We start from the raw sequence: 72,089 nt of genomic DNA, 5'->3' as shown, positions 1-72,089 counted from the left end.
AGGACAGCTGAAGTAAAACTGCCTACGTTATCCCTACCTGTATTTTCCGGTGCAACTGAGGAGTGGCTTACCTTTTCCGATCTTTTTGAAGCTGCAGTTTCCAACAATCAAAATTTGACGGGAGCACAAAAATTGCAATATTTAAAAGGGAGTTTAAGGTCAGATGCGTTAAAAATCGTAAACTCTTTATCGATTACCAATGATAATTTCGAAATTGCTTGGAGATTGCTAAGGGATAGTGTTTCATGTTATATAGTCTTAAAATATTTAGTAAAGAGATACTTAAACTCCTATAGTACAAAACCAACTAAATCTGTGAATTTATTTACATCTCTGGAATACAGGAATGTTGCCACTCAGGCATAACTAATAACACGTAACATCCTTCCCTTTTTACAGAACTTTCAAACAGTTATTTTCCCCCTCAAAATAAAATCACAACACAATATTATACTAGAATCAAAAAATTTTTTAAAACGTCACAAAAGTTCTCTCTTCAAAATTAAAGAAATAAACTTAAAAAATCACTAAGCAGAATAAGGTAAATTAAATTCTGAGAGAGAGAAAAAAATTAAAGAAAAGTAGCAGTTCTAGTCTTTGTATCTTGATGGCAATTTCACAACGCGTCCTGATTTTGTTTTATATTCTGTATTGTCTCTTTTTGAATCAGTACCCATTTTTTGTAGTAAAGATGGTATACAAGTTTTATTTTTTGTATTTATATTTTCTGTTGATACACTTTCTGGTATCTGCTTGGTTGGCGTATTTGGTATTGGTGTCTCGAATTTTTTTTTGTGTGTGTTGTTTTGGGTATTCCTCGAATAAACCTTCTATTTCTGACATATTTTTGTCCATTATCCGTGGTGACCTCTAATCTTCTAGGTGTTAAAGTCTTTGTAACCACAGCTTTCTTCCAGGTATCATTTTTCTTTTGAGGCTGCATGTACACTATATCTCCATACTGAAATTCAGGCAGAACAGATTTCTTGTAATCAGCTTCAGACTTCCTCTGTTTTAGATCTTCTTTACGATGAGTAATTTCAGGATAGGAATTGAAAGATGGCTTAAATAAATTATTTGTAGTGGGTACTAGAGTCCTTGTCCTTTTTCCAAGAAGTAACTGTGCTGGGCTTTTTGAAATGTTTTCAATTGGAGTATTCCTATAATTCAATAGACCTAAGTAGGGATCTTCTTTTGCAAAGAGACTCCTTTTCATAATCCTCTTCACAATTTTTACGGCAGATTCAACTTGACCATTTGATTTACTATTGTATGGACTGGTCTGCTTGTGTTTAATATCCCAAGCTTCACAAAATTTGTCAAATTCAGAAGATTTCAGCTGTGAATCATTTCCAGTTACAACTATTTCTGGTATACCATATCTTGCAAAATGATGTTTGACTTTTCCTATAACAGTTGTTGATGTCGTGTCTGGTAGATAATCCACTTCTATAAATTGACTAAAATAGTCCACAGTAACTAAGTAATTTCTATCTCGTAAAACAAATAAATCAATTCCAACTTTCTGAAAAGGTCTTTCTGCTACTTCATGCCACTTTATTGCTTCTTGAGGTCTACGATCACTATATGATAAGCATGTATGGCATCCACTTATGAATTGTCTAATTTCAGATGACATACCAGGCCAAAAAATAAGCTCTCTTGCTCTTCTTAAGCATGAATTAATACCTTGGTGTCCTAGATGAATTTTGTCTTTCATTTCTCTTCTCATCGCTTTTGGAATTACTATTCTTTCTCCTCTTACTACAACACCTTCTTGAATTCCAATTTCATCTCTATAGTCAAAATAATTTCTTATATTTGGAGGAACATCAATTTTGTCCTCTGGCCATCCTTTTGTAATCATTTCTTTTAAAGCGAGAATTTCTTCATCTTTATTTGATTCATCTTGTATTTTCTCTAAACAGGTTCCTTTAATTGGCAGAGTGTGAACACTGCAAACTATATCAATTTTCTTATTGTCCTGTTCTGTTGTATTCAGTGGCGCCCTAGACAAAGTATCTGACACAAGGCTTTGTGTTCCGGGCTTGTAGACTAAATCAAAATTGTAACGTTGAGCTCTAAGTAACATACTCTGCAAGCGCTTCGGTGCCTTGTGTAAGGGTTTCTTTCTAATAGCTTCTAAAGGTTTGTGGTCATTGTATACAGTTATTTTTCTTCCATATACATAATGGTGAAATTTTTCTAAACTCCATATAACAGCTAACATTTCTTTTTCAATTTGAGCATAGTTACGCTCCGCAGCATTTAGTGTTCTACTTGCATAGGCAATTGTACCCGAGTCTTGCATTAATACTGCACCAAGCCCAAATTGGCTTGCATCACATTCTACTTGAACAGGCTTTGTAAAATCAAAAATTTTCAAAGTTGGTGCTTCTGTGAGTAGACTCTTCAGCTTCATTAGGGCTGCATCTTGTTTCTCTGTCCAATTCCATGGAATATCATTCTTTAAAAGAGTATACAATGGTTCACTAATAGTAGCATAATCTTTTAGAAACTTCATCTGATAATTACACATTCCCAAGAATCGTTTCAATTCTTCTTTATTATTAGGCTTTTTAAGATCAATAATTGCTTGAATTTTCTTTACATCAGGTTTCACGCCTTCTTTGGAGATTTTGTGACCCATAAAAATAATTTCATCACATTGCAGTTCCATTTTTTCCTTATTGAGCTTCACATTCAGATCTTTGCATCTCTGTAGAAAAAGTTGTACATTTTCATCATGTTCTTTTCTGTCTTTTCCAAAAATTACTACATCATCAGCAATATTGATGAGTCCAGGAAGACCTTCAAATGACTGTTTCATCTTAATTTGGAAAATTTCCGAAGCTACATTCAAGCCAAAAGGCAAGCGCAGAAAACAATATCGTCCAAAAATAGTTTGGAATGTTGTTAGTATACTTGATGCTTCATCAACAGAAATGTGCCAGTAGCCATTCTGCAAATCAAATTTGCTAAAAACTGTAGCACCATTTAATTCATGTAGTACTTCTTCTAAACTAGGCATAATATATCTTGGTCTTTTAAGAGCTTTATTCAATTCAAGCGGATTTAAACAAATTCTCAACTTACCGTTTGGTTTTTCTACACAGACAATGTTACTAGTCCAAGAAGTTGGTTCAGTTATTTTCCGGATAATTCCTTTTTCTTCAAGTTGATCCAGTTCCTTTTTAAGTTTATCTCGCAAAGCAATAGGCACTCTGTGTACAGGCATAGTAGAAGGTGAGATATTAGAGTCAGTCTGTAGATGAACAATACCAGGCAAGTCTCCAATTCCTTCAGAAAATATATTATTATAATCAGTTATGTTTACTATGTTTACAGACTGGAATTCTTTCTCTTGGATCGTAATCAATTTCATAGCTTGAATAGCCTTCAACCCTAGAAGTGGTTGTATATGTTCCTTGTCAACAATAGTAAACTCAATATTATACCTTTTGTTGTTCTTCGGATTGATTACATGTTCACGATGAACTCCAACTGGTTCTAAAGTACTACCGTTCCACATCTTTAGAACTTTATGACATATATCTATGCCAGTAGCATAATGTTTGGGCAAAATATTTACTGTAGCTCCAGTGTCTACCTGAAAAGTTACTTCTTTTCCATTAATTAACATCAGACATTTTATGTCTTTACCTTTGTCTTCAACTTTATTCACCCATTCTTCACTCTCGTGATCTGAATCTAAATGATGAATACTTTCTTTCTTCATTTTGAATGATGATACACATTTTTTTGCAAAATGGTTCTTCTTTTTACATTTCGAACATGTTTTTCCCCAAGCTGGACAAAGTTCTTTCACAAATTTATGCTTTTTACCACAAAACTTACATGATTTTTCTTGTTTCTCGCTTTCAAAAAACTTTTTAGCTTCAAATTTTTTATTTTGCTGAATTTTGTTCACTATTTCTGGATGAAATTCTTTTCGTTTACTTTGTGCATATTCTGCAGCTCTGCAAGTATCGATGCATTTCTCTAAGGTTAATGTTCTTTCTCTCAAAAGTAGTCCCTTGTAACTGGGAGTCCTTTAAACCTAAAATAATTCTATCTCGAAGTAAAGAATCAATACAGTCTTCACAATAATTGCAAGTTTTGATTAACACTCTTATGGCAGATAAAAATTCATCAAATGTTTCACCATCTCCTTGTTTTCTATTATTGAACATAAATCTTTCATATGTTTCATTAATTTCACCGACTACATATTCATCGAACTTGTCAATTATTTCTTCAGTTGTTCTTGCTTCATCATCTGTCGAAAACGAAAAACCATTGTATCTTTGTAATGCAGCGTCACCCAGTGTATGTAATAATAGCGCAACTTGATACTTCATAGTCTGCTTTTCTAAATTGGTAAGAATCGCATAATTCATCCATTTTTGCTTGAACAACTTCCATCTTGTGCATAGATCACTATCGAACAACAACGGTTCAGGAGCTTTGATAATAGGCTTAGCAGTGTCCGTGCTCATTGCGGCTAATTAGAATTTCGATCTAAGTAACTTCTTCAAAGTTATTTAAGAGAATAATAATTTACTTATTTTTCCCGCTGCCACCATGTTTCATGTTATATAGTCTTAAAATATTTAGTAAAGAGATACTTAAACTCCTATAGTACAAAACCAACTAAATCTGTGAATTTCTATTTCTATTCTATTCTATTCAAGAGTCACAACTGACTTCAACTGTATTTTATGTCGAGGTCTGCATACTAGTGCCTTGCCTCCATTATTTTATATACCGATAGATGGCAGCACCATCACCGGATCGAACAGTTAATGAGAATTTAGAACTAGTCCAAGAGCTAATAGCTACCTGGTACTAGCACCCCCAGAGGTATCGTTTCACTTGGAGGACATTGAGACCACGAGCATATTTAACGTCGCCCAGTCCCCTTTAATGACGACGGTGGGTCTTCGACCAGCGGGGATCGAACCCGAGCCCCTCCGGCCCCGAGTCCAATGCCCTACCGATCAGGCTACCATGGCCCCATCTGTGAATTTATTTACATCTCTGGAATACAGGAATGTTGCCACTCAGGCATAACTAATAACACGTAACAGATAGATACTTTAATAAAAGAGAAATTGTGTCCTCCTTAATGAAAAGATTTATCAATATAACACCCTTAAGTGGAGAATCTTCCACACAAATTTTGAATTTGATAGATTCTACTAAGGAATTTGTAAGGATGTTAGAGTCCTTGGAATATGAGATTGATCCAACTGCAGATACCCTTTTGATGCATATGATATTGTTCAAGCTTGATACCCCTACAAGCAAAATTTCTTGCATCAACCTTGACAGATCTTGATATTATACTGACGGCGTCAATATTGACGTGTTTCATACTGCATAAAGCTTGCATAAAGATTAAAAAGCAATATTACAATAACAACACGTATGCAACATTGCATTCATCTTAAAATATCAATATTGATATTATCTTACAATAACAACATTGCATACATGTTGTCGCCGTCAAGATGATATTGATTTCATGCTGTCGCCGTCAAGATGATATTGATTTCATGCTGCCGCCGTCAAGGTAATTAGTACACAATAGAACAGGTGGACCTTCGTTGATACTTGCGCATGCGCAGTTCTTTCTGCCCAGCGTCCCTCGCATTGCTAGCACATTCTTCCTGCTTCGACCTCAATCGGTTTAGAGGTGCTGCACGTGGCGTTGCATACTTTTACGCTTCGTTAAGTTGGTTGCTTAGTTATTAGTGTGGAATAGTATTGTTTTAGGAAAAACTTATGAATGACTGATAACTATATTTGTTTATTAATATAGTACTAAACAAGTCATATCGCAGACGATGTGCGATCAATGTTAGAAATGGCCGAAAATAAATTTTTTCGTCCCTAGACTTTGAAACAAAGGACATGAAGCCCAGAATTTCGTATTATCACTTCAATCTCACGTAAGATTAATTTTATTCAAAGGTATTTATTTTATTCTTTAAGATAAATTCATATGTTCTGTCCATGGGATATTTTCAATGCTGACATCCATTTGAAAATGTACTTTATTGTATTTATTTATTTATTTATTATTTTGCTACCTTTACTCTTGAATGTGCTATAAAAACTTCCGCAATTATTCCTAACTAGGCATTTTATGTCTTTATAATACAATTAGAAGCATGAATTTAAAAAATAAGTCAAGTATTACGCAAAACGAAGAAACTTTCATTTTTTAAATTAAATTGCGAGTACCATTAATATCTTTATATGAATTTCCGATCAGATGTCAGCTTTAAGAAAATATTCTCAGGCTAGAAAACTATCTTGAAGAATAACAGAAATAATTAAAGAATGAAATTTAATTCTCGAGTTTGAAGTGAAAATAATCCAAATAAATAAATGGATAAAACACCTTGCAAACGTGCTGATTTCATACTGTCATGTCAATGTATCCTGATATTTTCCTGTCATATCAATACGTATGCAATATTACAAAAGCAAGATCATCTTGCCTAGACCTTGATTTCATGCTGTCATGACAACATCTTGATATTATCCTGTCATATCAATACGTATGCAAGATTACAAAAGCAAGATCATCTTGCCTAGACCTTGATTTCATGCTGTCATGACAACATCTTGATATTATCCTGTCATATCAATATGTATGCAATGTTACAAAAGCAGCCTACCTTGATATTTTCCTGATATTATGCTGCATACACCTTGTCAGTCAATATTGTGGCAGCCTGCTGACAGCATAAAGGGAGTAACATAACAACATTGAGGCAGTATTAATGCAAGATGATTTTTCTTGCATGTCAACCTTTATGCAATACTGAGGCAAGATATTTTGCTTACTGGGACAAATTCAAGAACTTGGTTTGAGAGAACCTTTTCAACTGATGTCATTCCAAATTTGGACGAACTATTGCAATTTCTTGCAACACAAGCGAGATCCATCCCGAGTTTAACTACCAAGAGAAACGTTCAAAGAAAGGTGACTTTGGTCGCGTCTAGCGCCCAGTCACAATGTCCTCTCTGTAATAGAGAGCATGCATTGTCGAGGTGTGATAAATTCTTAAAATTGTCAGTACAAGAGCGTTCAAATTTCGTTAAATCGAATAATGTTTGTTTTAACTGCTTAATTCAATTTCGCGGTGTGAAAACTTGCAAAAGCAAGTTTAGATGTAGAACGTGCAAAAAAACCCACCACAGTTTACTTCATATCGAAAATGTTAGCGCTAGGGGAAGACAGGGTCCTATAAATGTGTCAAATTCGAGTGGACTTTCTATTAACGCCCCTGTGTTTTCACCTGCCCTTGTTCCAAGTGCTAATGAATTGAGGGAAAATTCTGGAATGGTGGATGTTACATCTTGTCTTTCTGATGTGGGCCCAGACGTTCAAATTCTCCTATCTGCACGGCTCTGATTCAAGTAAGAGATATTTGGGGTAACTATCAGACCTGTAGATGTCTTTTGGATAGCGGAAGTCAGGCTTCGCTAATTACAAATGAGTGTATTGAAAAATTGGGCTTGCACAGGAAAAAGGCCAATGTTCGTATCTCGTGTTTGGGTGCTTCCGACACGCGTACAAATGGGATTGCTGAGATTCAATTCACCTCACATTTTCCATCTCAAAAGTCCTTTGAAGCGCCCGTGTATGTGGTTAACAAAATTGTAGGTATGCTACCACATCACAACTTAGATTCCTCAATGTGCGAATTATTTGGGGATATTTCTCTGGCTGATCCAACATTTTACAAGAGTGGTCCGATTGATGTACTTCTCGGTATTGACCTTACTTGGCCATTGCTAAAGGGTCAAACGTTATCGTTAGGTAAGGATAAACCATTTGCCATTCGTTCAGAACTGGGTTGGATAATTGGCGGTAAGGCTAATTTTGGTGATCAAAATTCTCTTCATGTAAATAATATTCAGTTAGTGTCAGATCATCTAATCAATAAATTTTGGGAATTAGATTCTGTACCATGTGCTAATTTATTTCCTATCATTTCTGGTACCAGAAATGATAGGAAATAAATATGAATTAGAATGTTTCGAAAATTATTTTCTCTTACCTGCTTGTTTGTTGTATTAGTAGAATTCATATGCGGGAAGCCATCTCAATCTTGAACGCTGAAAATCTAATAATTGAAAAGTAAATTGCACTACAATTAGAAAAGACGGCCTCACTCCTTGATATTAGAACTTACACTTTACTTTCTTCTAGAGAGTTACACGCTTGCGCAGCGCGCCATCTGTGGACTGTATACGAAACAACTATTTATTTGCTTTTTTTTAAAAAATATCTGTCTTTGTATTTGTGTATGTTCCACTGTAGCACCTAAACTATTTATCCGACTTTCATGAATAAGGTGTCAATTGATTCGGTATTATGGGCCGAGTAACGTACGCTATCAATCGACTTCAACAATAGGAGGAGTTGATTTACCTTGTAAAACTCGATTTTAAAGGACTTTTTTAGCGTGGTTTTAAAATAAATTTATTAATAACCCGACTAAGGGAACAAAGGGTAAGAAACAAGTTTGGTGTTGATTACTATTATAGTCTTATTAAGTAAAATCAATCTTTTATTGTTTAAATTTTCTATCAACTTCATGTAATAGCAATAAATTAAGTTTACCATTCTTGAATATCAAACTAAAATGCTTACCGTAAATTACTCACGCTATTATTTGTTGTCCATCTTAGATTAAAACGGAAAATCTTACTACTATTATATATGCGAAAGTTTGTCTGTATGGATGTTTGTTACTCTTTCACGCAAAAACTACTGAACGGATTTTGATGAAACTTGACAATAATATAGCTTATGCATCAGAATAACACATAGGGTGGTTTTCGTCCCGTTATGGGGGGCAAAACCCCCTTAGGGGGGCAATAAAACACAATTTTTGTATAAATTCTCTAATATTGGGATGACAAAATACTTGCACATATTAACATTATATCTCCATCGAAAGCTCTGATTTTTCTGATGAAGATGGCACCTGTTCCAAATTTCTAAGTCGAATAAAAAACGAGTTATGAGCTTTTTAGTTCCATGTTCAAAGGCTTTCCTCAACTCAATACAGTATTTAGTGTATCATCTCAACTCCCTGTCGATAGCGACAATTGTTGTATTGTTGACTATCTGGGCCGTGGTAGCCCGATCGGTAGAGTGTCGGATTCGGGGCCGGAGGATCCTGAGTTCGAACCTCGATGGTCGAAGATCTACCGTCGTCATTAAAGGGGACTGGGCGACGTTAAATATGCTCGTGGTCTCAATGTCCTCCAAGTGAAACGATACCTCTGGGGGTGCTAGCACTAGGTAGCTATTAGCTCCTGGTCTAGTTCTAAATTCTCATTAACTGTTTGATCCGGTGATGGTGCTGCCATCTATCGGTATAAAAAAATAATGGAGGCAAGGCACTTAGTATGCAGTCCTCGACATAAATACAGTTGTAGTCAGTTGTGACTCGGAATCGAAGTGTTGACTATCTTTGCTTTTCGTAACTGTTCGAGGCTTTTCTCAAGTCAAATCTTGAAGTATGATTTTTGCACAAGATTGGCAAATAATACATGATTTGGCTGATCATTTTCCAATTAAACGGAACTTTAATATATTTAATGGTTTTTATTGATATTTATGCTGATTGAACACTTACTCATTATCATATCAACCAGCAGATCGCCAAAATTTTTGCAGAAAGATTTCCGTAGCTGATGCATTTGGCAGTTTTTTCAACGTCGCTGTTTTTAAAGCCGAAGACTACGTCATAATGTTTCTCAGCTTTCACCATGTAAACAAAATATCGCCAATCAAAGAATTTTCAAAAGACTTTTTTTACTGTGTTAAATAATCCAGCAACTAAATTAGGCAAATCCATAAACAGCACAAAAACTTCCATTAATTTTCCTTTTTGCACAATTTCAAACAATCACCAAATTTTACTACTTATTTTGGAAACATTTCGGATGAAACTGTTTAAGCGCCATTTTATGGTGACCAAAAGTATCTCAGCATCTGGTGACGATATCTCTGTAACAAAAATTAATATCATATCGTTTTACAAAGTAAGGAAAGAAGGGGGGAGCATCATCGAAAGTACCCCAAAACGTCTTTCGCAAATTCGGTAAAATCGCACCAAGAGCCCACAATGATTGAAATCTCCCAAAATAACTAAAGCAAGTATAAGGGGATTACGAGCGCAGCTACTTTTTAGCCTACTTTCCCAGTAAAAATCAGAGAAAGAAGAAAAAAGCATGAAAGAAGGCTTAATGCATCTTAAAAATATCCCGAAAAAAAAAAAAAAAAAAGACAAAAATAAATAAAATAGTTAGATAAATATTGAAAAATTAAAAATTGGAAAGTAGGGTATTGAGAATGGGAAAATTGTCTGTCGGTCTGTCTGTCTGTCTGTCTGTCCCTCCCTAATAACTTTTGAATGAATAGTCCGATTCGAACAATTTTTTTTTGTTAGAAAGATCTCGGCGAGGGCATCTCATTCCCATATTTCACTTTTTCATTTGAACAATTTTTCGTTCAATTTTGAACAGTTCAAAAAAACTTAACATTAGCGCCTACGGGGAAATTCAAATCAAAAAAAAATCTTGAACTTAGAAGCGAAGTGGCTTCAAACAAACTTTGTAGGGAAAAACTTTTGATAAAAAACATGTATCGAAAATATCTTTTTGATTTGAACAAGTTTTCGTTCAATTTTGAACAGTTCAAATCTCTTAACATTAGCGCCTAAGGTGAAACTGAAAGTCAATATAGATTCCGAACTTAAAGGCGGATTTACTTCAAACAAACTTTGTTGGAAATAGCTCTTGACGACCTACTCCCGACTCCGACTCCGAGAATTTAGGGGCACCTGACACCGACTCTGACTCCTGTTCCCGACAATTAATCGGACTCCGACTCCCCGACTTCGTAGCTTTGGCAAACATTTATACACGGAGGACAAATGACTGACTCCGATTCTTGGATATTCGACTCCGACTCTTTTATCCCAAAATGAGATTGACTCCGACTCCGATTCCGCTGCTGTGGTTTTAACTGTGAAATAATTATTGTTGATATGACTTGTTTTTATTTTCACGCTAAAGTTTTAATTTAGGTATTTAGTTTTCGGTGAATAAACTCGAAAAATATACGCAGACGATTTTTTTTTTTTTTTTTGACAATGAAAATTATTTCTTTAAGTTGACATTTTATTGTTTTTTTTTTTTATTTTGGTAAGTGCATTAATTCGTTGAAAAATTATTTTTGGCAACAGGGGAAAAAGAAACGATTTTTTTATATGATGTATTTATTTTAATGAACTTATTATTATTATTTTTTCGTTTTGAAAGCTGTTAAAAAATGTTTTAATGGAAAGAAGTGTATTAGCTGCTTTGTTTAAAAGGTGCTGCTATTTTATTTGTTCGTTTTTTTGAAGAAAATTAAGGAATATTTTATTCCTAGAAATCAGCTTAAAATAATTAAAAAAATATGTTTGAAAAAATTTGCGATTTTAGCTATTTTTGAGAATATTGATCAGGTACTAGAAAGTAGTATGGGTATACGGGAAAGTAGGCTCGTCTAGTTCTAGACGGAACTTCTTATTTTTAACCACTTCGTACTTCATTAGCCATACAGAGAAGGTTTTAGACTCCATGTTAAAAATAAAGTATCAACAGATTAATCTTTTTAAACATGAGAAGAATAATTTCATGTTCTGGAAATTTGTATATGCTTAAATATAGTGCTTTCGTTTCTAAATCAATACTATTTTGTTCTTTATACTTATTGCTATTTTACTTTTATGGGTAAGGAAGAAACTCGATTTTTAATCACGTCAAAAAGATGTATTTTAAATTCTTTCACTTAAAACAGAAAACAAAAGCAAGTAACGATTTTTTCTCATAATTATTACTGACCCAGGCAACGCCGGGTATTTTTGCTAGTATTTAAATAAAATAAAAGATTCAAAAACTGAATCCCGACTACGGCAAAAAAAAACCTAAAAGATAAACAAGGTAGGTGCTGTTTAATATCATCGTCCTATTGAGTAAAACCAGTAATTTGATAGGTTAGATATTCCTATTTATTTAGTTCTATTGAAGTCCTCTGTCACTTTCGCATTAATAACATTATAATTCAATTCAAATACCGTAGTCGTGCGGTATAGTAGAACTGAAGTTGAGAACGCACGACAACGGCGTTTGAATTGAATTATAATGTTATTAATATGAAAGTGACTGAGGATTTCAATAGAACTAAATAAATAGGAATATCTAACCTATCAAGTTACTAGTTTTACTCAATAGGCCGATGATATTACACAGCACCTACCTTGTTTCTTATCTTTTAGGGTTTTTTTTTTTTTGCCGTAGTCGGGTTTCAGTTTTTTAATCTTTTATTTTTTAGAGCTACAATATCCCAGGGAATGCTCCAAACCTCTTCTCCCCTACCATTATCAAAGACAAGTAGCAATTAGAAAAATTTCTTGTTGCGAGCCCTAGAATCACTCGTCGACGTCACATCACAAAAAGAGCGCATTGAACTCCGCTTCTAGCACTACAATTGCAGAGAAAAATCCGCCGGACAACCCCCGAACCACCCTCCTTTGAACATTATTGGACATAATTTTTGTGTTTTGAACGTTACAATTTCGAAAAACGGGCTTGGGGAGGGAGTCGCACCCGAGCGCATAATATTACGAAAGACAGTTAGAATGCATTTCTAAGATTACAAATAAAGAAAAATTTCCTGGGATATGGACCCTCAAATCTCTCCTCACTCTAACATCATCAAAAGATCGTCTAAAACTGCATTCTTAGAGCTACAAGTTCGAAAAATAGACAGGTGAGCGACACCAAACCTCTTCAATCCTAACTTGACCAAAAATCGTCTAAAATGCGTTTTCAAAACTAAAAATTTCGAAAAATTTAGGGGAGAAACCCCCGGACCCCCTTTACTTCGGAGTTAATATTATGCTTAAGGTTTGTTCATATCGGCTTCCTTTTAAATCAGAAATCCTATACAGCCGCCACAGAACAAACAGTGCTTACAGAAATACCACTTTGAGGCGACGATTATACATACATTTGTTGAGAAAAAAAGGCTGTAACCTTCTCTATTATTTTTACTCTTACGACAAAACTTGTGTCGCCTAGTAAAAAATCCTTAGAAAATGTTCTGCTGTGAGCAATAAGATGCTTTACTGTGTGTCTGTAAATTCATCGGTCGGCCGAGTTATGCAACAAAGGTATAAGATAACTTTGTTGCATAACTGTCCAGGACCTTCTAAGGCCCTAACAGCTGCCTGTAATAATAGTCTGTAGGGGACAATGAACACATAAAGGCAGGGCCGCCTCCAGGGGTGGCGTAGAACCGTGGCTGCCAATTTTAATTTAGGGATGAACAAAGTAAAAAAAAAAGAAGAAAACCTTCTCAGTATTTAAAAAAATTAAATAGAAGTAACAAAATACCAAGTGGAATTCCCGTGACAAAAAGTATTTTCTCAACAAAATTTTGAAAGAAAATGCAACCTTTGAATATTAAACCTTTAAATATTATTTAGGAACATCCACGGTTCTTTATTATAATTTACCTAACTAAAGGCAGCTGAAATTTTTCGAGACATTCTGACAAATTAAAAAAGAAAATCAACCAAAAAAGTATTCAGTACATAGTAAAAACCTATGACAAATTTTAATTTAATGCAATGAATGAATAGCTTGATAATAATGGCGGTTTCATAGGGGCCGCCGAAGCATGTTTTAAATAGAAAAAAAAGTTAAAATGCAGTAAGGGAGATTTAAAACATTGTAACGTAACGAATACTAAGTGTTTGAATGTATAAAACGAAAGTAAAATAAAACTTTATTAAGATATTCTAGCTGGAGGATATTTAGAGTAAAATAAAGTTGGAAGAAAATCTAGTGTCCATGAAAAGTACCACATCAGTCCAAAATGTTAAAATATATTTTAACGAATCTCAAACTCTTTATTTTCAAACAACTTCAAACATCAGGTTGGAAATTGAAAATTTCACTATAAAAAAAAAAAACAAAGAACTAAAATGATCTCGGAAAAGAAATACTGGGGGGAGGTTTTTCCATAACATTTGTATCACTAATTTAATAAAAAGATAGGGACTTAGCAAAGAATGCGGAAGGGAGAGACATCCTCTAGACTTACCCTTCATTTTACACCTCCAAGGTAGATTAGAAACGTGTTTAAAACTTTTATTTTGAAAGAGCGCAGGGGAAGTTTCTAAATTGGAACCCAGTCCCATCACATATCGCCTATCGTTATCAAAGATGGCCTACAATTCGTATTTAGGAATTCAAATTCGAAAAGCTTCCAGGAGAGTGATCACCCAAATCCCCCTGCAGAAGTGCCTCCACCCCATCTTTAAGGATCATTTAAAATTTCGTTTTTAGGACTACAATTAAGAAATTTTTCAGAGGTCATCGAATCTCTCCTCTCTCTTGTATCACCAAAGGTGGTGTGAAATTTCTTTTTTAGAAAAGATTTCTGAGAAGAGCCCCTGAACCCTTGGTAACATCAGCGAATATCATCTACAACTGCGTTTTAGAATTCAAATTTCGAAAAATTACCGAATGAAAGTCCCCGAACAGCTTCACCCGCTAACATTACCGAAGGTCGACAAAAACTGCGTTTTAAAAGCTAACTTAGAAAATTTTTTGTTCCCAACACGCTCGTCAGCATCACTAAAGGTACTCTCAAATTTCGTTTTATAGGATTTAATTCCAAAATATGTCCCGAAAATTGCTCCCCCTCACGTCATTGAAAGTCGATGAAATAACGTTTTTCAAGCTTCAGTTTCCCATAATTGTCGGTCCTCTTTACGTTATCAAAGAAGACCTACAATCCCTTTCTTTACATTTCAATTACGAAAAAATTCCTGGAGACCACCTTCGAGCCTCTTCTCTCCCAAATATTACCTAAGATCACCTAGAATGCATTTTTAAGACAACTAATTGAAAAAAATTCCCGGAGGGGACACCGGATCTTGCTCTCATTAACATTTTCAAAGATAGTTTAGAGACGTTCATCAAAATTATACGTTTCTCTTTTCACGCGATTTCGCATGAAAAGATCCTCATCAATCGTTATTGCACATAAGACTTTCAGATACTGACTTTAGGAGTGGGGGTGAAGCAATTTATAGGTAACACACTTTTTGAAGAATTTCAATTTCAAAAAACATATCCTTCCCCCCAAAGATCGTCAATTGTCACCTAAATTGGCGCTTTGGGAACTTCAATTGAAAAATTTTGCCCAGAAAGAATTCGTGAACGTCCTTCTCCTAGTGTTTCAAAACAATGCTTACGCATACGTTTTAGATCTCAGATTTAAAAAAAGTTTTGGGGGAATTCTCCAAATACCTCCTCCCGCAAACATCGCCCAAGATCATTAAAAAAGTCTAACAATGCGTTTTTGAAGCTATAATTTTGAAAATTTTCCGAGGGAGTGCCCCCCCCCCCCCCAATCATCAGCAAGAATATTAATTTTTACTATGCAGGTGTTCATATTATTGATTCTTTTTCTCCACATTTGTAAAACGCAGTTCTCCTAATTTGAATACTCAAATTCTAATGGTGACTCCCTACTAAAACTAGAAGATGTATCCGCTCTATCTTTTATATCTGAAATATAAAAACTTAAGGACGGTGGGAGCGTCTCCTCTTCAAGGAGCAAGTCTTAAGGGGGCCGGCTGGCCTGGAAATGCCAGGGCCGGTTCATGTTGCCCCATCCGCCACTGACCATGCACCAAAATTTGTAGAATTAATGTCCTCCTAGTTCAACAACTCCACACGAAATGTTGTTAAGCGATGCGATTTCGCCATTATAATTCCACTTATTACAACAAACTAAGTTTTAACATCATAAAGAACTAACCATTCCACGATCCCAAAATTCCACAAAAAGAAAAGATTGCAAAAAGAAAATTAGAACACTAAGATCAGAAAATGCACTTAACACAAAAATATACCAACGAAAACCATGATGGAAGACAAAACAAATGGCTGTTGCTCCCCCCCCCCCCAAATGCAAAATTCTAAAACCAACTATACCAAACTATACTAGAACCAGCAAAGCATTAGTTCTCGAAACTCCACCCACTATAGAGTGACGTCATATTGTTGTAACTAATGAGAAGATGCCTATTATTGCAGAATCTAGTCAGTTGAGTTTTTTAATTTGAAATTCGTTTGGGCACGTACTTTCAGGGAAAAATCCGATGTCAGAAAGTTTATTTACCGTTCTTTTAAAAAGATATATATGGTATAAAACGGGAATATGGGAAATATAAGACATTTTTGAAAAATATAGGACGAATTTGATGCTTTTTTTGAAAATATAGGATATATAGGACTACTTCGACCCCTGATAGTTGGATACTTGAAAGTTCAATTTTGAAAGTACTTCAATGAAAGAATGACCCTCAAAATAATGTTCATAATAAGTTTTAAATAGTGCTTTAAAGGATGTTTTATCGAACCCAACCCTGTTACATTTTTAAATCAGGTAAAATAAAAAATATATATTGTATTATTACTACGGGCGTATCTAAAGGGAGGGCAGAAGCACCTTTAAATTGGAAAACATATTTTTAAATAAAACATGATATTTCAAAAAATTGATAGTCGACGTTTGTTTTAATTTCTCAATTTATTGATAATTTGGCTCTAGTGATCTGACTTTTAAAGTGTAAATTTTTCTTTGGGAGTTAAAGCGAATATAGATAATTTTAACTGTGTATTTTTGTCATTTTAGTTGCAATTGGCATCCGGGGGGAGGGATTATTTTTTATTTATTACTTTATTTTTTTTAATTATTTATTTCATTTTGTTAACATTTTATTTCATTTAATTTTTTTGTTTGCGTGTGTATGTATGTGTGTGTATAAGTAAGTAAATAAAAATATTCAAAATAAATAAATAAATAAACATAAAAAAACAAGATAAAAAAAAAAGGAAAAGAGGGTCAAGATTTTTTTTGGTAGTAGGGGTGGGCACCCCTGATTTGACATGGACTCTCACTAAAAAATGAAAATTTTGATTTGGCCAGGTCCGCTATCTCAGAGGGTAGGGGAAACTGAAAAAGTAACTATAAATCTCTCTACTAAATTAGGGGCTTATTGTCCCCTCCTGCTCCCCCCCTTTAAAATTTAGGAACCGAATAAAAACAATGTTTTTAAAGTGGTGTAAATATTTTTTATTTTGAATGCATTTTAAATTTTGGAGCTTAAAGGAAAGCCTATGCTAAAGCATAAAATGTGATGTTATTTAGCAATTTTATTCAGCTCATATACATGGCCGCCGTGATCCCAACGCCCCCCCCCCCCCACCAGGACTGATGGAATTAGCTCCCCTATAAAAATATCCTCTTTCAAAATTACAATGGTGGAATTGGCACCATGATTGCCTCCTCATAGGCACTTCTAACACAACTAGTTATCTGAAGGAAAAAAAACTAGTATGTTGTGGCCATTACGAAACTTTCTTCTATATCTTTCTTGTGAATTCTGATCAATCCCTATGCTTGAAAAGAATGCAATATTCCCAGCAAAAAAAAAAAAAAAAAAAAACTTGACGACCGTCCGAATTCCTGAATTCCCGCAAAAGCAAAGCAAAGAACGACTTGAAAGTTATTTTAAAAGCCTTGCTTGAATTAATTAGATGTTTTATTTGTTAACAAACATAAAATGGCAACAGTTATTAATTTTAAATCATTGCGATAACATTTCCGATTATCTCCCGAAAATTAAAATCACGTGAAATAAGCAGACGAGAATATTGTAATTTATCTTTCTTATTGTTGCATTTATAAAGCTATTTTTATTAACACAAAAAAAAAAAAAAAAATCAGACCCCCATGGAGCGATTGGCGCCAAAATTGAAACAACGCCTATTTACAAATAGATTCACATTTATTCCAAATTTCATCCAGAACGTAGCATTACTTCTTGAGAAATGGCACTCACAATGAAAAAAAAAGAACATTCGATTGCGCCACCCCCTTTTCAGTTTTTGACACCAAAATAAAATCAGCTCTTATACCCACTAAGGTCTACTTGCCGATAAATTTTTCTTTCATTCCGTTCATTATTTCTTGAGATACAGCAGTCACAATTGACGACAAAAAACGTTCTATAGCTCAACCCCCGTTTGAGTTATTGCCACCAAAATTGAATCAGCACCTGTTCCTGTTAATGGCAACATATGGTCCAAATTTTGTTTGATTCCGCCAGTTACTTCCTGAGGAATAGCAAGCACGCGTAACTCAAAAAACGTCCCATTGCTTCACCCCCCCTTGGAGGAATTCGCGCCAAAAACCAATGGGCACAAGTTCACATAGGGGCACATATGTGTACCAAATTTCGTTCGATTTCGTGCGGTAGTTTTTGCTGTAGAGCGGCCACAAAAAACTGGTCACACACAGACGTGACACACACACATACACACACACACATACATACACACACACAGACAGACAGACATTTTCCAAAAATAGTCGAAATGGACTCAGCACACCTCAAAACGTTCGAATCCGTCAAAATTCGAAATTCGAAAATTTGCACGAATCCAATACTTTCTTCTATATATTAGATATAGAACAAAGTAAAAACATGAGTGCTTTATAGCATGGCTTTGATAAAAAATATTATAACCTTAAGAGAGCTCATTTCTGTGTTGAAAAAAAGAAGACATGGTTTCAATGGCAGTTCCTGGCGCAGACAGCACTGCTGTTTCTTTTTGTAGGGTAATTTTAGAAGGTTTTCAATCTTATTTTACTGCGACTACAAAGCCCATCCGCCCTATACAGACCTCTCAATTGCAGTGAAACACTATTGCAAAGCTGTCCAAACCCTCTAAAATGATCCTCCTAAAGCGAGAGGGTTATTAACGCAGACTGACTCATTGATCTTATTTTTTTTCTGGAGGAGGGGAGGTGGATAATTTTTGAAGACTTTTCGTAGTGCAATCTCAGCTATGAGCGCCCAGTGTGCTCTCCTAATATATCCCACACTATATTTATCTCGCACTATCGAAAAAAAGTATAACTAAAAACTTGAAGAGTCGTTCTGATAAAAAGATGTATGACTTTGAGAGAGTTCATTTCTGTGTGGAAAAAAGATAGAAGTGCCACGATGGGGACTGGCAAAAATTGCTTGGCGGGGGGGGGGGGGGTGGATTTTTAAAAATTTTAAAAATCTCATCGGAGGGGGGGGGAGTCTCGTTACCTAGGGCGTTCTCCATAGCATTCGAATGGGTGATACAGTACATAGCACATGATCTAAGTAGCGGATCCAGACGATCCTGTTTGAAGGGGCGAATGAGTCATGCATTATATAGGGGGGAGGGTGACTTATGAAAAATAAAAATTTCCCATTTATTAACTGAAGCATGTCGTTTTTTTTTTTTTTTTTTAAATACATAATGATTCAAAGAATTTTAAGAAAGTTGTAAGTGTTTCAAGTAGGAAGAATAAAAAATTTAAAAAAAAGTAAGATTTCTCCTACTAATACTCTAGATCCTGGCCTGGATAAGGACAGGATCGATTATCCAAATTAAACCCTTCAACTTTTGATTTGTTTGAGGACTCGTGAAGTATTTTCTCTAGCCATTTAGGTCCCCAATTTTACCTTTTCCCTTATAAACAGAAGGTGGCAGTGTCAAGATGGCTACTTTTTTACCAGTCTTCGTACCAAACCCAATGAAATACAAATATTGCATTTGTAAATAAAATTTGAAGATAGTTATGGATTTTTTGTTTGAACTGTTTAACATTCGCTCATAAGTAGGAGAGCAGGAGAGTTTGCATGCACTCCCTGAAATTTTTTGTTAGGAACTCATTTTTAGACTATTTGGTGGTTAATAGGGAGATTATTTCAACATAAATGTGAATATGTGTTTGACATATTATTACCTCAGAATATATGTTGTCTTACTTTTCTTTCAGAAAATTCAACAATTTTCAAGCACATTTGTTTTTTGGTTTTGCTCAGGTCCCCTTTTAGAATTATCATGTTCCCAGAAGGGAGGGGGACGAACCCCATATCTTATTGACTTGTTTCGCTCAAACGTTATTTACAGACGTTTTGTAGAAGTTTACAGATCAAGAAAGGAGCTATTTTATAGTCCTCAGTAATGGTTTTATTTGATATTTTTGTTGAATACATCAGTTTATCAGAAACTAATTTCTGAATGTTTAGCTCAAAATTTGTAACATTATCATTAAACATACTTTTCGATTTGCAGCATTTAAAAAAGACCACGGGCCACATTTTATCGTATCGCTTTGCAGGTCGTATGTGCCCCTCAGGCCGCAGGGTGGGTGCCACTGTTCTTATGCTTTTACTTTTACACTGTTTCGATTCATTAGGGTTCCTTTCGTGAAACATTTAGCGTAAACAAAAAATCTGAAAAGAAAACCTGAAATTGATTTCGGTCAAAACCAAAATGCGGCCCACTGCCAATAAATTTTGAGCGTTGACAGTTGTTTAGAGGGGAAGTGGAGGTGTCTCCCCCAAAACCTGTCAGCAGATCTACGCAGAGGGGGAAGAAAACACTGCAGCTCTCTCTCTCTCTTTTCTCGAAAGCTAGAAAATTTCTGTTGGATGAGTCATCTTAACAGCTAAAAAATACATTTAACGGATCCAATCCTGTGTGGCATATTTTAAATTACTTAGAATAAAGAACATATTTTAAATCGAACTACATTATTATCACGGGCGTGACAAGAGGGGGCAAGGAAGAGCAGCTGCCCCCCCCCCCCCCCACCCTTAAATTGGAAAATATTAAAAAGAAAAAAAGTATAAATTTTTTTAAAAAAATTATTAATTGTCGTTTGCTTTATTTTCTCAATTTACTGATGATTTGGTAAAAGTGTAAATGTTTATATAGTTCAACAGATTTAATGAAAAATGGATATTTTGGTAGTGCTTTCAATGAAAGCATTTGGGCCCCTCCCGAAACATAATGTTGCCTGCGCCAGAGAAAGAAAATGTCGTGGACACAGCTTTCCCTTCCTCACCAATTTCTTTTATAGTAGCTAAAGGGTCCCGTACACACAAAAGCGCAGTTAGAGGCTCCCTGACCCCCAAACGAGCAGATGATTAGATATAGAAGAAAGAGAGAGATTATAGAAGAAATAAGCTGACAAGTAACATTGACCTAGTGTCGCATGCTGATTTGAATTAAAACTCTGCACATCGACAGAACACTTAAGAATATTAAACACGTACTTTTTTTACCGTCAATAAATACTTTTAATGGGGTGAAATTTACCACTAAATACTTTCAGCCCCACTTAATCGGGTTAGGGATAAACGAATTGCCGGCTTTTTGAATAAAACCTCCCGGAACCGAATATTTTCCCATAGGCGCAATGTTAAAAGATCCCCGTTTAATTGAATATTTTCCACGGATAATCGAATAATATTGATCAGCTTTCGCAAATATTCTTGCTGACATTTTTTACAAATAAATTAAGTAAGGAAAATTATTGACGTAATATGAAGTAATAGTTTTTCCCAACAACAGGCGAGAAAAACAATATGCATATTGTATCGAAAATGTCCACTATTCTATCAAATTTCTTGTCTCTGCCATTACAAAAAAAAAAAAAAAAAACAGAGCATTCGAGAATTAAATTGAATAACACACACACACACACACACACACACACACATACAAAAAAAAAAAAAAAAAACATTTTTAACAACAATTAATTAATGAAAATTAAATGCAAAGCATGGTAGACGACGAGGAGGGGAAAAACAGAGTCAGAAAATGCATTCCCAAAAGATTTTGAACAAGCTATCCACTGTTATGGACTTAATTCAAAAAATAATGAAGTGATAAAAGATGGTAAAGATTTCATAACCTAAGTTGTTAGTTACTTATTTTTTCTCATGGGGACTTGAGATTAATTATGAAACTATTTTGTCCTTAATTTATCTTATTTCAAAAAAGTTTTACCAAAAACATTAATTATTCCCTTTATATAGCTATTGATTTATTATTTTTACGTGTTAAATCAAATGTTGTCAATTTAGAAAGGTAAAGAACATTCCCCCCCTTAATCAAATAATATTTCTTGGAACCAACCATATTCGACAGTGTCGCCAGCATTACTGAATAATTGGGATATCAGAGGGTACAATACATTCTTTTTTTTTAATTTTAAGTACAAAAATTCAAATCATGATTCAAAATTTGAAAAAAAAACTAAACAAACTAAAGCTGACGTGCTTCAGAATTTTTCTGGAAATACTATTAATGGCGGTAAACCAGTGCAATAACACACTTTTCATCGTTTCCAGCCGCAGCAAATAGGATGTTTTGTTATCTCCTAAATGAACCTGAGACTAATTGGTGAATCTGTTCCCCCTCGGACTCGGAATATTCAGCTATTAACTGAGATTTCAATGCACCGTATTTATATTCCGCCGGCGGTGCGAACAAAATATCTGATACGACAGATAAAGTTTCTGGATCAATAGCCGCATCAATGTAGTTATATTTAGTTGTGTCATTTGTGATCTTCCCGAGTTCAAAATTACTTTCAACCTGAATAAACCACAACTTAATTTGTTTTCCATATTGGTGGAATCTGCTAAATGTGATATTTGCGTCGTTTCAATGACACTATTGTTGTCTACAACACTCATGTTAACTAATTTGTGCGACAGAACTCTATCTTAACTAAATGCAGTTGGGAAAGGTTTTTGAGCTCGTGGGATATCCTAAAGCAAAACAAGACAAACAGCACCAAAACTCAAAACAACACTTGCAAAATTCCTGCATTTCCTCTAAATGTACCAAACAGGTTGACCAATCACAGAGAATAGAACAGAAAAGAATCTCAACCGTATACATACCTCTTTACCCTAAAGCAGAATACTTTACGATGTTCTGCAATGTAAAATCATTTGACCAAAATTGTTCTGCAAGTATTTCAAGCATTGTGCGCGAAAAAACGTGACATTTTCAACAAATTGGGTGGCAAAAATCAAAATCGTTTCATATAGGAGTTGTTTATTTATTTATTTTTTTAAACTGGACTGTTATTTATTTCTGTGGAAATGAAATATTTTCAGAAACATCACAGCTTTCAACCAAATGACTAATTAAAGAGCACACAATTTGGAAAATTAGTTGATCATGAAAAACTATAAAATCAAAAAAACTTTAACAAGGTGTCAAACCTAAACCGATTGAGATTTTCCAAAAATAGTTTATATGCTTTCCAAAATGCATAGAAAGAGCAAAGATACAAAATTTTATAAAAATCCGAACCTAGGTGCCAAACCACATTTTTTTTTGGTTAATTTTACATGCATGAAAGAGCAATTAAAATAATGTTACTAAATAAAGAAATTACTGAAATAATAAATAGAATGAGTCGAGGTTGGGTTGCATATAATAAAACACTTCAAAACAATTGAAATATTTTTGGATGCAAAAGGATTGAAATCTCAAACAAGACACGCAATTTCCGGCGGCGGACGTGTTTCAATGTTGGCATGTTTCCAAAACATACGTGTATGGCGGAAATTGTAATGATGAAGATCGATTGGGAAAGTCCTCAAAGGATTAATCAAATTCAACATAGCGAGCTTTCCGCCAAATTATCGTAATTTGAGATAGTTTTAGATTTTTTTTTAATTTTAAGAAGTTCAGTTTCTACAGATTCTCTGCACCGCAATTTTTGCAGATTTTAAGCACCGCGGTTTCTGCAGAAAATTTATCAATTTTCCTTCCACATTTGAACAGAATTGTTCTGCTTCTCAGGCATATGTTCTGCGACGTACGTCGCAAATTTAGTAGTATTCTGCTTTGGGGCCTCTTTAGTAAAAATTCCAAATCTATATCATATTTCTCAACTAGCTCCTGTCCGGGTCACCAGTTTGTAGCACTTCGAATATAAAATAGCAAGGTAAAATAAAACAATTAATTAAAACATTCTCAATTCTAAAACACCAGTAAAAAAGTTAAAATTAAAGCTTGTAGAATCTAAACATGGCCCACATCTTCACAATTACATTGCAGTTGATAGCGATCACATCTCGGAATGCACTGACTCGAAATCATTTTCTTCCCATATTTAAACGGGTTTGCCTCTTTTTCTTTGTCGCCAACTCGCAGTAGAATGGTAGCAGTTTGCTGGACTTGGCTTCTCCTCAGTGTCCAGCGGTTGGTCGCTGCACCATAAAACTATCCTGATAGAGCCATCTATCACAACGTTTTGGAATTATTCCCCCTCCCCGCTCCCATAGCTTTATGACTTTTGGTGAAATTTCAAGTTATTCTGATTCATAGTTTTCAGAGCATTTTGAAATTGTAATTATAATAATTAATTAAACAAAAAGATCAGCAAAAGTAAGCAGTTTGAATAAATGTGAAGTTAAATAGCTGTTCTTTTAATGCGGAAATAAATGAACAAAAAATTTAATTGAACAATAAAGACAACATGTGGCATAAAATTTTAAAATATAATATATTTAATGCATAGTTAATGAATTTACACAACATTTTCTACACAGCCTGGATTAGATTATGAAATAAAGAAGCATAATTGATTGTCCTGTCATTTTTATTAAAAAAAAATTACTAGTATTTTAACTTTATTTTCTATTATAAGGTGATTTAAAAATAATTAAATAAAGCACTCTACCTGATTAAAAGATAAAAAACAAAATGTAAAACCAGCAAGAATACAGAACTGACAACACAAAACATAGGGCCTATAGAGTATAATGCCTATTACAGGGGTGCCCATCCTTCTCAAGAGCAAGAAAGCACCCCCCCCCCCCCCAACCAAAAAAATGTTTTGTTTAAAACCAAAAATCCTTACCCCTAGGTAGGCATCCCTGCCTTTAATAAGTACAAAATATTTTATCAAAATCTACAGTACTCTCAAAGGGAAAAGCTTTTTGACTATAGTGGAATAACTTAGGGTCTGGTGGGGGAAAGTGTTCAATGGGGTAAAGTGGTCATACATCATATAAATGGCTATAGCTTGGAAATAAATGTTCGAATGAATGTGAAAATTTTATTTTAGGGTAGGGCAATTAGAAACTACATTTTGAACACAAAATTTTACAAGTGGCAAAATTTTATTTGGTAAAAAAAAAAATATTTGCGTGAATAGGAAAAATTTTAAAATTAACACCTATTTCAACTTTCTTGGGAAATTTTGTTTGTTAGAATTAGGAACAGATTGACCACACAGAAAGCTTCCTTCATGTCTTAAGAACTCTTACTCATTAGCAGTTAGCTGAATCTATTTTAGATAATTTTTTAGAACAATTTAACATTTAAGTAAGATGGGGTAAAGTGGTCATAATATTAGGCTTAAACGAATATTGTTCTTCTAATGTCACTTAATCTTTAAGTATAAGGCAGATACAAATTAAATATTAATTTTACTTAATATGTATTGATTTTACAGTTAATGGGGTTAAATATGCGAGTATATGCTTATACATACGCATATATATACTCGTGAAGGCACGTACATACAGAAATACAAGTATACAGAGTGAGTTTAAACTCTTGAGCAAATTATTAAAAGGTGTTAGAGGGGAGGATAAGAAGTAAGAATCACAAAAGGAACATATGGTCACAAACACAATGCTGACACGCTACATGCACGCAAAGCTAAAAACTGATGGATGCAAAAAATGTCACAAATTTATAATCTCAAAGACAATGTTACACAGCATTTTAGGTCTTAAGAAAGTTTTAAAGCGATTCATGAAATTTGCAGCCTGCAGCTGTAATACATGCGTCGCATTCACAAATCACTCTCTGTTGCAATAACGAGACTTTTGAAAAACTTTCATCAGTCGCTGCGCCTTTGTTGCGATGCGTGTATTAGAGCTATTACAGGCTATAACATTTAACAACTGCTGTAAATATTTCTTAAAAACTAAAATGTTAGGTAAAATCATCTTTGTGCAACAAATTTGTGCCCTGCTTTGCATCCATCAGTTTCTGGCTTTGTGTGCATGTAGCGCGTCAGTTATTATAACTTCCTTATGATTCTTTGCTTCTTATCCACTCCTCTCACACTCCTTTGATTTTTGCCCAAGAGCTTAGATTCACTCTGTAGGCCCGCATGTATATAAGCGTATATTCTCTTGTATACATACATGTACTGGTGTATACACGTAAATGTACGTATATACGTCTATACAGGTATATAATCGTGTTTACACGTATACATGTGTATATACTCGTGCTTCCATATTGTATATACTTGTGTAGACAAGTACAAAGGCACACAGGATGCATCCACCAATTAACTCGTGTATACCTGTATATGTATGTACAGTAGGCTCTCTGTTTAACGACTTTCAAGGGACCACGAAAAATCGTCCTTATGTAGAAATCGCCCTTAAATAGAATGCTTTTAACACTACAGTGGGCCATTTGGGACCATGAAAAGACATCAATAAATAGTGAAAGTCATTAAATAGAGCGCCGTTAAACAGAGAGCAACTGTATGTATACTTATATATGCATATACACGTCTACTATACACCTATATATATCAAGTATGCACATATTTTCTCGAGATACAAGTGCATACGCGTATATGATGCTTGTTTGTATGCGTATATACACGTGACACGTATGTACTCAGGTAGACATGTACACTAATCACGTATACATGCTTATATACTCATATATACACCTATATACTTGAGTAGGCATGAGCATGAATGTATCTGATGTATACATGTATCTACTCATATAGGAACGTGTTTACTCGTGTATAACACGACACGTATATATTGGTGTATTACACGCATGTACTCGTGAATATACTTGTAACTAAAAAAACAACCAATATATACAAGTATTAGGGTTATTTATAATGGTTTTGCATCTATTTTTAACTATGGCCACTTTACCATATGCTATGACTACTTTCCCCCACCCCATGGGGTAAAGTGGTCATAAAAACATAGGGAAAAGAAATTGCTATAAAACTACTAAAATCAATATTTTTCTTCCTAAAATTCAATGTACCGTGTTCTTCAATAATGCAATGTAAAATAACAACAAAAAAAGTTGAAGTGTTTAAAGAACTTTCTGTATTTATTATCCACCTAAGTTGAAAACATAAGATTTCATGACCACTTTACCCCAACAGACCTTATCGTCTATATTAATTTTACTTGAAAGTAAAAACAACTACTGATAAAATATTAGCCCTGTATGTTATTCAGTACATGTAAACAAAATAATACTGGAACTTATGATCTGACAAATAATATTTTTTAATGAAAATTTTGTTCAAAGCTTAGTTTGGAAGTAAATTAAATAGAAAGCCAGAACCATACAGTGCACTGCAAATTATTGCAATGTTCAATTGGTTTTTAATCCTGCTTTGTTTTGGTAAAACGTTTGCCAGGTTTTGTCTCCCTACAGAGATTGGACTGTTAGATTATGTTAGACATATATTTTAAAAATAAGAAACTTAAACATTAACGTCTATTCCCAGACCAAAGCCTATCATACTGAGAAGGATAGGAAACTCTTTGGGAGGGGCTGAAAGAATTGTGCATTAAATTTTGTTGATGTTCATTAGAAAAATAAGGACTGGAAGGAGCAGAATATCCTGATGGCCCAGGATATTGTTGCCTTGAATAAAATTCATGTTCCGGGTATCTCCTCGCCCTCCTTGAACGATCATCATAATTATCTCGATCATACATATGTCCTCTATCATTTACATTTATTCTTCCCACGAAGGAGTTCCTGTAGTTCATTAATTTCTGCCAATATGGATTTTCTTCATTAGTGGAACCATTCCTTGGATTTAATGTTAGACACTTCCCATAGAGTGAAATATTACTCATCAGTGCAATTGCATAAGGGACAGAGACAGCGTGCTTGAAGGTAATGAAGCTGAAATTTCTTCGTCGACCGTCCTTATCTTTTGGAATGATAACATTTTCCAGGGGCCCAGCCTAAAAGGATATAAATATATGTTCAGAATTCTAAAAATAATTCAACTGAAAATGTATATACAATATACGTTTATTTAGATTTTTCAATTGAAGTGAAAATCTTAGTACAGTCTAGTTCACCCCAGATGCAGTGTGGGAAATATATATTTCATTTTGAGGAGCAATTCATTAAAATTGAGTGAAGCAGTTTTACAACATTTGGTAATTTACATTTTCAACAAGAAAACAAACAAGTTTTTAAAAATGTGACATTTAATGTGTACATTCAAAAAGAAAACAATGACTTCAGTAGCAAACTTTTATCACTTATCTTTTACAAAATAGAAGAACTGGTGCAAACAGGTGGATCTACAAATCTAGGAACATTTAGGGTATAAAAATTTCAAAAATTAAATTCTTCTATTGAAAAAATTAATATCATTTGCATTTTCACCCTGTTTGTTAATAAAAGTACACAGTCATCTAAAATCATTACGAGGGTTGTCTGAAAAGTTTCCGACCTTGATATGAAGATGGCAGCACTAGTAGTTCAGAGTGAGGTGTCCTTATTTAGGCATTCTGTGGTAGCTCATAACCAAAATTGGTGCCAATTTTAGCTCAAATTGTTTTTTTTTTCTTGCCATTTTCTTTCTTTTTTTTTTTTTTTGAGTTGATGTGACAGTTTTTGTGAAAATGGAAAAAAACGAGTATCAAGCTGTCATTCGCTGCTTGTTTTTGAAGGGGAATATGTCTGCCCAGATTAAAGAGGAGTTGGACGCTGTGTATGGGGACTCTGCTCCATCATCTACCACAGTGAAATTTTGGGCAGCAGAATTTAAACGTCGCCATACCACAGGGTTTCAGCTACGGTCGCATTTTTCGCAAAATGCGAAAAACCTATTTAAATTGCGAAAATAAAACAAGGCGTTTTCCCTTTTTTGCTCAAATAAAAAAGTACAGAAATAAAGAATTTAAAAAAACAAAACTATGCATGAAGCACGATCCGAGAGATTATTAAACAAGAACAGCGATACTCAACTTAATCATATTACAATTCTTAGTTCAGAAAATGTTTCAACTACTATTAAGTTCAACAGCCAGTACTGAGTCTTTATTTGCAATCTGACCTCCTAATAAATAAATTTTTGGGCTTCATTAAATGCCGATGTTTTAGCATTTTGCTAAACGTTTTTTTCTAATTTTAGCTTTTTTGCTAAAGAAGTTTTAAACTCAGCTTAAACCCTGCCGTACCAGCTTGGATGATGATGAAAGTTCCGGCTGGCCCAAAACTGCTACCACTGACGAAAACATCACCAAAGTTCATCAGATGATGTTAGATGACCGTGGATTGAAGGTTAGGGAGATAGCAGAAGCTGTGAACATTTCCAAGGAACGTGCTTGCCACATTTTGAATGAAGAATTGAGTATGCGCAAGCTGGCTACTGTGTTTGCTTCACTTTGGACCAGATTCGGGTTCGAATGAACATTTGCAGTGCTCTGTTGGCACGATTCCGGGGCAACAAAACAGAATTTTTCTGACGACTGATCACTGTAGATTAAACTTGGATCTCCCACTACACCCCTGAAACAAAAACACAGTCAAAACAGTGGACTGCAAAGGGAGAACCAGCTCCAAAAAAGGCCAAGACAGTTCCTTCTGCAGGAAAAGTGATGGCAACAGTTTTTTGGGATAGCCATGGAAAAACATTCATAGACTATTTTGAAAAGGATAAAACCATTACAGGAGCATACTATGCCTCTCTCCTTGAGAAATTAAACTATGAAATTGAGGAAAAACGGCCTCATTTGAAAAAGAAAAACGTTCTTTTTCATCAAGACAATGCTCCAGCACACACCTCAGCTGTTTCAATGGCAAAAATCCATGAATTGAAATATGAACTGACTGAGTACCCACCCTACTCACCATATCTGGCACTAAGTGACTTTTTCTTGTTCCCTAAGCTGAAAGAAACTCTTGGGGGACAAAGATTTTCTTCAAATGAAAAGGTAATCAACTCTGTCAACAGTTATGTCGAAGGAAAAGACTCATTGTACTATCAGGATGGGTTAGAAGGATGGGAGCATCGCCGGATCAAGTGTGTGGACTTAGAAGGAGATTATGTTGAAAAATAAGTCAGCTTGAAAGGTAAAATATTGTTTTTTTCGGTAGGTCGGAAACTTTTCAGACAACCCTCGTAAGTACACTGCATCAACATCTAGTTTCTGCATTCACATTTCAAAAATATTCAGTTATTATTATTTCTTTTTGCATTGCAAAATTTTTTGATGCAATTTATGATATTGCATCATCTTTCATACATTTTGCGATTTTTCATGTGATGGGACATTGCTTATTTCCAACGCTGTAGTGATGCAACGAATATCAGCCTATCCAGACCATCAGTTGAATATGTAGTTAACTATTCGGTCCTGGTTGAATCATGTTCAAAAAATATGTTATTTTCACGCATTGAAAGTTTTATACATTTTTATTCATGCTTAATGGTTTTTTTAATTGAAATCCTGCTATACTATAGTTCTTTGCCACCTTTAAACCAAGGATATTCTATAATAAATGAGAACTAAAAATGCCTGTAGTATTACAAATCTTGACTATTTATTAACACATAAAATAGATCTATAAAATTTTCAGATAAAATCAAACAACAAAATATTTTTTTTCTGACATATTAGAAAGGTTGATACTTATTTTATCTCATGACAATGGCTTTGATATATAAAAAATTAAGTAGATAAAACGCAAGTACAAATTATGCATGAACCAAAGGTTAGTATTACACCCTTCGCCTTGAAAAAGTTCAAAATAACAGGCCATGGTAGTGAAGAGAATTACATTTCCAGAATATGCTGATAAAGACAAAGTTGACGAAATTGTCCAAATGCAGGATGGAGACAATATTCTGTCATCCAGGACATTAGGAATTACTTACATTCAACTTAAATAACTAAATAATAAACACATAAATTTTCAAAACTGAAAGAGTTCGTGTTTTGATGGATCTTATTGCCATTTGCGCGTTGCACTGCATTTCTTTGGTCAGTAAATTCATATAACCTTACACTATAGGGTAAGAAGATCATAATAACAAGCCTAACAAAGAACAAATTAAATTTAAAGCTAATCTCATGTTTCTGATAGTGTAATATTTCAAAAATACTGCAAATGATTAAAGTAGTTTTAGAAGTGTAGTTTAGCAAATTTGAAAATGGCTGTATTTATGGCCATTTTACCCCACCTGACCTTAAAGGTAACTATTAAAAATCCCCACATTGTAAATAAATAACGTCAAATCCTACTTTTAATACTTTTCTGTTTTAATTTTGCTTATTTTGAAAGTTTTCGACGACTTTAGAATAACATTCTGTTCGTTTATACCGCTCCCCCTCCCCCCCCCCCCCCCCCCCCCCAATGTCCGAACAATATAAAACACATAAAACAGTAGCAGAGATGCAATTGGTTGTTGTGGCTTTACGGTAAGAAGATTAAAATAAATCAAATGCTGATAAATTTCATTCATCAGAGAAAAATATTACGCAGTTTTAAGAGACAAATGACTTAACAAGCGACTTACTTGCAAGAAAAGTTCATATAAGAGGTCCTCAGTGACTTTATCTGATAAATTCCCGCAATATAAAGTGCGATCTTTGTCCTCCATTTGGTTAACGAATGAATGAAAATGAATAAACAATAACAATCTTAGACACAGTTACGCTGTATGTATAAATATATAACTTTACGTATACACAAAACAACAGGATAACTTGAACTCGCTTAACAACCAACAACAACAGAAAAGTACGGTGGAGAGCGCAATTCTTCTTCGGGACAGTGACGCTACTCATAGTTCTATTTTTACTCATAGGTAGCGCAAAATTTCACTTTTGTTTTACAGGAAAGATCTTTTCTCAGCTCTCATCGAATAATCGTAAGTTTTGATTACCTAATTGCATAGACTAATAATAAGAATAGACCGAGCTATGGCAACCCTTTTGCTGCTCATAAACCAAACCATGTGACTAGTGGATATCCTAGCAACAGCGGGCGTTGATCGTAGCAGACGATCGAAATAAAATAAATAAAAATTGATGGAACACGGAAGAATGATCTTTTATTGAGTCCGATTTGTACATTTGTTATTCTAAGTTGTAAATATTTTGTTAATATAGTGAGTTTTTCGTTTAGAAAGTATTGTGCATTTTCTTTAGTCAATTTCAATAACTCTCTAAGCAATTAAATATTCAAGCGCCCAAAAAGAATCGGCAAACGGTAAGATTTTTACCTACAATTTCAATTTAAGATACCAATTAGTACATTTTTCTGTTAACGCAAAATGTTTACGCCATTACGTTTACGCCAACGCTGACGTAGTAGTTCCGAATGAAATAAAAGTTACTGAAAACTGCGACCAAAAACTATTACCAGTGTCAAAATAATGAATAAAAAAAAAAAAAAAACTGTTCAATCTCTGCACTTGGAAATTTTTTTTTAATGAAAACACATTGTCTTAAAATACATGTCGAGTGTCAAACTATAGATAAAGCTGCCATCTAGCAACCATGCTGCCAAAGTCTTCGCCAAGCCCTTCCACTAGTCACGTGATACATCTATGAACCAATTTTCTTCATCAGCAAGAATGAAAAAGCTCGGTCTACTCTTATTATTAGTCTATGCCTAATTGCGTTCAAAATAAATAAATGCCAGTAGTTAAGAAATAAAACGTGCTTCTTTACGAAATGTTTCAACGTTTTTCGTCAGTCAATATCAGATGTCACTCCAATTACTATTTAGCTCTATAAGAGTACTCCTATTTCTTGCTGCGAAGATTAGCGCTCTCTACCTCGCTCAAAGATTTGCTGCCTGTCGCATCCGTTGTCTTTATTCTTTTTTCTTTTTAAAAATATAGGGTTTTTAAAAATGCCATCTGATTGATTGTAAAATGAATTCACATATTAATTTGCGTTTTGGCAGTTCTGAAAATGGCATTAGTTCTAATGATATAGAAATAGATAATAAAATTAAAACTGACATTGAACCGGCAAATCATAAGAGTCATGTGTCGTTAAATCTGCTTCGATTTGAAGTTATGCCTAAACATTTACAATTTAACCCGTTTGTGCATACTGGTTACAGACCTATTATGAATACTTGGGACTGTATTGTAAGCCTTACTTATTTACATAATGAAACCATTAATATTCTATCACATGGTAAGTCAAAAAGTGTAGTTTAATTAATATCGATCTTCGTTAATTTGAACCCATTACCGTGAAACATTTATTTGTTTTGAAATTAAATTATTTTGAAACCTAAGAATCTAGTTATAATCCTTGTATAAAAAACTAGGATTTTATTTAATAATTACAGCTTTTAAGAACTGTCAATTTCATACTATTATGGCATTCAATCAGAAGGCTGTGTTTCATTTGGTGTTATAGTTCAATGATGAAATTACCAATTGTATTCTTTCAAGCAATAACCAACCTGAAGCTTGATGCCTTTGGATTGCTTACTGCTTGTCAACATTACTGATTTGCTGTCTCTGTTACCGAGTTTTGCAATCTTAGCATGTATCATCCGTTATGACCAGACCTTATATGCAGAGATTGCAATAACACGTTAACATTGACATTTCTATCACGGCTTTGGTCTCTTCCTCCCACTATACAAATATACGAACTGGTGAATGCAAGCATTGGTTTTGCTTATATTTCTTAGATTATGCATCGGACAAAATAGTTTTTATGGTCCTCGCCCCCCCCCCCCCCCCCAACTTTTTTTGTCATGATTTTTTAGAAATTGCCTTTTTTTAAAAGTGAGTGAAGATGGATATTAATTTTTTAATTGAACAATCATTTTATAATGAAACATATTATTAATGTCACTGTGTTCTCTGTTCAGTAAAATTGTATTCGTTTTGGATCAATAACATCAGGGCCGATCCTAGGGTGTCGGCCGCCCGTGTGCAAAGACTTAATGTGCTGCCCCTCAAGAGTAATTTGCATAGTTTGACTAATCTTTAACATCTATATGAATCTTTCTTAAATTTCTATGCCAAGTTCGAATTTAAAAATAGGGGGGAGGGGGGGGGGTAACAGAAGAAGGATCTTATAAAAAGGAAGAAATTTTTTATAGTAAGAAACTCCTTAGGTACAATTTATATATTTGAAGAAAGTACAGTCGAACCTCCATATATCAAAGTAGCAAATTATCGGAAAAAAATTCGATATATAGAAATTTCGATACATTGAAACAATTTGTTTTTGATAGCAAAAATCTCTTAAAACATTAAAATTAAAGCTAATTTTCGTATATGAAACCCAATTTATAATTTATACGAGCATCAGAGTAAATGAAAGTTAAGAATTAAAAAATTAACATAAATTACATTTTTGCCCCTTCATACATCTTCATTCTTCTGCAATTCAACTTGATCCGCAACATTAGGGTATTCTCGTTTTGACAACGTAATCGAGAGAAAAGTAAAAAAAAACAATCTACTTAACCTGAATGATTTTTACTGAAGCTGAAAAGACTCAAAATGATAATCAACAGACAAAAGGGATAACTTGAAACTGATTTTTCAGTGTTACTGGTTACAACTCAGATTTTAAATGAACTTGACGGAATTTAAGAACTCCAGAACGGAACAACGACCTATCTTCACACCCCTCAACCCCAGATTCCTTATGAGTTTCATAGCAACCTTTAGTGAACATACTACTACTTTCATTTTTCATGAGACAAACAGTCTAATGTGAAAAAAAAATCTACGAATGTCTCGAGAGAAATTTTGATATATAGAGATGTTTTCGATACATAGTAAACAAATTTTCTATGTAATGAACATGGAAATGTGCTGGGATTTCGATACATAGAAAATTTTGGTATGTGGAAGTTAGATACATGGAGGTTCGACTGTAAAAGATACCAAAATTTACTAGTCGTAAAGACGCATTTTATAGTCTTTTTTCGGTGACATCAGAGAAGGGACAGAGGAAGGGGAAGCGTTGGGGGGAGGTGTCAGGGATTCAGGGAAGGAGGATTGCTCCAAGAAAATTATCGAAATTGGCGTATGAAAAATATTTTTAGTTAATCTTTAGTTGTGTTTGGTTGCAAGGACAAAAATGTCAAGTATATTCAAGGTGCGTGGATAAATTTTCGAAATTGACGTCAAATATCGCAATTTTAGGAACTTTTTCGAGACTTTAGGTGAAAGTAATGTTGCAGTTCTTTCCTAAAATTCTTTCAAAATTGAAATCAAATTGAAGCTATTTTTAAAGACCGTAGCTTAGGAAGGATCGGTGTTCTTCCCGAAAAATCTCCGAAACAGAAATTTTAAACCCACAATTTTGGGTTACCTTTGTTGACGTTGCAAGAGGGAGGGAGATTCAATCGTCTCCCATCGAAAGATTTCGAAATATAAGTTTAAAACCAAAATTTAGGCCGTCTTTGGTGACGGTAAGGGATCTGGCGGCTATCCTCCAATAATTTCTCGGCACTATTTTTTTAAAGACCTGTTTTTGGCTAGATTAGAAAACAACAGGGGAAACGTGAAAATATTTCGAACCAAAATATTTTTCGGAACTAAAATCCATTATAGGCTATTTTTGGGAAGGAAGGATTTTGGAGTTCTTCAGCGGATATTTCTAAAATCGCAATTTTATATCACCTTTGGTGACGTTAACAAAACTAAGAAGCTTCTACAACGGATCTTTCGGATATTTTTCAACATTAATGTCTGAAAAATATAACTATAGACTTTTGTCCACCTCACCTTGACGATTGATGGATATTCCTTAGCTCCGTAAAAAGTTGCATAAGCCTGGCAGTTCTCCTCCGGAATTCTTTAGAAATGTAAGTCCCAAAATGGTACTTTAAGCATTGTTTGATAACGATGGGACTAAGAGCGGGCGAGGTTCAGTGTGCCCTCACGAACTGCGTTTTTGAAACAATAGTCAATTTCAGGCTAGTTTAGGCAGGAAGCTGTGGCTCCACGGAACCGTCCAAAAACGAAATTTTCAGGTATAGTGATTGCGTTGGAGAAAAGGGGGATCCGGGGTCTTTCCCCAAAAGTTCTTGAAACTGATGTTTGAAAAACGCAATTTTAGTTTGTTTTTCAATACGTTAAGTGAGAGGGGGTGGAATTAGGGGCTTCTCTAAAGACGCTAATTGAGACTATCTTTGGTAGTAATGTTTGCAAATGGATTTCGGGGTCCTCCACTGCAAAAATTTCGAAAAATGCCAAAGCAATTTTATATGATGTTTGATGATAGCAAGAGCAATCCAAAAACACGTTTTGGATTTTGAAGTCAACATTTTTAGGCTATGTTTGATTAAGTTAAGGTGGAAGAGGTGACTCAGAGACTTATTTGGGTCCTTAAGATCAAAGGTTCAACCAGCGAAATTTTACGAAAGTAAAGTCCTAGAAACGCAATTTTAAGCCTTCTTTAGTTTCGTCAAGGAGGACATGGCATCCTTTTGGATCTTCGTTATGGAGCCACATTTAAATTCGCTTCCCGGGGCAAGGGCCCTGTTCTCCTACCTGATCTGAAACCGGGCAGATCATTCAAGATTTTAATCAGAAAAAATTGTCGTAAAGGGAGAAAAGTACAACATTTTAGTTCGTCATTCATATATGTTACTCTCAAGAGGGAGTCGTAATTTTTCACTTTCTCTCCACGCCTCCACGATTGTTAAACACAGAGTTTGTTGTTTGAAATGCTAGCGTGAGAATCTAATCAGTAGTTTTTTTTTTTTTTAATAAATAAAATATGTCTTCATTCATGAAATACACCGCCAGCTCAGTCATTTCCAGCCGAGGACTACAGTTTCGTGCTTATTAGCACTCATCAGCCTGGCATAGGAAAGTGACTGAGCCGGAGATGGGGAACCTCTTAAGGAAGCCAAGAGTGCCAAACAAACTGCTAGCTAATATAGAATTAACACAGATCAGACGAGTGACCGAAGCAATGATTCGGTTCAACTCGTAGATTGAAGGTTGTATTTCATGTATTTCTACTTTAGCCCTGGCTAATTGGGCGGTAATTTACTGAATATATGTCTTCATTGTTTAGGTCTATAAAAGCTTGGGGGTAAACATTAGTGGCCGCCCTCGGTGCTCCTTTTAGACAACACCATTTCATGTTTCAGAAGGGGACCTTTCCCCTCCCCTTTATCCATGCCTGATTACCCATTCTGTCACAAACTTTGCAACCAAATGAAGCATGTTGTTAAGAGTAGATATCAATGGACAATGAACCAACACAATGTTCCCTAACATTCTACTTTTCTTAAACTATGCTATGCTGTCGGGAAATCGACACATACTTTGACAATTGAACATTTAAAAATCAGCATATTTATTCCACTTATTATAAGTTATCTTGTGAGAAATTCTTGAGGAATTTTGCTTGATTATAAGAACTATATGATGCGACCTGCGGCCGCCCTTGTGCGGCGCACACTCTGCACACCTGCTAGGATCGGCCCTGAATATCATTAAATTTTGTTAAGTGATTGATTTTTAACGGCAAATCTTCTGGAAAACATTTCTGATTGACAATTAGGTTATGATTAATTTTTTAAAAAAAATATTTGAATTCATAAGACTTTGCTTTAATTAGATTACTGTGGGGAATTCATGGCTTTTTTATTTAAATTTACCACTCATTCAAAATTGAATTTCTTATATTACTTTTTAATTTTAAGGTTTACCTCTTCTTTATGCCATTTGGAGCCTGCCAGGTTTGTTGCCTTGGAATGAAATGCCACTGCCAATATTACCTTATTTTCATGCTGCAGCAACCGTCTGTCCCTGGCTTGGTAGTTCTATTTATCATTTGTTCATGAATCATCATTCTGGGTTCCCTACTTATGAACGTCTTTTGCAATGGGACGTTGCAGGTGTTTGGGTTACTCAAAGCTGTGGTAAGGTTTTTTGAAAGATTCTAGAAAAAATATCTTTTATTGTTTTAAAGTGAAATTTATTATTTTTATTAATTACTTTTCCATTAATGGTTCCTTGTTTAATTGATGATTTTTTTTCTTCTTTTTAATGATTTTAATTTGTTTATCTCTGTTGTGGACTAAACATTTGTAGTTGGCAACACTCGACAACTTTAATTTATAAATTCTAGGGTTGCTATGACTTGTTGATACCGCCAATTGCTTTTAGAGACTTTTCTATTGTCACCAAGTAAACAGATCGCCAAACCTGAAATGGAAAAATACCTTATTGTAAAACAAAATCATGATGCATAAAAATTGAGCATAACTTCTAGCAACTCTGAAATGGTGATGTTCTATGTAACACATAAATACCTTTGTGCTTGAAAATTAAATTAAATTACCAACGTTTTAATGCGCAATAATTGCAAAATACTGTAGACACGTGTTTCGGGGATACTCTTTTTTCAATGCAAATAACCTTAAAACACATGTCTGCAGTAATTTGCAATTTTTTTGCATTAAAAAGTTGGTAATTCATTCATTTAATCTTTGTACGGTTGACTTTTTAATATTATGATCTTGTTAGAATTTGCACACTTGTATTATCTTTGACTTGATTTTATGTTTTTAGCTTCTAAGTATATTTTAGTAATTAAAATAATATTTGGAGATTTTTACAAACAGTAAACTCCTAATTGCCCACAATCTTTCACACTTTCAAAAAGGAACAAACTTTTTTTGGGCAGTAATTAACTGAATGTTGCTAAATCCCCTCATTTCAACTTAAAAAGTGCTTAAACACAGTTTGGACATTTATTTGTTTCTTTCTTAATTTCTTCTTCCAATGATATTAAACTTTCTAAGGTCTGGGAAACCAGACTAGTTGAAGCCTGATTTAACTACTACACTAGTTATTGCTTTAGATGTACACAACTTATTCAGGGGTCTGGCCAGAGGATATTTGGGTCCGTTAACGGACCCTTCACAAAAATCCGATCAACCAAAACGGACCTTTCACAAAATCCCGATCAAACAAAACGGACCTTTCACAAAATCCCGATCTTACAAAACGGACCCTTCACAAAATTCTGATAAACAAGATCGGATCTGTCACAAATTGTTTATTTAAAGAGCAAATCTGAAAGCAAAATAACGCATATTTCTGTGTATAAACCGATAATTTCTGGAACCTTTTTTTAAGTCAAAATAGAGGGATCAGCTTATACAAAATTGGCTAATTTTGAAAAAAAAAAAAAAAAAAATCGGCACTCTTGCGATGTTCCGATGCTACTGCAAGCGATAAATAATTGCTACTGCCAAATAAATATAGTGGTTGTTTGTTTTATCACAGCTAATTAACAGCGGTGTTGTTGTAAACTTTTCTGAAAAGGCATTGGTAAGCACTTTTCCTCCGCTTATGATTTAATAAACAATAATAATATATATCTGCAAAATGAACTTAGAACTGCAAAGGGATAGTAAGGGTGAGGAAAAAATATGATCGCTTCAGATAGGGTTACCAACTTCAAAACTATCACCACTTAGCGTCTGGCGTTGAACCTTTATAATGAGATTAGAAAATATTCTCATCATTTTGTGGGCTTGTCAATATTTGCGTTTTTACAGTGTGGTGCAATGTTCAATTGTTATTTTGGGAGAAAATTATATGGGTTTTGATTTTTCGATGCTAACAAGGATGATTAACTTTAAGTAAACTCTTTTAATTACCGTTTTTTTTCTTTAGATGTCTACATTTTGAAAAATGCAATCTTTTAACATCCGATATGAGAATCATATTTTGTTCTTTTTTCAAGCTAACTTCGCTTTATTAGGATTCAAATAAATGAAAAGTCTCTTTTTTATTTCTGTTAGAACTCTCATTTCAAGTTTTTAAAGCAAAATTCCATTTTCTGTTATGAGTCAAAAATTAAAATGCTGAATAGATGGTTTATTTTATTTTATTATTATTTTTTTGGGGGGTCAACTGTGTTCACAGATATTAATGATATGTTATCATAGGACTCTAAAATGCAATTTTAAAATAATTTTATCAAAAATATTTCTTTTACAAGCCGTTTTTATACTTTTGATGCCTTCACTTTGAGAATTGCGATCTCTTTGCATCCGCTATGGGAATCCGATTTTTCGAATTTTTGATGATTATTACGCTTTGTTAAGAGGTAAACAATTGAAATATCTTTTTTTTTTTTTGTTAAAATCACGGAATTTAAAAGTTAGAAACGAAATTTCGTGCTTTTTAAGAGTGTCTTGGGTCAAAAAGTTGAATGCTGAACCCTATTCTGAATTTTGTTTTATTTATTTATATTTTTGTTACAATTATTTTAAATACTGTACAGAAATATATCTAGTATAATTTAACATAATGCAGAATGGTAGATAAATATTGATACTTGAAAGAGCGATGCCCCCCCCCCCCCCCGCCAAATATCAGAAAGAAAAATCCAGAATGATTTTCTCGTCATAGAAGAAGAAAACACTCAACTTTAAGTTTAATTGATGCAGTTTGTGCCATCTCTAAATTCTAAAATTTCGTTTTAACAAAAAAAAAAAAAAAAAATTTTTTTTTTTTTTGCGAAATTTTTTGATTTTTCACAAAATTAATTCATTTTTCACAAAATTATTTGATTTTTCACAAAAAACGGACCCTGTGAAAAATCCTGGACAGACCCCTGTTATTGGGTTTTTTAGATCTAAACTGTTAAACAAGGGACCAAACCAGTTTCATTTGAAAAAATTGTTCTCCCCTGTATGTTTTTGGTGTAACTTAGCTTGATACATTGGAGTAAATTTTCTTTGCAGTATATTCACTTTGCGTGTGTGTGTGTGTGTGTAATTTGTTTGCAATAATAATGATGAATCCTTTTTTAAGCTTTTACATACAGTTATCGTTCTTAGCTATAGTTTAAACATATGTAAGTGTAAATTGAATTTTTAAGCTATTGGATACACAGTAGTATTGTTTTTGTGTGTGTGTGGTGTGTGTTATCCACAGTTACCGTCCCACCCTATTCCATGCATAATTGGAAGTTTACTGTATCTCCTTTAAAAAAGTGAACCCAGAATTTTGAAGATTTGATTCTTTATGGTTTTTTTTTCATGTTGGAAAATTATGCTGTTGTGAAACATCATGCTTTGTTTTTCTTTTTCCATTATTACAGTGAAACCTTCGAATAGCAGACAGTCAAGGGACTAGAAGTTTTGTCCGTTATTGGGAGGTGTCCGCTATTAGGAGGAACTATTTAATTTACCTTTTTCAAAATGGGCTGTTGTTCCCTTTGTAGAGCACAATCGAAACAAATGCGAAAGGTTTACTACATTTTACGTCAAGTATAATTAATCTGTTTTTTTCTTAATAAAGGTATACTGACAGCACACACTTGTCTTAAAAAGCATTTAATCAATTAAAGTAATGAGTTAAAACAGTTTGACATCTCTTTTTTGCATTACCAACGGCGGCGATTCGGCGGAGCAACCCCCCCTCCCCCCACATACACTTTTTATGGTTAATTTATTTATTTTATCTCGAGTGTCACTATTGCATGATTGACAGTTGGCAATATGACCTTGAATATGAGCAAATCTTTTTCATGTCTAAAAATTAAACAACCCAACGAAACGACGACGCCATAAAGCCGACTACTACCGGCGCCGGTCTGCTCAATTGCATCTCCTGAGAGCCCCAGTTAGAAAAAACGCCCAGTTTCCTCTTTTTTATCTTAACTTTTGAATAGTTATTGTGCACAAAATTCATTAAAATCTTAAGAAAAACGTACGTTAATTGTTAGACTGACATCAGTTTTCACTTATCTGCTTCAATACTCTCAAAACTAGCCGTTACAAAATGGACTTTTATTTTCTTTTTCATTTTTTGCTGCCCGCGCCTTTTAGTTTTTTTTCCTGACCTCAACTTTTAAGCCCCAATCGCTGCCTCTGCCCATTACCACCCTTTTAATTCCAAGAAACAGTGATAAGGAAATGACGGGGGGGGGGGGGATATCAGTTGTGGAGGATGAAAAGCTTTGTAAGGCAAGCAGTTACCAATATATTCTGTGAAAAGAAAAAAAAACGGAAGTGCTATGATCGCAAGGGAAATTTTTTGTGAAATAACTGTCTGTTATTCGGAGTGTCCATTATTCAGAGTGAATTACTTGGAATGGCCTATATTGAGGGACTGGGACTTGCAAAAATGTCCGTTAATTAGAGGTGTCCGTTATTCGGGAGTGTCCGTTAAGGGAGGTTTCACTGTATAATTATTATGGAAATCACTATTGTTATTATTTTGAGACTGTTGTTATGCTCTGATTTTAATGTTTACTTCTAAGATATATTGTAACTTAAAATTAACTTATTTTGTTATTTCTTTTAAATTTGTGTTGGTTGTTCTTGAAAAAAATTACACCCTTTTGTAGCATTCTCATTGGAGACTAAAATGGGACTTTTTGCTACTAATATCAATCTAATGCAAATGTTTTCACTAAAAATATATGCAAATGCTACAAATTTTGGCCACTTGGAGAAAGAGGTGACTTTTTTGAATGGAAAAAGTGTACCCACATGTTTTGCTTTTTATTTTCGACAATGCTGTCCCTTAGTGTTCACTCTAGAGGAAAAAAGGGCAGGGTGCTGGTTTATAAAAGGGGCCCTGTTATAATAAAAAGGGCACTATTCAATGCGGTGCACCCCCCCCCCCCCCCACCAAAGGGCAATGACGCACCCACTGAAAAAGTACTTAGCGCCCCCCCCCCCCCTCTTCGATAGCCACCACTGACTTCAGAATTAAATATAGTGATATTATCTAGAGTCACTTGTCTTTAAAAAAGGGTTCGCTTGACTAAACACATTTTCCCCACTCCCTGAGGAGCATTTAGCTAATGCTGAAATTTGGCTTTTAGGTGTTTTTCAACATTATTTTGGGCTATAAATTTGACTAGTTATTGCGTAAGAGTAAAAACTCTAGACATTTCAAACTCCTTATAATCACAATGTAAGAAGAACAGTATTTAATTACGAATCCCACCTTCCTAGATAAAAATACTTCCTAGTAATCTGCATTATACCATGAAATATTTTAGTAGACATCAAGATCATGATGAATGTAAATTAAACTTTTTAAAAAATATTGCATTTCAAGCTAAACATTAAATTAAAATACCGTGAGCTCATTTGTTTAAATTTAGTATTTTTTTTGCAAAAAATCAGTGATAAGCAATGAGGAAATAATGATTAAAATCCTATTTGCAATAATTAATAGGCAAGACTAAAAGCAGAAACAATTATTTTTTTAGTATTTAAAATTAAAACAAATATGCTAATTAAAGTTACACATGTTAAAATATACATTCCAATTGTTAAAAAAACTGAAATACTTACAAGATGCAACGGATTGAAATCTCAAACACTGGAAGTAATTTTTCATACAACATCCCAAAAATAGTGTTATGATTTATTGAAATAAAATATAAAAAGAGCTAATTTTGGGTTGCATATGTCAAAAAAACTTCCGATTGTCAAATATATTACAATATTTACCAGATGGAAAAGGATTGAAATCTGAAAGATGAGAAGCGAGTTTCCGCAAAATGTGAGTTCAGTGTTGGCATGGTTTCAAAAATAAAGTACTTTTTAAAAATAAAACATAAAATACGCTAATATAAGTCAGCATTTGTCAAAATAATTTCCGACTGTCAAAAATATTAAAATATTTACAAGATGCAAAAGGATTAACATCTCAAGCGCGGTGGACGATTTTGTGCGATGCACATGTTAAGCATATTGATACATGTTAAGAAAATTGAAAATTGCATTGATGAAATGTTTTAAAAGAAAGCACAATTCAACGAATGCCTAAGGAATTCAAGCACTAGATAAGCTTTCATATCTCTTTCAATTACTTAAAAATGAACTTTTTTCCTAAGCCCTGTTCAAGTTTTATGAAGAGCATACCAACCCTTCTTCTGTTCTATTTTGCAGAAGAAAAAATGCCTGAAACATCACTAACTTTATACTTTATCTGCTGGCATCTATAGTCTTTTTCTTCCAACTCTTGAAATTTCCTTTTAGCAGAAGGCACATGTTGTTTGCATTCTCACTCAGACTTTTTCCAACTACCCTTTCTACTTTTCCTGGAACGGACATCCCCTGATCCTGCAGCAGAAAATACTATGAAATGTTTACTCTCATTGTTGATTCTCAGAAGGTCGAAGATGGAGCTTGAATGAAACAATATCTCCCTCCCCCCTTCACAGATGACTGGACCCCTTCCCACACCCTTTGAAGCCTCCCTGGAAAAAAGGAAGAACTTGCTTTTGTACCCAACTGATAAGTCTGTCTGAATTTTTAGAATCTCATTTACTCTCTTTGCCTAGGTGTTTGCTTCTCCTTTTATTTATGGGGCCGTTTTCAGGATGAAATTCTGGGGACAATGACAATACTTGGACGTTTTTGTGACCGATTGCTGGGCAAATGAAATCGCTGGATATCATGGGATCCGATAAGATGCTTGTGATATCTTTTTAAAAACACAGGGAGCAATTCCTTATTTTTGAAAAGCGCAGGGCGCATTTTGTGCACTAAATGAAGGGCAGGGCGCATTCTGCAGATATGAAAAAGGGCAGGGTGCTGCGTCCTTCAAAAACGGCCTAGCGGGAACACTACTGTCCCTAACCAAAAGGAATCATGAATTACATACATTTTGTTTGCAAAATTCTGTAACATTTTTGTTTTTAAAAAAATATCAACTAAATTTTTTTGTTTCCTTTTTTTATTTTCCTTATGAATATTGTTTTTTGTTTTACTGCGGATTTCTGCTTTAGGATTCCTAATGTCTACTATGTTTCGCTAGTAGGAGTCATTACAGTACCTTTGTATTTTCATGTTTCAATTTAATATTAGAATTATGGTGATCTTTGTATACCTAGAAATAAGGCGGGGTTATTTTGACCCCAGAGAAGAAATCTGTATAGTTCCCCTTTTTAAGGTTCAGTATTTGAAAAATGAATTTATTTAGCATAAATGCAGCCTTTTTAAATAATGCGGAGATTTTAAGGATGTATTAGGAAGCCTTTTAAGTATCCTTTAGAGCCTCGTTTTACGGAAATGCCGCGTAAATTGAGACCTAATACTAGTGTTAAAATAAGGGTTTGGTTCCGTAGATAACAAAATACTTCATTCTAGTGATGACTAATTGTGTAATAAGTGTAATGTGTACTTATATCGACTTTTATGCACAACATGCATAAAGAAAGCATAAATTAATTTCATGTCCTGTTTATAAAGAGGAGCTGGCTGTGGTAATCTTTTGGCAGTCATTAAGAATTTTTCTCTTTAATTCTTTGCAGAGCATTAACGCACCCATGATCACTTGCATCATTTCCATGATAGAATCTTTCTTTACTAACAAATCAGAAAGATCATTTCTATTGTCTAGGAATGACACACAATTTTCAATGTGAACTTTTTTGGTTGTGCATCACCAACATCGATATCTTCATTGGTTTTGGCCTCTTTTGTCACTCCTAAAAGCTCTTCTTACAGTGAGTTCTGAATTGTGTGAGTTTAATAACTTTACTTCTAGAAAGAACTCTGGAACCAATCGCATAAAATGTCTCCAGTGGCCCAAGCTCGATTATTAGCACGCCAAAATGTAGTTGATTAAGCGTAATTTTCAATCTTTAGGTGTTTGGATTTTGAAAGAGGAGACATTGCCCATCCCCGTAAAACCGAAACTTATCGCGTAAAATAAAATATGGGTGTCAAATCTTAAACCGTATATAATCAAAACCACGTAAAATAAACCCGCGTAAAACGAGGTTCTACTGTACCTATAAAGACACTTTGTTTTTATAAAAACATGGGAAAAATTGTGTAATTAATATGTATTATGGAATAATTTAAGTAAAATAACTATGTACAATAAATTTTCCTTTTAATGAGATTTATTTATGAAGAGTAAATATGTTTATTTTTTGTTCTCTGTCGGAGAAAAGTCCTATGAACTTCATTGTTTGTTTCCGCTTTTTTTTTTTAAATTGTGGAAGCATTATTCTGTGTATTATAATAAGGCTCCTTACTTTCTATCTTATAATTTAAATATTTACTGTAACTTATACCATTTTCAATATTTTTAGGTGGATTTACATCTGTCTTTGTTGGTACCATCTGTTTGCCTTGGCCTATAAGATATACTTTGTTACTTATATATTCAACATTTGCTTTAAAAGCTTTACATGCTGCAGTATTTGCAGTTGGACCGTGGGAACGGAGAATTAGTTTTGCTGCAATGTTCATCATGCGCTTGTGTATCTTGTGTGTTAGATATACATCTTATGGTGGTGGACATCCTGAGGTAATGTTTTTAAGTAGTTTGTTACACTATGTAGATCTATTTGCAAATATGCAGGGTGTTCCGTTTTAGCCTGCAAGACCTCTATGTTTGCAACAGTTAGTCCTAGATGTATAATTCCAACTGCAAAAATGTTCAAAATCAGATGCAGAGTTAAGATATTGAAAGTTTGAAATAAAAATAAAAATGAGTCGAAAAACACAAAATTTAACCTTTTATACGGGCCCCAGGTGCCCTAACTTATATTTAGGGAAATAATCTCCATTGAGAAATAATTTCAACCCAAAAAGTTTAAAATTAGTACGATCAATATTCACCGAGATATGAAACACAGTGTTTAGTGACTTACACCACTTTACACTCGCCGTCAGTAACAGCTTTTAGGCGAAATATAGTAGTTAACAAGTGTTTAAAATTATATATGTGCATAAAGTGTGGTTTTTCAAATTGTTCCAGGTTTCACAGTGTGTTTTTGCGTATCAGGGCATAACATTTGCATTTATTTTTGAATAGCAATGAAATATATAAATACTTTGTTTTTTTACTTCGACAACCTGTCATGCTTCCAAAAGGGCGATAAGTTCCAATCTCATCTCCTGTATGATCCCTTAAATTTTTGAACTGGAATATCTCTTTGAGTTTTGGTCGCACGAATGTCAAGTTTTTTGTGTCGGTAATAGTTTTAAATGAAGATTATTTCTCTAAATATAAGTTAGAGGACCTGGGGCCCGTATAAAAAGTTAAATTTTGTATTTTTTTACTCATTTTTATTTTTGCTTCAAACTTTCAATATCTTAACTCCGCATCTGATTTAGAACATTTTTGCAATTGGAAGTATGCGTCTTGGACTAACTGTTGCAAAAATAAAGATATTGCAGGTTAAAACGGAACACACTGTGTGTGTGTGTGTGTATATATATAATATGGGGTCATTTAAAAAGTCTCAGCGGTTTCTTGGCACTAGATGGCATTGACATATATGCATCAAGCAACACTAATCCAATAGTGTCAGATAAATATTTGTTCGTAAATTGATATTTCAGACTATTTAAAAAAAAAAAAAAATTGTGCACATTTATGTAATTTATCAATTGTACAAAAAGTTATATTGATTTGAAAATAAGTGAAATATCTGAAGAAATAAAATATGTAATGCTTTTTTGCTATATATCACTAAAAGGGTAAAAATGCTACAAAAATGATCTGAAAAATTTGTTAAGTATGATGAGAATGCTGTGAGTGTGCTTATTTTTTTTCCTTGAGTCCCTTTTCATCTCGGTGACAGTTGACATGCCAGCATGAAACTCCTTTTCATGTTTTGTCACCCCTTCTCTTGATTCTAGTCGCATAACAATACAGTAAAACCTCTCCTAACGGACACCCCTCCCTCTTATGCGGACAATTTTTAATCCCCCAGTTCCAATGCAAATAACATTATTAAACCCCTATCCTGTGGACAACTCTCTATTGCGGACAAAAAAAATTGTCTTGTTAGTGTCTGCATTAGAGGGATTTTACTGTATCATACTTTTCCTGTATGGTTAATACGATTATTTTTCTCTTAATAGAAGCCATGATAAAAAAATAAAATTCATGTATAAAAAATTAAGAAAGACAATGTGTAAGCTCTAACACAGGGTTCGTACGCTCCTTCAAAACTCCTCCAATACTCCTTCATTTATCAAAAAATTTTGAAGGGCCCTTCAAACTCCTTCATTTTGGTTTTATCTTCTTCAAAAGTCCTTCTTTTTTAGTGCAAGACTATATCATCTTCCTCTATAACAGAAACTTAAAATACTTCGATTGACAACTAACTTCGTCACAAAGGCAATTTTAATGTAGTAATTCCGTTCTTTTTTTTTTTTTTTTTCGATTTACAAATTGATCATAGTTAATTCATAAAAGATGAAGGTGAAAATTTTATTAGAAGACTAAGATGTTTCATAAGTGAAGTAGAATATGCTTAAATGGTGCTTGGCTATTTTTTCACGTTTTATGATTATTGTTTTTCTCGTCCACACTTTCAGCAGCAAAAGTCAAATTGTCTAATTTTTATTTAAATATTTTAAACTACGTAAGTAAATCTACTACATCAAGTGATTGCGTTAAAAAAAACAATTGTTTAGTTAATTGCAGTTATGATTTGTAAAAAGGGTCATCCACAAGTGATGTCATGCTTTGAGGAGGAGACGGGTTCATGAAATTGTGACAAAGGGAAAAGAGAGGGTGACAAAAAGTGACATCACACAGTTATTGTGACAATATGTTTCTAAAACATATGACATGACGAGAGGAGAAGTTTGGGGTGAAGTGTGACACTTTGTGATAAAGGGCACTGATGGTCAAATATATTGAATAAAAGTGTGACATTTAATGACACTCCATTAGTACTCCTTCAAAATCTCATTTTACTCCTTCAAAACTCCTCCAAAACTCCTTCATTTCATTTCTGAAATTGAGTACGAACCCTGTAACAGATACCCTGGCAAGTCAAAACTACCAACTTCACTGATAGCACTCAAGAAAGTTATAACCAGAAATGTAACAGCAGAAAAAGAAAGCAAACAGAAGAACACTGAAATTTGGAACTCTGGTCAGTTGCCAAACGTGAACATACCTTAAAAGATCATCCTACTAAGGGTAGAAAGAGAGTAGCAAATGGGTTTTTTCTTTCCTTTCTGGAGTAAAATTTTCCACAAAGGACTCCTCCCCCTTTTCAAATTCTGGAGCAATGAAAATTTCTCTGTTCTTGAGATGACAAAAAAGGGGTGGTTCTTAGCACTTGTTTACAATCAGAACATTGGAGCCTCGTACCAAGGGGGGAGGCAACTACCCCCTTACTTCCAAAAGTAAAGTTTCCTTGCCCCCTCACTTTTCAGAGTGAAAAATTAATGATTGATAAAACAATGAATTTTATACGGTAGATTGATTGAAATTAGGAAAGTAAAAACTAAAAATTCCAAATAAATGGACTTCTCTTATCTTATTTCATAAGAATTGAACTTTGAAGGGGAAACTCTAAGGCAGCCATCTGTCCTTATTTTTTGATTCTACATTTAAAAAAATTATTTAATCTGTAATACTAAAAGCCAGTAATATAGCCCAATTTTACAAACAAAAAAGACTTCAGGGGCCACACCCCTCTACTTCCTTCAAAACACTTCTTTAACCCCCTGCCCCCCCCCTTCCTTTTTCCATGCACCAACCGCCTATGAATCAGAGGGTGCAATAACATTCAATTGTTCTGGAACTTGGCAGTATGGTCTTCCAAAATTTGAAATGGGGTGGATTTTTGTTTAGAACAGGGACATTTGAAAGTGGGGAAGAGTATACTCCTATCGAGAATTGAACTTGCGAGAAAAAATTCTAAAAAAGGGAATTCCAAAATATTTATCTGCGCTCGTAGTTTGGAAAGGACTGTTTTCATACAAAAAGAATGTGTTTGGGCAGGGAGGTTGGGGTTTTCAGGAATACTTGTTTGTTAAGAGAAATTCAGGGTTCGTACTTCTCCTGAAAACTCCTGAAATTTAATTTTTTCTTCTAAGGGCCCTTAAAACTCCTGAATTTTTGTTTTAACCTTCTGATTTTCCCCCTCTCTTCCTGAAATAATTTTTACTAGTAAAAGTGCTTCATCAATCTCAAAATACAACTTTATCAATCGCTAATTTTAATTCCATGTTGTTAGACGGCCATATTGAAGGCTGCTGCTGCTAGAATCAATCAAAAATCTTGTATAATACAGAGCACCCAGTGCTTTTCGCAAAGACATGGAATGTGTTCGACCGACTGACCAGTTACTCCATTCAAACATGCCCATTACTTTTACTGATCGTACAGGTAACTCACTAGAGAACAAACCAAGAGCATGTCCTAGGTTTTGTGTTACTGCTATTAAACACATTTTCTTTATTGCTCATTAGTAGTGCTATAAATATTTTGTAGTATATTTAGTATTGATAATACTAAATATACTGCAAATACATAATATACGAAGCACTATATACTAAATATTAGAGACGTACCGAGTAGCACTTTGGCCGAGTACCGAGTACTCGGCCTTTCAATACTCGCCTGAGTTACCAAGTACTAATTTTGTTTTAAGAAGAACCACCGACACACATGTGATGAATTTTGAACCTATTGGAATAGTAGTATAGACCTCCTTGTCCATATAATAGTTTTTAAAACTAAATTCCTGCTGAAATTTAATTACGCATTACATAAACAATTTTGTTTGTGTCAAAAATTTTACACAAAAATTATTTTTAAAATTAAAAATAAATAAATAGGTATGATTAATCAAGTTGGAATTAAAACAAATTACAGTAAAATCCCTCTAATGCGGACACTAACAGGATAATTTTTTTTTGTCCACAGGACAGGGGTTTAATAATGTTATTTGCATTGGAATTGGGGAATTAAAAATTGTCTGCATAAGAGGGGATTTCACTGTATACCAATCATAGTTCTAGTCCGCCAAACATAAGTAATTTTTAAAAGCAGATAAAACAAATGTGCAAAAACACTGCAGACACGTGTTTCTGCCCCCCCCCCCTTTACAAGGAACGTCTTTTTCAGTGCATAACATGCGAGTTAAAGAATGTAAAGACATTCAACAAAAAAATCCGACTTTTGTCGGATGCCTTTAAATCCACGAGCTCCCATTTTGTGCATTGAAAAAGGAATTCCTTGTACTGTGCTTTTAAAACTGTTTTATTTCCTTTTATTTTTTAAGCAAAGGTATTTTTATATTTTTTATAACTAATTTTTGTTTGTAGCAAAAATCCATTTTGAATATAAAAACTCCATATTTTCTATACTTATCTTTTTTGTATAATTTTTAATAAATAAGTTTTATTTACTTTAGGGACATTAAACTAAAGATTTATTCTATTGAAGCATTACAAGCTTCATTATTCTCAAAATTTAAATTTGACTTATAAATTTTAATTGTAAGTGATTGCAGAATATAATGCTTGCTCTTTTTTTAGACATTTTAGTATCTGTCTTGGACAATATTCAATTTTTTGCAACTACTCGGTATTGGCAGAGTATCTGAACAGAATTTGGCCGAGTACCGAGTACTCGGCAAGTTGGCTGAGTACCGAGTAGTTGCCGAGTACTTGGTACGTCTCTACTAAATATACTAAAATCCGCTCGTGTTATTACTCCTAAAAATTTTGCTTTTGACTCCTGAAAACTCCTGAAATTCATTTTGTTTGGAAGAGTATGAACCTTGGAAATTTTTGGATGATAGTAGAAAGTGAAAAAAAAAGTCATGAAGCAACAGACTTCGGTTAATGTAGAGTTTTGATTAATTGAGGTTAGGATACTCAAGGTTCTACTGTACTTATATGTTGGATTTGCATGTATGCTTCTTATACAAATTCTCAATTTGCCTATTTAATTATTCTTTGTGCTTTGTGAAATTATCAAAAACAAATTTTTGTTTTTTGCGTTCATAAAAAGTGCGTGCAAAAAGAACAAATTTGTGTTCAGAAACATTCAGAGGACTGTTTTAAAATGTTTTAATGAATCGTGCTATAATTGTAATGCATATTGAAGTTCAAATCCAAGACAGTTGTTTGGAGTTGTTGATGTTTGTATCTGAAAACACTAAAACGGCTTCAAATTATCTGTTTTTGTAGATTTTTTTTCCTATAGCACGTAAACACACAGGCATATGTGAAAATGTTAATGTAGCCACTCTGAAATAAATTTCCCAAATCATAACTGGAGAATGTTCTACTTTTGTGTTGCACAAAACAAAATCAGATTAAAGCATATTGCACTTTCATTCTCTAAAAGAATTGATTTTATCCCACTTGCATGCTGCTCAGTATATTCTTGTTCAAAAATCAGTCCTACTGTTTTCCTCAGGGTTGGCCGAATCGGACCCAATTGGGTTGGACCCAATGGGTTTTTTTGAAAAAACCCATTTAAAAAAACCCATTATTTAGCCCACTTTTGGGTTTTTTAAAATTTTGTGAGAAGTTTTTTAAAAAATTAATTAATTTAAATACTTTTACAATTTAAACTTCTTTTTTATTTGTTCTTCACCACAGAAAATGAACACAAAAAATGAATTTTGAGCTTTAATAGTATTTCTTAACTCTTAACGGCATTAAAAATATACTTCAAAGATTTTAAATAAATGTATTTAACTTTTTTCTTTAACTGGTCAATAAATAACTCAACTTATCTTGATCAAGTCCTGTCACATCTGATTTTCTCAATATTTGTAGATTGTATAGAGGAAACTAATCTAGTTAAAAGGCTTTCATGTAAATTATTTTCTGTTAACCAACACGTCACAAATCTCGAATAAACACAAGGTAATTTTTTTAGAAATAAACAGATTTTTCAAACGGTCTACAGAAAATAGAACAGGTACAGTATTTTCATTATTTTACAAAAAAGTTTAATATTTCTTACCCTGTACACAGAAATAGAAAAACAGGCAACATAAAATTCAAAGAAATGACTTGATTAAGCTGGAATTCAGTAAAAAGGGATTTAAACGACTTGAGGTTCTACAGTTGCATAACAAAATGAAATACTATAAAGTAAAATGCAAAAAGAAAAAAAAAATGTAGTAATTAAAAACGAACAATAGATTTTATCACTCGAGAAGTAACTTTGCCTTAACTGTTGGTAATAATGAAAATTAAAAAAATCTGAAACTTTAACATTCTTGGGATTTTTTCGTCTTTTATACTTTTCTTCAGAAAACTCTGAATTTTAACTAGTTTTCGAGCTTTTTACCCAAAGATAATTTTTACACTTTGTCCATATACTTATGCTACAATATGCTACAAGTACCTCACATTTTCCCTAAAAAAGACAAAAAAACCCACATTTCTTTTAAAAAAACCCAACTTTAGTTGGGTTTTTTTCGGGTTTTATTTAAAAAAACCCTGGGTCCATGGGATTTAAAAAAAAAAAACGGGTTTTTGCCAACCCTGGTTTTCCTGCACATCATCAGGCAAGCAGAAAAATATGAGATTTTTTTTACCAAATTTGCATATTAGGCTAGGGTTATAAAAAAATCAGCTTGATCTTCCTGTCTTTTTCACAGCAAGTCGGATGGATGATGTTGGGATATGGTACCAATTCTTGGTTATGATTTTTTACCTGCTACTATATTTATTAGTTTATCTATTAGGTGCATGGTTGCAATTGGCGACTAAAAAAGTGACTAAAGCAAGGTTCGTACACTCCTTCAAAACTCCTCCAATACTCCTTCATTCAGGAAATTTTCCTAAAGGGCCCTTCAAACTCCTTCATTTTAGTTTCAACTCCATTAAAACTCCTTCTTTTTTAGTTCAAGACCACACAATTTTCCTCTATGACAGTGACTTAAACTAGTTCAATCGACAACTTAACATTGTCACAAGGGCAAAGATATATTTACGATTTTGATGTAGTAATTTTGTATATTTATTTTTTTCATGAAGATGTGATTTGCAAATTGAGCATAGAAGTCTTAAAAGTTGAAGGTGGAAATATTATTAGATAAGACTAAGACATTTCTTAAGTGAAGGAAGTAAAACATGCTTAAATGGTGCTTTGCTATTTTTTTAAGTTTTATGAAACTCCACCACACTCTCAGAAGCAAAGTCTAATTATTATTTAAATATTTAAAAATGCATAAGTAGATGTACTATATTAAGTGATTGTGTTAAAAAAAAACAATTGCTTAGGAAATCGCAGTTATGGTATTGTAAAAAGGGTCATCCACAAGTGATGTCATGCCTTAAGGCGGAGACTGGTTCATTAAACTTTGACAATGGGACGAGAGAGAGGGTGACAAAAAGTGACATCACACAGTTATTACAACAATGTTATAACATATGACAAGAGAAATAAGGTGAGGTGTGACACTTTATGACAAAGGGAAAGGGGGTCAAATACGATGAATAAAAGTGCAACATCATTTAAGTACAGCCCATTAGTACTCCTTCAAAATCTCATTTTACTCCTTCAAAACTCCTCCAAAAATCCTTCATTTTATTTCTGAAATTGAGTACAAACCCTGTAAAGCCTACTACTTTCTGTTAAGTTTCATCCAAAATGTGAGCAAAAAACACTATTTCACAATGAGTTGTAAAAACCTGTGACTATATTAGCGAAAAAGCGACTGAAATACATAAAACTCCAGGTTTTTTCAATTTTTTTAGTTAAAAAAATGGAAATTCTCTTTAAAAAATCTGGAAATATTTTCCGCCCTTTTTTTCTTTTGATAATAAAAGTTTTAAAAAGTAAGCAAAAGAAATGTAATAAGCATATTCAAAATCAGAAACATATGATGTTCATACTTTTATACAAAGAATTTTACATTTGCGATTTTTATTAATGGGTTAGTTTTTGCAATCCCAATTTTTTTGCGAAAAGTTCCTTTCTGCTACTACTATTTTTGCTAATGGTTTTTAGTATTGTAAATGAATGTCAGTCATTTTTTTCTTTTTTATTTCTTGTAGCCTTATTATATTTTGAAAACAAGCACCATAATTTGACGTGATTGAAAATATCGCAAATGTATCACAGCGTTTCCGGTGCTGTTTATGCAGCCAGTTTTTTACTGTTGTCTTTTGTTAACAGTCAAGCAACATGAAGTACAGTCGACGCTCAATATAACGACCCTCTCCGTGCCACAGAAAAAGGTCTTTATAACGAGTGGTCGTTGTAAAGGGTAGAATTAAAAAATGTATACACATGCATCATGCATGTTCCGTTGCTCCAATAAACTTGGTATTTTTTCAAAAATAACCGTTAAATGCCCAAATTATTTTTATTATACGCATTCTTAAAAAATTGTGGGCACAAATATTAAACTTATTTTAAAGTAGGAAACATGGAAAAAAATTTATTACATGCATACAGATCATTTATTTTTTGAAGGTAAAATCAGAAACAGTTGTTTGCCTCTTTAGCACACATGATTTTTACAAAACAAAATTTTACATTTTAGTTATAGATGATAAATTGTGTTTTTCTTGCCTTTCAAAGAAACATTTATAAGTCCCTTGAGCATTCGAAACATTTTTTATACCAGGAAATTTGGTCTCAATTTTTTCTTCTTCTTCATCTGATTCTGATACCCTCCCCCCCCCCTTCCTTTTTTTTTGAAAAATGAGATGTCCCACACATTCTAAATCATTATCAACATAAGCATAATTGTCAAAGTTTAACGATTCATCCAATTCCATTTTCTTAGAAAACATTTTACAGCATTTCATCTTCTTCATCGATATTTCCCTCTTGGATTGCCTGACCAATTACTTCAGCAGTAGATTCTGTTTCCTTTTGCTTTTTTTTTAAAATTAGAGTGATTAAAGCAATTCGTGATGGTCTTTTCTGAACTTTATTTCATGCTGCTTTAGAGAGATGCAAAGCTGTAAGGATATCCACTTTGTAATCTTCACCTTCGTCGAGTGCAGGAACAAACTTTTAAAAACCAGCATCCGGAAATTTCACTTTTTTCTTCTCTTTATTTATTTATTTTATTTTTTTTATTTATTAATTATTTTTTTTTGTACTACGGTGAGTGGTAATTCCCCTACAGCCCTCTCAAAGTTGGATTGAGCAATGGAGACTACATGTAGCTGTCCATAAACAATAGTTAAGGTCATTTCAAGTTACTAATTTGTTTTATTGGAAATGAAACCCGAAAAAGTGTCAGCAGAATTCGGTCGCTCTACTGGATTTGGCGATACAGAATGGTCGTTATACCGAAAGCAAATTAACATAGAGTTCATAGGGACAAAGTTAGGGCTTTTACCATTGGTCGTCATAATGGAATGGTCTTTGTAATGTGTGGTCGTTATAATGAGCATCGACTGTAGTACTAGAATATGTTAGTACTTGTTTTTTTTTTTTTTTTTAGTGTTCATTTAAAAGTGTTGAATTAAAATATAAAAAGAGGTTTTTTTCTTTTAGATTTTTATTTAGATTTTTTTTTTAAACAGTTGTTGAGATAATTTTCTGAAAATTTGCCCTGCACCTAGTCCCCTGTTTTAAGCGTTTCTGCCTACTTACCCACCCAGCTAAAATCTATCTATTCATCAAAGAATCATTACATTGTTATGACATAAATGCTATTTTTAGAAAAAGGGGAGTTTGGAAACTATTTTCTGTATCTGGCAACTATTTTGGAGACTTTTTCACATTACAGGCTACTAAAGCAACTTTTTTCAGTGGCAGAACTCAGTAGCAGCCCTGTCAGATGTAATTAAATTTCAATGGAGTGATTTCTCATTAATTGCTTAAAATGACTTGCATGATCAATCTAAGATGATGCATGATGTTTCTATTAGTATTCATTTGAATCTTATTTTAATTATATGAATGAATTTCATTTGAACTATATCTACTATATTAATTCCCTTTAAAAGTTATGAATTTTTTTTTCCATTGAAATAAGCAATGTATATTTTAGAGGCTTTTACTTTTTACGTTTCCTACTTTATTTTATTTATTTATATATTTTTCTTTGTTGTTTTATTATTTTGAAATATATTAGAGTCTTGAAAATCTGAGGTATTTGGGACTCAAACCACCTCGGATTGCTAAAAACTGTGATTACCCAGAAAATTCTTTGCAACATAAGTTTTACGCTACTGACAATGAGGTAGCCAAAGGAAGAATCCATAAGATGTGAACCCTCTTTGAAAGGAGTTAGAAAGTTCAAAAACTATATCTTTTCCTGTTTATATACACAAGAAAACTTGGAATTTTAATGCTCAAATTTCCTTGGACACCCTCTGAAATGAAATCGTAGTTATGCTTCTATCAACTGGGACAACATAAGGATATACACTTTTTATTTCCTTGTACAGTGAAAGGAAAGGATTGGCTTTAAAATAAACTTAAAACCCAAATTTTCATTTTAATTTTTCCAAAACAAATTTTGATATTAGTTTTTTTTTTCCATGATGTCAGAACGTCTTTATGTGTGTAAACTTGCAGGCAATCAAAAAGAGCCATTGAGCTATCACTGAATCCATTTTAATAAGTTTTATGGTGACATTTGTATCCATATTAATGCAGGGTGTGAAATAGAGCGCGGGATTGAACGAAACACGCACAAAATCTGTAAATCCCGTGCAATCCAAAGGTCCGTGCGGGATTTCCCCCACCCCTTCCCCGTAAATTCTTAAACTTGATAACAAACCCCATACCGGAAAGCAGAGAAGATAAAAAAATGTCAAAATCCATTTTCATTTTGGGAAAAAGGAAAAAATTTAATAAAGCGTACGTCAATTCAAAGCAATTCAAGTTATATCGACGAATTCCGATTCGCTGGCATCAAACAATTCCGATCCGCCGACATCAACCGATTCCAATCCAAAAGCTGCTAGAAACGACAGTCCGTTTTCGAAAGGTAGAGGCAATTTTTTACTTTAACTTTTTGATTGTCTGAAAAAAAGTCTTCGTGCAGTAGAAATATTACTCTAAACAATGGGGACCGAACCCCATTCGGATAATTAGATCCAGAAAATGGTCTATTAAAAAAAATAATTGAGTGTATGTTACTTAGTTGTAAAATATTTTATTAAAAATGAAATAATAAAATAAAATTGCAAAATTACTGAATAATTATTTGAAAATGTGTGGGGTAGATATTACACTAAATAAATTATAATTTAAATATGAATAAGTAGAAAAATTAATTATAAACAAATTCTAAACAAATTTTCAGAACTTATAAAAAAAATTCTCCCCCAAATTCAAAAAATCCCCACTGGAATCTGAAGTAAAGGGGGACATTCCCCCCTAGAAATTGAACCCTATTTCAAATCCTGTTAATGCACTGTATAGACCAACATCGGAACAATGGATGAAAGACAAAAATGGTTAAATGTGTGTGTGGGGGGGGGGGGGAGGGATACATATCATACAGCTCAGTTGTGCACTTCCCTTTTTGATGGGAGATTCCCAAAGTGCTGTTCATTCGTTCTTTATGGCGAAAATGATGTTTATTATATGTCATTTTTCGCATCAATGATTATCTCCAAAGCATACTTAATACATTTACTATGCAAGGCATACTACTTACTACAACTCTAGTGGTCAATAAATACTATTTTTTGAAAACTTTGCAAGTGTTGTTGACTTGAACCACTTTACTATATGCAATTACTGAAACTTTACTACAGCAAAGAAATCCAATTTTCAGATTTTAATCATTACTAGCTGCGACGCCCGGCTTTGCACGGTCTACCTCGAAAATAAAAGTTATGTCAAGTGATGCCTCTTCAACCCTCAGGCTTAAACAAAAAGAAAAGAAAAAAAATCAGTAAAGTTTCGCAGCAGTTTGCGGAAAAATAACCAAAAAGTAAACCTTTTAAATCCCTCGATTACAAGAAAAGCCTTTAAAACAAAATCAAGAGTTTTACTTCTTCGTATTTGAGAAAGAAAATGGCAACATATCTTTCGTCTGAATGATTTTCTTCACGCTATAAATTTTAATAAAAGCATTGTTGTGGGAAGTTGAGATGAAGCACTGAAAAATAATTTAAATGGGGAAAAGCCTTCAAAAAATAGATTTTATGTCAAAATTTAAGTTTCCTAATTGATAGTTTTTAATTGATATCTCCGCTAATTATTATCGGAGGATTATGTTAAACAGTCAAACATGAAGATGGGAATGTTACGAATCCATTGATACCTTGTTCAATGGTCAGTTCACTGTTGTTCGGGAGAAGAAGCTTGGACATACATAGATACATAGGTACATACGCTCAGTTTTAAATTATATAAGATTAAGATTTGATTTAGATTTAAGACATTTTTTTGCTATTAAAATTTCATTAAAATTTAAATTAAGCACCTCAAAGTAACCGGAACCACAAACTTTTGGAGCCCAGATTTTCAAGACTCTACTCTACATTAATTTCTAAGAGTTACCATTTATAATTTGTTTTTCATTTATGAATGTTTGATTTGGTTTACAGGAGTTTCAGTAATACAGTTTCAAAATTCATCTTCCTTTCCTAGAAAAAAAATATTCCTCTGGAATAGGAGTTTTGTTCTCTGTTTTCCGTCCCATGCTGATATAAAGGTACCCATGCTAAATTTAAAAAAAATCTAGATGTTGTATTCTGTCAACAACCTGCAGGGGAACTTTATTCTTGTAATATCAGTGTCTTAGAAGTGCTTGCAAGAAGCAACTGTACTGTATTAACAATCAGCAATGAAAGTATTAAAATTTTTGCTTCCACTAATATAGCTTTAATAATATGTTGCTTTATTTTGGTATGTAAATTAATTTTGAAGAGCATTCTATTAAGAACAACAAGCTGATAGCTGTAATTTGCCATGCGTTAAATATGCCTTTTTCACATATAAATGTTGTTCTGTTCTTGCAAGCCGAAAAAAAAATCAGTGAAGCAGTTTTCACATTCTGCTGTAAATTTGCTAAATGACTGTTATACAAGTTACTTTTAGCATTATAACTAGTCCTTGATTACCACTAGTACAAATAGGGCAACCGCTCTGGGCCCCTAATCGAAGGGATCTCCAAAACACTCCTCTCCCTTAACTTCAGTATCAAATTGCAAAAAAAAAAAAAAAAATCATTAAAAGTAATGAAAGATTAGTTTTTAATAGAAAACAGTAATTTCTTGGAAACATTATTTTGCAAAGTAAAAATTGTATTGGAGAAGGGGTTACAACGAGGGCTGTGGAGTCGGAAGGAAAATGGCCGACTCCGACCCCGACTCCTGGATTTTGAAACGCCTGACTCCGACTCTAACTCCGACTCCGACTCCGGATGTTTTTTGATTTTTTTTAATTGTATTTTTTCAACTCCCTCTCTCCCTTCAGGGGAAGGGGGAAAACCTCTAAACAGAGATTGAAATATTGATTCCTTTTCATGAAAATTTCGCATTTTGTTTTTTATTGTAAACCCAAGACGCATACAACGTTAGAAATTCAATTTAAAAATCAAATTTTCCAACAGTTACGAGTTAAGAAGTGAGATGACTTAAAAATCCCTTTTAAAAAATTTGAAAAGGATTATCTGCAATTTGCCCCCCTTTAATTTTTAACAAATAGATATTGATCAAATCGTGTGCTTTCAATTTTTGAAAGCTGTAACTTGAGAGAAAAAAAGCTTTTTTTTTTCTTCTAAATCCAAGTTCTTGAGAGGGGGTGGTTTTCCCTGGGTGACACCCATCAGGTAGATGACACCCAAAGTTAATTTCAGAGTTTATAAATACTTTAATTCTGAAAATTTTCGCGAATATATTTTAAATTATATTTCATCAATCAAATTTCAACGAAAATAGGGCACATATACATCAGGAGCTAATTTTACACAAAATGCTGCCGGTATACAAATTTGTACGAATAGCTTTTACTATACCTATTTCTTCTTCGCTAAATTTTTAATTTAAATTTTATTGTCTGCTTTAGAATTAACCTTAATATTAAGATTTTAAGATTAGCTGCAATTATTGAGTGTTGCAATCAAGAAATCATTTACACTTATTTTGTTCCATACTTTTTAGTGAGAACCAAGCTTATAGAAATAGTCTTAATAAAGAAAAAAACATTAGATTATTTTTCATCGGATCTTTTGGATTCGTGCTTTCGCGCCAGAACGTTTTTGAATTTGTCGATCACCCTTAAACGTTTCAACCTTAGCTGTGGGCCTCGACTTATTACTTTGTTACGTTTCTTTCGCTATTTTATAACTGAGATCGAACAAAACACTATATTTCTATTTTTATTTGTAAGTGATTACTTGAAAATGTTAGGCAACAAAATCGTTTGCTGACAGTCGCTATTAGTTAAGTTAAAAAGCAAGCAAACTAGAGGACAGCTACAGTAAGTTCGGTAAGCATTCAGGCTAGCTGATTGCCATAATGGCAGTTATTTTCTCATTAGTATCTTTTTTTTATACATGTAATTGAACCAATTGGTAGTCAGTTTTTAAAAAATGCAAGGAGAGTCAGTGAAAAGGAAAGAAAAAAAGAAAACCCGGAGTCGGAGTCGGCAAGTTTTCTAACAACTCCGACTCCGACTCCTTTACCCCAAAATCAGCCCGACTCTGACTCCGACTCCACAGCCCTGGTTACAACCACATTTTACTGAATTGTTGAGTTAATTTGTTAAAACTTTGTGAGATAGCATCCTTGCGAAAAAGAGGCTTTAAAAGTATTTATTGGCCACCTAGCTTTATTCCAGAGCCCTGATTATGAAGGGGAGATTATAAAATGATTTTTAACATTTGAATAAGGATCCTCCTTACTAATTGTTACATTAATTTTATTCACCTTCCAATACTTTTGAAATAACTTATAACACTTTTAAAACTGCACTTTTTTAGTTCTTGAATCTTATTACCTGCTTGCAAAACCTGCATGGTAATGCACTCAATGTTAATGCTATATTTATCCTATATTCTTTAAAATTGCATGTTGCCAGTTTTTTTTTTTTTTTTCCCCTGCTTGTGATTTTCTCCTGCAAAGCTGTCCTGTGTTTGTACATAGTATTTTGTGTGTAGATATAGTGTAAGATGTTGTTTAATTATCTTAAATATCTCATTTAAAAATCTTTATAAACCAACTGAAAAATCAGTTTTGACAGAAAAAAAAAAGAAAGGAAAGTACACACCTTTAGTGCAAACTTTAATATAATGGCACCAGATGGTAAGGTCAATTTTATGTTAAAAATGTAAAAACGTAACAGTGCAATTTATAACTATAAATTGTGTAACTATGATAGTTTCTTAAAAATTATATATATATATATATATATATATATATATATATATATATATATATATATATTAGGGTGGTCCAAAATTTCAAAGGTGAAAATTTTTTGAGTCCTACCCTACCATTTTGTTCCAATGTATTAAAAAATAAATCAGACAAAATTTAAAAACATTTCGATAATATTTAGAGGTAGCTCAACGCAGAATAAAGTTTTCATCATTGCTGAATAGAACGCGTACGACACACGACCATGGACCTGACTAAGGTACAAACAATTGCTATTTTTATTAACAAGAAAACAATTGCTATTTTATATAGAGACTTAAAAATAGCCATTATGAATACACTTTAACTTTTGTAAATACAAGTAAATACATAAAATCTATTCCTTTAACAGTTGTGATCGAATAATTTTTCAACTTATTGTTGCTTATGTATGTATTCTTAATTGTTTTGGTTTCACGACTGTTGGAATGGCAGTTTGCACTTATTTTTGAAATGCATATGTCTCATTACTTTAAAATAACTGAGCATGGCAAATTTTTTAAATAAGTCAAAATCAGAGGTTTATCTTCTTAGTTCAACCATAAGTGAGCTGACAAGTAGTAAACTACCTTCAATTTGTATGGCATTGAGTATGTTTCTTCATGACCATATTGAATTAAAGAAAACCATAAGAGAATCTTCAATAACTACATCAGAAGCAATAAAATTTTGACAGAAAGCCAGAATACCCGTACAAAGACCCCAAAACTGTCAACCCAAGTCAGAAAAACTTTATTAGCAATGAAAGTTATTAAAAAAAAAAAAAGAAGTACAATGACACAAAAAAAAAATAAAGAAGGTGAGCTTTGCAGGACTGGGGCCTAACTGACAAAGTTTCTGCGATGTGCTTTGACACAATGAGTGTCAATACCAGGGAAAGCAAGGGCACCCGTGTTTTACTAGAGCAAAAACTAAAGAAAATGTTACTATATTTTCCATGCCGACATCACATTATGGAATTAATTATTGGTGCGATGTTTTAATAAATATTTGGGTTTTTCTTCTACACCAGACGTACCTCTTTTTAAACGATTCCAGGCCTACTGGGAATTCATAGACAAAGACAAATACATATAGACATCAACAATAAGGACATTTTAGCACAAGTGGCAGATGTAAAGGATGATACAATAGTATTTGCTGAAAGATTACTACATGACACGCAAGCAAGGATTGCAAAAAATATGCATATTTGTTGTACCTGTGTACTTAAAGGCTTGGATGACTGCTTCTATGCCTCAAAATGCACCGTATAACGATTTTAATGAAATCCTTATTAAAGTATAAATAGATTGATGAAGACATAAGCAAAACTGCAATGCAGAAATTTGCCAATCACCTGTGGTATTTGTCAGAAGAGCTCGTGGCATTAGCCCTTTTTGCCAATAAAGTGCCACACTGCATTAAAAGACAGATGGTGAAGGCAATGAATAAAGTAAACAGGAAAAATAATGCGGTGAAGTGTCCTAAGATTTTGCTAAAACATTTTATGGATATGAAATTTGAAAAACTTGTGACAAAGGGGTCAATTTCATTTTTTTCAAAGCATGGGTTTACCTGATACCTTCATTCACGTAGATCTAGAAATCTTGGAGCTAGAGGAGGATTTTAAGAAAGCAAAAAGGATTATTCAAGGAATTTCAGTGGTTAATGATAATGCTGAAAGGGGTATAGCCCTTATAAAAGAGTTGAATGGAAAAATGACACGCAATGAAGAACAATTCCAATTCTTGTTGCAAGTTGTCTCAGAACATTGACGAGCTTATCCCGGATATAAAAAGCAGAGTTTGTAATATGTAGTAAGGAAAGCCATATACATAATTGTTGAAATATTATTATTATGTAACTATTTTTAACTTACAAAATGCTGGCAATTTTAATTAAATAAATTATATACTTTTCTTAGCGCCAATTTTATTTCTATCTGCATTCATGGCATAAAATGGTAAAACGCGGAACTTTGAGGCTGTTGAGCTACCTCTAAATGTTAAAATTATGAGCTCAAACTTCACAATAATTATTTTTTACTCAGATGGAACCAAATGAGGGGGTAGGACCAATACAAATCAGGAAATTTTTTGAAAAGGGCCTTTTTTGGATCCCCCTAATACATATATATATATATATATATATATATATATATATATATTAGGGCTCAACCGATGGCATTTTTTGACCTGATGGGTCGATGCCGATTCTTCAAAGATGGTCGATGGCCGATTGTTTTCCTCCCAATGGCCGATACCGAGGGCAAAAAAAAAAAAAAAATCAAACAGAAATAAATTGATAAAATTGTCAGGGATTTAAAGGATCATTGATTCATTTCACTTTACTCCCTTTCTACAAATAAGGAATTGTAATCACAAAAAAAAAAAAAAAATCAGATTTTTACCTAAATTTCTATTTTACGATCAACCAATTTAAACTTCACAAGTTTTTTCGGCACATCTGTACATGCATATGTACCTAAGAAAATATAGATGACTGAAATATCCATTTTGAACGCATCCTCAGTTAATTATCGTAAATTCTCTTGCAATGTCTTCATATGCGTAAACTTACGTCACTCAAAAACGTTATGAAATAGTAAGTTGAAAACTTATACGTACGTAGTATGATCTAAAAGTTCGAGGACAAGTTGTATAAAACCTTACCCTGAATAGTTCACATTACCGAAGCACATCTATCTACAAAATTGTCACCTTGAACGACTATGCACTTCTGCCAACGTTCATATAGCTTTTAAGCACTCCTGGAAGACATTTTTCGCAACCTCCTACTAGGCCTCTTGAGCTGCTGCTATAACTTCATCGTGGGAAAGAAGGCGACTTTCATGCTGAGGATGCACGATTCGATTGGTCAATACTCTGATATGACAAACAAATAACATAACGTTTCGTCGGACTTAGCTCCGTGTGACTTTTACCTGTTCCCAGCAAAAAAACATTTGCATGGACGCCGCTTTCTTCCGTCAGGAGAAGATAAAGCTGCATCATAGAAGGTAGCGAAAAATGGCTTCTAGGAGTGTTTCCAAAAGTTATATGAACACTGGGAGAAGTACCTAGTTCCTCAAGGTAACCTTTTGAAGGTGGATGTGCTTCGGTAATGTGAACCATACTGGGTAAGGTTTTATACAGCTTGTACCCGAACTTTTGGATCGTACTATGTACAATCTGTATAGGGTGTAGTTATGCTTCTCCTTTTTTGACTGCTGTATGATGAAAGAGAAAGGACAACAACCAAAAAAAGAAAAAAGAAGAAAAACAAAGACTGTTTAATAACCAATTGATTTTTTTTTTAATTGAACATATAACTAAGATTTCAGTACTATTGTAATAATGTATGGATTTAGGTACATTAAAAATAGTTAAAAACATTAAATTATGTTGTTTAATCATTCAAAAAAAAATAATAATAAAAGAATAAAACTATGAAACCATCAACAAATTACGCTTTAAAGTGAAAAGATTGCACTTAGACATTTTTTAGTCATCAAATTAAACAAAAAAGGTAACAGATAAATTACAATATTAAATCATAATAGGAATATTTTTATACTTATTTAAAATTTAAGAATAGAAAAGTTTGCATTTTTCATAAAAGCTATAGCAGTGACATTAATTTTGCTGAAAAAAAAAATAGCCATGAAAAGAGCGAGGTCTTAAAACGTAGCTACAATAAACAAACTCAATATTTACACTAAATTAATAACTGAATGCAATACTACTTGATCTGATGTTTGCACACATAATATTGAACAATTTGATTGTTTAATCTTTTATGAAGCTTTACAAACAAGTTCAAATAAAATTTTTCAATTTAGCAAAATTTTTCTCAAATTTAAAAAATTGCATTATAAAAAATCCTTGAAACTTTTCTATAAAAAATGAAAATAACGTATTCATTGGTTTTATATAAATACATAAAAGTAGTTACTTACAACAGAAAAAATAATCTACCGCTATTAATGAGGCAAAAAAGATTGCGCATTACGAAATATAGGTGATGAAACAAGTATGAGAAATACGCAAAAGGACATTTCTTGACCAAAATAAATAATCGCTAAATGTTTAAGAAATGCTTGAAACGACGAGAGAGGGTTAGGGGGGGAGGGAGGGTCACCCTCTGATTTTGGAGTAATTCACACTTTGGCCCCAACTTCAGCCTAATTATTTTAGTACAGAAACACTAAAACCAACGCCTCAGAAGAATTTCTGAATCTATTTCAGCACTTCCGAAGAAAAAATTCACAAGTCCCTTTTATTTCCGAATTATGTCACCATTCAAAACGTCTTTAATCAATTTCTTTCATTAATGCTCTAAATTCTTTCTAAACAATAGATAAAGTTTGAACAAAAAAATCTCGAATTTTATGAATGGTGTTAGTTTTAAACAACTCAGAAGTACAACTAGAGTTTAATTTCAGAAATTGAGGGAATGGGCAGAGGGGCACGCAAGTGTTCTCAGAAATTCAAAAAATAGTCATAAAAAATAGAGTTCAAAATAATCATTAACATATAGCAGAAACACCCTTTCAAAACTTGCACCCGAGTTCTTCTTGACGTGCAGTGGCGGATTTAAAATATAGCAAATGTTGTAATTGTGCGAGAGGCCTCATAACCATAGTGGCACCGTAGGAGTTACAAAAATGCTTATGATAAATGTTTTACAACTTCTGTGATAGAGAAATAGGGCCCCAAAATGTATTTGGACGGGCCCCAAACTTGTAACTCCGCTGAAGCGATACAGAAAAGACTACATTACTGTGATTTATATTACAAATATCGAAAAATTAAAAATTACCGTCGGCTCAACGGGAATCTAACAAAATAACACAAAAACCAGTTTTGCCATCTCTTAGTTGTTTTCATGGTATCTCCAATTTGACAATATATCACCAAATGATCGTCAGTCTAAGACGCTATATTAGTTTTGCATTGAAATAAGTAATTAATAGCCTCAAAAAATGAGTAAACAGGCTTTTCAGAACACACGATTGAAAACAAAAAGGGAAGTGCACAACTGGAACACAGATTACCATTTTTGAGTTATGACTTATGAGAGGTATGTATGTACATCCAGCTGCATGGAACAGCGCAATAATTAACTTATTTGGTACCTGAATGCAGTATTAAAAACTCTTTCAGGGGTGACTAAAATAGAAATTCATACTGAAATTTAAGTAAACAATCTTATATGAAAACTAGTGGTACTCGCACTGCTTTGCCTGTAATAGAAAAATTAAAAGGTCTTTTGGTTTGCATGTATATTTACAAATAATGTATGGTGAATTTTCTCGCCATTTGGCTGGTACCCATATTACGGTTCCACGTTATGATAATTTCATATCTTGCCAATTGGCTTATGCCCATGTTACATTTCCACATTATGATAATTTCGTAATTTACTCGTCCGTCTTATGATAGTTTTGTTCTTAAAATTAATAAAAAAAGAACTACATCAAATTTTCGAAAAATCGCTTTGAGGTGCACACCCCTATGCTACAAAATAACTTTGTGAAAAAATTTCATGAAAATTGGCTGAACGGTCTAGGCGCTATGCGCGTCACAGAGATCCTGGCAGACAGAGATCCTGACATACAGAGAGACTTTCAGCTTTATTATTAGTAATTAGTAGATAAAGTCAATAACTCCCTTTACTTTGTATTAAAAAGTAAAACATCAAAGGTCCTTTTTTTTCAACAGCATCGGCCAATTCCATTGGCTTTTCGATGTTTTTTTAAGCCGATGTTTCTTACAAGTTAGCATCGACCGCCGATGCCGATGGCTAGAATTGTTGAACCATCGGCGCCGATGCATCGGTCGAGTCCTAATATGTATATATATATATATTGTAAATAATTATTTTGCCATTTAATCATTTTCTCAAAGAGTAATAATTTATTTATTGATAGTACACAACATTGAGCTTGCAGTTATGTATGATTAATGAGTTATATCAAGTGTGTGAGTGTCTCCAAAATCATCAAGTATTAACATTTCAATTTGTAACCAATTTTTCATATTTTTATTCGTTTATTTATTAATTTTTTTGGTTTCATCACAAGTTAATTTTGCTCTTGCTATTTTGCATTCTAGAAATACTAGTCCAGAAAATGTTTTTAATTTTGTTCAGTTATCAGCCAGAAGTTATTTAGAGAAACCTGCAGGCTCAGATCTGCATACCCACAGACTCCCAGTGGGGGGGGGGGGCACATCCTTAAGGGACCCGTCGACCCAAGAAATTGAAAAAAAAAAAAAAACCTAGCACAGACTTATTAATGTTGCGAAGATCAGGGGTGCCCCCTCCCTTTAGGGCAGAAGCACAACCCTCTCCCATACCACAAAGAACCCCAACCCAAAAACTGAAGAAAATACCCCTCAAAACAACCCCCCCCCCCTGAAAATTTCAATGGCACAGTCTGTGCCATGACCCCCCCCCCCCCCTTTCCTAGGTTTTGTACCCTGCAAATATACATTTCTGACCTCTAGGGAGGGGCCGAATAGATTTCGTTGCTGAGAGGCCCAAAATTTATAGATCTGAACCTGGAAACCTGTGATGATTGTAAAGAATGTTTTACATTTATTCCATGTTTAAAATTCGTTTTGTCATTTTTCTTCTTTTTTCTGTTTTTTATTTGCTTGGACATTCAGCAGTTTTGAGGTATGGAGTATTCATGATAATATTTTACGTTGAAATCTTTTCAAACTTCAAATACCAAATTGAAAAATAAATAAATTAATAATATTTTTTTAAAAAATCATTATTCTTTTTTGATAAAGAAAAACACAAAATTAATTTTCTTAGTCCAAAAAGAGGGGAAATTTTTTTTCTTTTTAATGTTAAATTAAAGCGTGGATGCTTTTGACATCAAAGTTTATGGTGTTAATTGTTAAATTTGTTTATTTTGAATGAAATATGTGCATTGTCTGTTTGCTCTCGTTAAGTTTTGCTTGTTATATCAATTGATTTCTTCCCCTTTTTAGGCCTTTTATCACGTTTTCATGCAAGACTTCTGGTCTTTGGTCGGTGCTGTTATAAGTGCTTCTCTAGTTCCCGAAAGATGGTTGCCTGGAAAGTTTGACTATGCATTTAACAGCCACAATATAATGCATGTATTGGTTGTTTTAGGAGGACTTCACATGCATTGGGCCATGCAAAAAGATTTCAAATGGGTGGCTGAAAATCAGTGCCCTAATTGAATATTGCCTTATTACAGAGTTAAAAATTAACTTTGCACTTTTTAAATATTTTTCATTTTTCACATTAAATTAGAAAAAGAAAACCAAGAAGTTATTAACTATTGTAATTAGCTGAAGTTAATGTAAAGATGACTTTCATTATTGCATGACAAATCACCAGAACTGGGAAATGTAATCAATCAAGATTATTTTTCCATGTTAACTAGTTTGACTATCAAGTATCAAACTTGCTCCCTATACGAAAGAAATTTCTGCAAATTTGTCTTTTGATTTTTATATTTTATAATCATATTTTGAAGTTAATGAACTTTATCAATCTCAGCTTTACACAATGTCACTTGTAAAGTGCAAATATGTTAATTTGAAACTCTGTTCCTTGCTATCATATGCACAAAAAGTATTTATTTATAATCATGTATACATACATTATTTCAAACTATTTTATGAGCATTTCAGAAATCACTAGCTACTGTAACTTAATTCCTTCCATATACACAAAGCACCTAATTATGTTGTTGCAATGCTTTATTTTGGAATTTGCTGCATATAAAAAAAGCAACAAACTGTGTTGTACTTTGTTCTTCACGAATGAAAGTTTGATTAATAGATAACTGGATATATTGCAAGCAATAAAATTGTCTTTCATTGAATTTCTCTCTTTTTTTTTTTTTCTATTTAACTTTGCCTTATTAGGATTTTCATTAGTAAGCAAAAATTCCTATTACCATTTGAAAAATTACATTCAGTAATTAATTTCTGTCTTGATTTTTCTAGGATTATTTTTTTCTCCTATTGTAATCTCCCATGCATCAATTTTGATCATTTTTATTTATTTATTTGAATGTTTGTAGGTACATGCAGACTAGTGTACGGGAAAGTAACTGAAATGTTGATTTTTTCTACCCAAAAGAAATTTTGACCAGTTTTGTCTTGACATCTGTATTTATGTGTGTGCAGCTGTAAGTTACTTACATGACTAAAAAGCGGTTAACCATAAAAGATTGACATTAGGTATGTAAGACCTGCACATAATCTTTCTTTGCACTTCCCTGTTTGGTTGCAATTGGATGTTCCAAAAGCACTGTTAACTCACTGTTTGTTGTAAATTAATATTTGTTTTGAGTTGTTTTTCATGTGAAGGTATTTTTTTCCAAGGCATTGCTCAATCCATCTCTGTAGTTAAGTGGCTATGTCGTGCCATTTGGCAAGTATTGGTGACACAAACCTTTTCAACTGTATGCAACAAGAACAGGGGTTATAAGTTTGATGTGTATGTGTAATATTTGTTTGTGGCACCCTGGCTCGTAAATGGATGAACCAATTTTGATTATCTTTTTTTGTTCAAAATGAGACTTGATAGAAAGCATTCTCAGCTCTGTCTAGCCTTTATATGAATTTGATTATCAACAACATTAATTAAAAACCTCAAAAGTTCGTGTTAGTAGTGAAAACATACTCTCTTATTGAAGCAAAAAAACGAAATTATCAGTTTCTGATATAATTAGTTTGGACCTTATAACTAAAAAGAACTTGAACCTTTTTCAGCAAATTTTAAATTCAATCTAAGTCTTTATCACGCAATTGGTAACAGTGTCATTATTGACCTACAAGAAAAGAAAGCCTCCATTGAAATTTTATCTGGTTGCCAGTTTCAATTTGTTAAAAAAGAAAGAATTCTAATTAAGAAAAACTTTGAAGAAAGATTTTCAATTTTCCATCTTGATTCTGCTTTTGCAACTAGCAAATTTTACTACTTGTGATTCTCTTTTTTTTCTGTGTAATTCCAGTATCATCTTAAAAAAATTAAATTTTATATGTGTTCTGACCCGCAAGGTTCATTTTAATTTGTGTTTGGCAACTCCAGTCATTTTTTAAAATTTATTGTTCTCTAATTTATTAATTATTTCTTGTGAAATGTTTTTATGTTGACACTTAAGAAGCTTTACTGTGAGATGTGATCATTTATAACTTTTCCTTAAATGAATTTCTAGTCAAAAAACATTTCCATATGAAGTTCACAATATGCCCAGTCCCACATACAAACATAAATTTATGCTTAGATATCTTTATCTTTTTATGGTATTTGTCATTACTTTTATCTTTGTAACAAAAAATTTGTGTATATTGTTGCTTCCATTTGAATTACAACACTCCAGTTGTTTATTTTCAAGCATGAAAGAGCATTATTTACACAGTATTTAAGTAAAGGTAGTATTTACTTATTTGTGAAATATATATTTACTATTTGTTAAACACATTTGCTTTTTAATTTTACTTCAATTAAACAAAAAATGCTAATAAAATCAAAATTTATTTCTCACATTAAAAAAAAAAATATAAGTTTAATAAATTTACTTTTTCTTAAATCATGATTGAAAATATTCTGAAAATTTAAATAGAAAATTCTTTGTTTTTCTCTTCAAAAATTGCACAATCAAATTATTTTTCCACAAAAATGATACATTTAGCTTGTTAGCTTTTTTTAAACTGCAGTTTAATTGGTATAATTTTTATCAGATAGCATTGCAATCTTCATTCTATGCAAATTAAGATTTGCCAGGTGCAGTGTAGATCATATGATAAAATATTGTGACATTCATTCATTAGCTGTCAAAGTAATAGTATTGTTTGGTATTATATTTGTTTAACAAGTATATATCTAGACCAGTGTACATTTAATTTTTAACCATTATAGTGAAAAGACTACTTAAATGGAAGTAAATTTCAGACATTGATTCTAGTCAGATATTCATTTAATCAGGATTAGCTTTCAATCTTAAATCATTTCATAAG

At 33.3% G+C, this 72,089-nt stretch overlaps 1 protein-coding gene across 1 annotated transcript; it reads left to right on the top strand.

Moving 5' to 3' along the window:
- The first annotated feature begins 32,950 nt into the window (after nucleotides 1-32,950).
- Nucleotides 32,951-69,330, top strand: LOC129226904 (progestin and adipoQ receptor family member 4-like). Its single transcript, XM_054861534.1, has 4 exons — nucleotides 32,951-33,221; nucleotides 37,723-37,941; nucleotides 46,110-46,327; nucleotides 69,081-69,330. The coding sequence occupies exons 1-4, from the start codon at nucleotides 32,951-32,953 to the stop codon at nucleotides 69,294-69,296; spliced, it is 924 nt and encodes a 307-aa protein (XP_054717509.1). The 3' UTR covers nucleotides 69,297-69,330.
- The last annotated feature ends 2,759 nt before the right edge of the window (nucleotides 69,331-72,089 follow it).

This window comes from Uloborus diversus, chromosome 7 (genome assembly GCF_026930045.1).
Source record: "Uloborus diversus isolate 005 chromosome 7, Udiv.v.3.1, whole genome shotgun sequence".
Lineage (NCBI taxonomy): Eukaryota > Metazoa > Arthropoda > Arachnida > Araneae > Uloboridae > Uloborus > Uloborus diversus.
The sequence above is the reverse complement of the archived record's forward strand: the minus strand, read 5'-3'. Positions and strand labels throughout refer to the sequence as shown.

Bases quoted from the DNA above. Each gene is read 5' to 3' on its own strand.
- LOC129226904 (XM_054861534.1), top strand. From the start codon at position 32,951: ATGAATTCACATATTAATTTGCGTTTTGGCAGTTCTGAAAATGGCATT. The intron at 33,222-37,722 runs GTAAGTCAAAAA...TTTAATTTTAAG, and splicing joins CATTAATATTCTATCACATG to GTTTACCTCTTCTTTATGCC. The intron at 46,328-69,080 runs GTAATGTTTTTA...TCCCCTTTTTAG, and splicing joins ATGGTGGTGGACATCCTGAG to GCCTTTTATCACGTTTTCAT.